General features: G+C 41.5%; 1 protein-coding gene across 1 annotated transcript; it reads right to left on the bottom strand.

The window, feature by feature from the left end:
• Positions 1-26687: 26687 nt before the first annotated feature.
• Positions 26688-62956, bottom strand: CXADR (CXADR Ig-like cell adhesion molecule). The gene is made up of 7 exons (XM_056858204.1): positions 62908-62956; positions 33954-34126; positions 33290-33488; positions 31420-31575; positions 29423-29545; positions 28994-29132; positions 26688-27172 (listed from the first exon to the last, which is right to left on the bottom strand). Exons 1-7 carry the CDS (start codon positions 62954-62956, stop codon positions 26905-26907), a joined length of 1107 nt encoding a protein of 368 aa, XP_056714182.1. The 3' UTR covers positions 26688-26904.
• Positions 62957-72089: the final 9133 nt, after the last annotated feature.

Genomic DNA, 72089 nt, shown 5'->3' with positions numbered 1-72089 from the left:
AATCTAGCATTGACTGTTATTTTTGGCATTTAGTCATATGTTCTGTATTATTAGAAAGTATTCCCTGTAGGGTGTGACTATAATTTTACTGATACAGTTCCTATAATGAAGTAGTGTCACCCTGTAATTCTGTGTCTCCCTGAGAGCCAGGGTGGTGTAGTAGTTAAGAGCAGCAGACTCTAATTTGGAGAATTGGGTTTGATTCCCTGCTCCTCCACATGAGTGGCAGACTCTAATCTGGAAAACCAAGTGTGATTCCCCACTCATACGCATAAAGCCTGCTGGATGACCTTGGACTAAGCACCTCTCTCAGCCCCACCTACCTCACAAGGTGCTCGTTGTTGGGGGGGGGGAGGTGCTTGTAGACTGCTTTGAGATTCCTTACAGTAGAGAAACTCCTCCTCCTCCTCCTTCCCTATTCTTCTAAACCACATGAAATTAAAAAAAAATAACTATGAGTTGGATTCTATAGTCTTTTACAATGGTGCAAGAAGGAAGAACACCCAAAAATATACTGAGGATGAAGACCTGCATGGAGAAAAAGGTCTCAGGACAAGTTTGCTCCCCTTCCCACTTACACCAGCAAAAATAAAAAACTGGTAGGATCCAATCCTGTATTTTACGTCAAATAATTCTCTGTACCACCATACTGTGATGGGCTCCTAGGAACACAATTTCTCCAGCTGTTGAGGTGCTGTCTATGGAGATAAAAGAAAAACCATCTTCATTGCTCTCCTTTCCTTATGCTTGCAGTCTCTGTACATTGACGGGTCTGGGCTCCCTTTCCTCCAACAGGGTACCAAGAGGTATATTCTTCCTTTTGACTACAATTGTTTCTAACCTAAGTGATGGGAGATGGATAGTGACCATAGCATTGTTCCCTATCTCATCTGCATGCCCAAAATCCAGAGCATCAATATCACATGTGCACAAAGGTCTGAACACACATAAATATCCTTACAGTTCAATCAAAAACACGTCTGCTCAGAATCACAATAAAGTCTAGGGGTTTACTACCAGAAAAGTGTTTGCACTGTTACAGTGGCAGCTAGAATTGCCAGGTCCCGGTTGGGAATTACCTGGAGATTTTGGGGGTGGAGCCTGAGGAGAGAAGGGTTTGGAGAGGGAAGGGACTTCACTGCCATAGAGTCCAATGGCCAAAGTGGCCATTTTCTCCAGGGGGGCTGATCTCTGTCACCTGGAGATCAGTTGTAATAGCAGATTTCCAGCCATCACCTGAAGGTTGGCAGCCCTGGTGGCAACAATGTTCCATTTGCTTTCCAGGAAGGGGGGACTTCTACAAGTTCCAAATGACATTTTCTTCAAACGTGGATGAAAGCTGCAATCCAGGGCCTTCTCCTGTTTCTACAGTGATAAACAATTCAAAGGGAATCTGTTCCACCTGCCAGGTTTACTCAGCACGAAGCGTTTCAAGTCATTACATGCAGTTTATTGTTGGCAGGAAAACACAGTTAGTAAACACATGAAAGGAAATGCTTTGTTCTGATTTCATGTAATCCTAGAGAACTACAGAACAGGACATAATTTAGGGCACGGAAAACAAACTGCATGTAGCAAACCATTTAGTCCTCTCCACAGAGCCACTCCACAGAGTTGGAGGAGAGGGTTACGGATTCCGTGGACTGCCCAAAAAAACAAATCAGTAGGTTATAGATCAAATCAAGCCTGAACTGACCCTAGAAGCTAAAATGACTAAACTGAGGCTATCGTATTTTGGTCACGTCATGAGACGACAAGAGTCACTGGAAAAGACAGTCATGCTAGGAAAAGGTGAGGGCAGCAGGAAAAGAGGAAGACCCAACAAGAGATGGATTGACCCAATAAAGGAAGCCACAGCCTTCAATTTGCAAGATCTGAGCAAGGCTGTCAAAGATAGGACGTTTTGCAGGACTTTCATTCATGGGGTCGCCATGAGTCGGAAGCGACTTGACAGCACTTAACACACACAGAGAGCCACCACTTTATTACCCGAGTTGAAAAATGAACTTTTTTGTGGATCACAATGTATGTGTTTCATATGAATGAAGCATTGCCTTTCATATGATGAAGCATTACAGCTGGATATGCTGAGAACTTCAGCATGAAAACTGGCTAACTCACCTTGTTTGACCTTTCTTGATTAAATGTGAGGTGAACTCCTGATTGAATGGTCTTTATGTTTCCTGGTGAAGTTTATATCAAGTTAATATAGATGCTGCACATGCTGGCAATTTTGACATTTTGTAAAGCCAAACAATCCCTCAATACCGCTATTGGGGAAACCGCTCTGAAGCATTTGTCATTACTATTTAGTAGTGCAATTCTACCCTCTGGTGGTAGACATAAGTAACTGCCATTCCCCTGCTCACCAGCAATTCTTCTAAAGCAGCACATAGCATGCAATCCTAAATAGAATTACATTCTTATTAGCCCATTTACTTCAGTGGATTTGGAAGGATATAAATCTGCTTAGAAGTGTACTATTAGCTCAACGGGCTAAAATTTGTTTCAGACAAGAGCTTGAGCAAGTACAAATTACCATGTGTGTATTGCTCTGGGCGAGCAATATTGCATTGCTCTGGGTAATATCTTCAAACTGCGTGTGTGTGTGTGCCATCAAGTCACAGAGGATCTAAGGCAACCGCTTGGGGCTTTCAAGGCAAGAGACATTCTAAGGTGGTTTGCCATTGGCTGCCTCCTCATGTCTTGAGAGAGTTCTGAGAGAACTGTGACTGACCCAAGGTCACCCAGCAGGCTTCATGGGGAGGAGTCGGGAATGGAACCCTGTTCTCCAGATTAGAGTCCACCGCTCTTAACCACTTAGGGTTGCCAGCTCCGGTTTGGGAAAGACCGTGAGATTTTTGGGGCAGAGCCTGAGGAGGGCAGGGCTTGGGGAGGGGAGGGACTTCAATGCCATAGAGTCCAATTGCCAAAGTGGCTATTTTCTCCAGGTTAACTTATCTCTCTCGGCTGGAGTTAAGTGGTAATAGCAGCTCTCCAGCTACTTCCTGGAGGTTGGCAACCCTATAACCACTACATCACACTGGCTCTGAAACTACCCTATTTTTAAATTACTCTAATGCAGTTAGGTAATTTTACACTGGGCATAATGGTCCTATGCATGTGTGCTTCAAATTCTTTGGTAGCTTTATATGCTCCTGTCTTTTAATTGTTTTACAAAACAGATTTTTTGCGGGGTAAAGTCAGTTTTGGTTTCCTATTTCAGAGGTCAATTCTATCTCTTGTTACTCACCTTTTCTCCATGCAGCTTAGGACTTCCCCTGATGTCTCTTAGCACTGGTATGCAGAGGTTTTAAGGAGGCTAAAGTTGGTTCCCAGTTCCTTATTCACATTTCCTAATTCCTGAATGATATTGAGGACAATTTAAAAGCTCTGCAGCCCAAAATAAGGCTTGTACCACCAAACATACTACACCCCCTCATTCAGAGACTCTGTCCTATGAGGGGACGCATGCTGTTTCCTGGTCCAAAGTCCAGTTCTTGTGCCAGCTGCTCCAAAGTGGGGTGCCCCCAGGGCAAATGCACATACAGAAACTGGGGCCCAGCTGCACCCCAAAACAATCTTTGGACCACCCCACATCACTCATCCCCACACTCCAGAGACTGTTCCCTGCAAGAATATGTGCAGTGGTGCCCGGTCCAAACACTGATTCAGGCACCACGAGCTTCTATTTGGACCCCCACCAAGAGGCCTGTATTGTAAAGAAGATTTGAATAAGGAACAGTTGTGTTCCCTCTGCAGCCAAAAAGAAAGTTTGGACTACCACACATCATACACTCCCAGATTTGGAGGACTGTGCTAGTGGTGCCCGGTCCAGAAACTGGTTCTGGAACAATGAGCTTCTATTTGGGTCATCATGAAGAGGCCTGCATTTCAATGAAGATTTGAATAAGGAACTGGAGCACTTACATGCTGGAACACACATCATACACTTCCACATTCAGGGGAATGGGCCCTCTAACGATGCTCCCCAAAAGTGTTTGGACCGGGCGCCACTGTATGTCTTCTTACAGGGGACAGTCTCTGGAGTGCAGGGGTGTGTGATGTGGGGTGGTCCAAAGATTGTTTGGGTGTGCAGCTGGGCCCCAATGTCTATATGTACATTTGTCCTGGGGGCACCCCATTTTGGAGCAGCTGGCACAAGTACTGGACTTTGGACCAGGCACCAGCCTACTTCCCCTTGGAGGGCAGAGTCTCTTGAATGTGGGGTGTATGGTGGTCCAAACTTTATTTTAGGATGCAGAGGGCATGTAGCCATTCCAGTTCCTTATTCAATGCTTCTTCGCGATACAGGCCTCTTGGTGCCACCCTAATAGAAGCTTGTGGTGCCAGAACCAGTGTTTGGACTGGGCACCCCTGTCCGTGTTCTTGCAGGCTCTGGAGTGTGGGGATTTGTGAGTCGGGGTGGGGCAAAGATTGTTTTGGGGTGCAGCTGGGCCCCAATATCTGTATGTGCATTGGTCCTGGGGGCGCCCCACTTTGGAGCAGCTGGCACAAAAACCAGAGTTTGGACCAGGCACCAGCCTACGTCCCCTTGGAGTACTAAGTCCCCTGAATGTGGGGGTGTATGATGTGTGGTGGTCCAAACCTTATTTTGGGGTGCAGAGCTTTTAGATGGTCCTCAATATTTGTGGTTGGATTCAGGAACTAGTAAATGTGAATAAGGAACTGGGAACTACCTTCAGCCTCCTAAGGGTTCAATATCGGTGGATGTTGAGGTTTGTTTTAGTCACCATGGCAGAATGCCATGGGAAGAGGGAATCATGGAAAATCATCCTCCCTCCCTTCTGGTAGGGCACAAAATACAGTCAAAAATTTTTTTCCAACAATTATTGTTTGTTTCATTTGAAAGTTTGCTTATATTCAATACAGTACAAATGTTCATAGTGCATTCTAAACAATTTAATAACACAGTGACCAAGATATTTTATTTTCCATAATGAAAGGTGTAATTGTATGCCAGACCCAGAGTCCACCTAGTCCAGTATCCTGCTTCCAACAGCAGTCAGTGAGATGTGTCTTGGAAACTCTCGAGCAAGACATGAAAACAACAGACTTCCCTGTTATTTGTCCTGACCATGGTGGCTGTATTTAGCTGTTGTCCTATAGGGGTAAAGTGGGTACTTATCATATGAACATGATGAGAAGCAAAATATGGGAAGGCACAGCGGAAAGAATAACACATAACAATATATTGTACACCCTTGAGGCGAATATTAATTGATAATTTTTCATGATCTTGCTAGCTGATGCTAATGTTTCTTACAAAACCTGATCATATCCTAACATCTTGTACTTCCTAAATTCTCCTTAGGGGAATAGGTTGACTCCAACCAGCATTTCTGCGGATGAAAAACCAAGGACAGATACCCACTGACCACCAAAAAAGGATATGCTGGGGATCATGGGACCTAGATGTACAAAAGTCCCAAAGCCACATGGGATATAGGCTGTAGTAAGTGGGGATGTGGGTTAGATTGAATGAAAATGCTGGCTAGATCCAATCCAATTACCATGTCAATTTTCATAAAGACATTAACTTTACAAACACACAGTCTCTCCCCGCTAGCTTCTATAGAAAATGTATTTTAACTATCAGTGATCACATGGTTTTTTGTTCACTTCATTCAAGCGAGGGTAAGAAATAAATAAGCTTTTCCCCCACCTCCGCAAAAAAAGAGGAAGACGAACTCTGCAGGGTCATGCCAAAACTCAGCCCAATCCAGCATCTTGTTTCCCACAGTCAAATGCCTGTGGAAAACCCACAAACAGGACATGAAGGACACAGTCCCCTTGCTACTGGTATTCAGAAATTCCCTGCCTCAAAAAATGGAGAGTCCCTTTGGCCTTCATGGCTAATGACCACTGATAAGACATACCACTTTAAAGCCTTCTAAACTGGTAGCTATTTTGGAAACAAGGATATCTTTTCTTCTTTGCTCCTATGACCCAGAGAAAGATATCTGAATATTACTCAGTGTCATGCTGTGTAATCTCAAAATCTATGAAACCTGTCACAATGGTTCCCATTATAATGTGACTGTCTTCTTTCCAGTTGCAAGTTCCAACAGAAAATAATGTTCTCAACATTAACTTCATTGTGAACCAGCTACCAGATTATACAAAAATGCCTTTGTAGCATCCAAAATAATCCTTTTTTAAAAAAGATCAACCTCTATGCTTTATTCAGCTTCCTCTCACTGATATGGGGAAAGAGGCTGTGGCTCAGGTGAAGAGCCTCTGCTTGGAATGAAGAAGGTCCCAGGTTCAATCCCCAGCATCTCCAATTAAAGGGAGTAGGTGAGTAGGTGATGTGAAAGACCTCTGCCTGTGACCCTGGAAAGCTGTTGCCGGTCTGAGTAGACAATACTGACTGTGATGGACCAAGGGTCTGATTCAGTACAAGGCAGCTTCATGTGTTCATGTGATGCTCCTCCCGACACACACCCTAGCTTACATCCACCATAACACTGTCAGTCTTATTGAGACTAAATGAATATTAGAAGCAAAGTAAAATTTCCAATAAGAAAAATGTTTTGTACAGTGTATAATTAAAAAAAAAATTGGAACTCTGCAAATCAGCTATTTGTACTTTAAACCATTCCCGTTTGTTACTTAGTTACAAAGCATCTTGAAAATTGTTCGTTGCACTGTAGCGTTTCAACTGGTGGAACTCAAATCAATGAAAATACATGTACAATAGTCCCAAGGGGTGTAAATTTGAAAATTCACTCACTCATTTCCACTTTTATGGCAGATGATTGCACCTCTGACTGCAACTTGTTGTGGGCAACAGAGCGAGAAGGTTATTTATTGCCTTAAAGCCTTGCTCATTGGTTTTCTGGGAACATCCGCTTGGCTAGCGTGGAAAACAGGATAGTGATTGTGTTCTTCTTTAACAATGTTGTAGATGGCGCTCCTTTTTAACTTCATGTTTACCTTCTAGTTTTACTGAAATGTGTATTGACAGAGGGAGTCAGAGAGTTATTTCCCATTCTGATGCTGGGAAATGTTTTCCACAAAGCTTCACAGCCAGTTTCCAAAACAGAACTCCCCTCTCCAAAAGTTTCCCACAGGAGGGCAGAGTTGTTGTTTTTTTGTGATACAAATTTCCATTCTGCATTGCAATCTGACAACTAAACCTCTGGGTACCTTTATACATGGCTATCTTTGTTGCTGCTGCTGTTTAGTCTCACTAGATCAAAGGAACACAGAAAATATTTCATTCTCTTCACCAGAAACACAGGCACCCATCTATTAAAAAGGTAAAGGTAAAGGTCCCCTGTGCAAGCACCGGGTCATTCCTGACCCATGGGGTGACGTCACATCCCGATGTTTACTAGGCAGACTGTGTTTACGGGGTGGTTTGCCAGTGCCTTCCCCAGTCATCTTCCCTTTACCCCCAGCAAGCTGCGTACTCATTTTACAGACCTCGGAAGGATGGAAGGCTGAGTCAACCCATCTATTAGTTGTCTCTGATTTTCTCCATCTGCAGAGATCTTTCATTAGTAAGTAATTAGTTGTAATCCCAAATGATATCCTCCTTTATTGCATAGCATGTGTCCTAATTTAAATAAAAGGTTTTCTTCTAAATGCCTATTGTGATGGCTAGAAAATAATTGAAGGGAATGAACAAAAATAAAGGATCTTCTCCATTTGATAGGTGCCTGGCTACTCTAAGCAGTCACCTTATCTCATTACATTATTGGATAAATACAACTAATCAGGAGATTATCCTGTATTTTAGCATAGATCCCGGGGCCTTAGCCATATGACCTTAATTTCAGAACAATCACACTTGCAAAGATGGAGCTTAAACACAGTATCTTGACCTTTAGGGAATAGGGTATTTAGTAAGGTGAATTACTTATGCTGTTTGCTGAATAACAGCTTATGGAAACTTGAAATTGGTTGTGAGATTTTTTTGCCCCGGACACTGGCTGTGATGTCATGCAATGTTCATTTTCAGGGTGCAGTTACTCAGCTTGGGAAGCCCCTAAACTTGTCCCCAGTGACTTTCAGTAACTCTATATCTCTTATATTAGTCTTTCCCTTAGATCCCAGCTTTTGATTTCAGACATAGATCTTTCAACTACCCTGAAAAGACACTCAGGACAGCTACTAGAGATACAAGTTCACTTCATACAAAGTTACATTATTTCTAACTAGCAGCTGAATCAAAACGACAACCTTGGGACTCCCTAGTCAATTATCCCAAGCATTCAATACATGTCTTGTTTGTTAAGAGTTTTTCCCAACAGTTTTTACTCATGCAGGTTACAAGCTATGAGACAATATTTACTTTCAGTCCAAGCGAAATGCAGTTACAAATGTTCAGACGCCTGAAAAATCTTCAGAATATTTCTCTGTGAATATTCTCTTTCTCTCCATAGTGAGAACGATTCTTAATTTTTTTATTTTCGATTTGTATCCCGCCCTCTATCTCAGGCCTAGGCCAGGCCCACTGTGGTTAACATAATCAAATCAACATAATCAAATCATCATCAAAATCAACAAACAATATAACAATATAATAACCATAAAATACAATAAACCTTAAAATTATTAAAACCAATTCCAATTATTAATCATTTGACATGTCAAAAGATATTCCATCTAAAATTAGCTTGTGGAATTTTTCTGAAATAAATTATATTAGCATTTGGATAGTATTCTAGTGTGCAAAGCATTCATACCTAGTGTGCATGGTAACTAAGGCTGAAACTTGCAATCTGTGCAAATGCCTCTTTTAAACCTGGATCTTCTACCACTCAGATTTTCCTTTTTTTGTTTTGTATGCAGCACTTCAAGGGCTAAGAGTGTGTACTCGGTTGGGGGTGACTTATAAAAATAGTGTGGCTGCAAGGAGCATTTATAAAGGTGCAAGATCCTAGGAAGCCCAGTCTGATTTTAATATCTATGGGTCAATATGAATCAATGTCCCGTTGTGTTGTTCAGTGCATGTCAAAATGCTATTGTGGGCTGACAAACTAAACTTAATCCAAACGTTATGATGGGCTAGCTAAAGTTACAGAGTGGTACAGATTAAGGTACCTAGTATGGTAGTTTCTCTTGGACTTTGCATTACAGCCAGATTTTCAAGACAGATCTCCAAAGAGCAGATGTGGCCAGTGATGCCTTATTCTCAGCTCTGATTGTTTTGTCTTGGAGAAGTATTTCGTATCAGCCACCCACATTTCGGTAGCCTCCCATATTTCCTGTACCTGCTCATCTAGCCGTAATTCTCAAAACTAGGGGCATGGATTCAGTAAAGCTGAACTTGGAAAAAAAAAGAGCAAAAAAAAATACCTTACTGATATTTTTTGGCTTTTTTAAAGGTTGAAATAATGGTTTTTAAAATTGTAGCTGGAAAGGGGGAAAAAACCGCTCGACACATTTGCACTGAGCGCTGTAACATTTAAATCCCTCCCTCCTTCTCCATTATCATCTAAGGGAATCTTTCTGGGGCTCTGGGGGGATGTTTTTTAAGGTAGAGGCACCAAACTTGCAGCATAGCTGCTGGTGACTCTCTTAGAAGAACCCCCAAGTTTGGTAAAAATTGGATCCAATTTTATTTGCCCTCCATACACCATCCATATGTGGGCCAATAAAATTGGACCCCCTGACCCAATCTTTACCAAACTTGGGGGTCCTAAGGAAAGTCAACAACAAAAGCTGTGCTGCAAATGTGGTGCCTCTACCTTAAATACAGCCCCCCTGAGCCCTGGAAAGATTTCCCATAGGCTATAATGGAATGGGGGGTTAAACATTAAAGGAGATGCAGTGCAAAGCTCGGCTTTAGCTTGCTGCTGCTCCCTCGGAGCCTCTGCTGCTTCTACCTGTGAGTCCACTGCCTGCGCCGGATTCCTGCCTGCCTGCCTGGAGAAGACAGCAACTGATTTGAAAAAAAATTGGTTTATTTTTTAAAAAAAACTGGTTTACTTTCATTTTTAAAAATGTTTTGTGAGTGTGACTTTTGCACATTTGTTCTTTGGCCTGGTTGGCTGGTGGTGGTGGTGGGGAGGCCGAAGAGCATTGCAAGGCCTTTGCCTTCACTTTGGTTCTTTGGTTTCTCTGTTGTGCTTTGTTCAAGTTAAAGGTTGGTTAAAGTGTGGTTTTGGGGGGGGTTTTTTGCCTTGTGTATGCGTGGCTCTGCTTGTTTTTGCTTTTACCTGGATTGTCTTTGTTTTTTGTTTAGACTTTCCTTCACCTTTTGTATCCTTTGCTGGGTTCTCCCTCCCTTGCCTTTTTCTGGTCTGGTAGTGTGTGTGTATGTGGGGGGGGGGGGGGGTAGACAGGCCAAAAAGCCTTGCAAGGCCTGAGGGACTTTAGTTTTATTCTGTTTGGTTCTGTGGTTCTTTTGCTGTTCTGTTGTTTGAAGTTGGTTACAGTGTCTCCCCCCCTTTTGTTTTTTACATTGTAGGGGGTCCTCTGGGTTTTAAAAGGTACTTTGTGTATGTGTGTTTCCCTCACCCTTCCTATCCCTTCCAGGGTTTTCCTTTTGGTTTTAGGGTCTGATGGGGGGGAGGGGCTTAAGCTTTTTGTATTGATTCTTCCTCTCCCTCTCGCCCTTTCATTTTCTGGTGGCTGTGTTTTGATTTCAGTTGCATAGGGGTCTTGTGATGGGGTCTTTTATAGTGTCACCTCTTTTCCCGTCATTTCTATAGGGTTTGGGGGTTCTTTTGAAGTTTAGTGTTGCTGCATTGTGGTTGGTGGAGTTATATTGTTGTGCTCCTGTTGGTTTCAGTTGAGCCATTTTAATTGTTGAGATTTAAATAGAGGCTTGTTTCCATAAGAGCGTGTTATAAATTAGGAATAAGGATAAAAAAACTCAAATTCAACCAGCATAGGTCTTTAGTTTTGTCCTAATTAGGCTTGTGATAGGCACTTAAGAGTTAAGGTTCTTCTTTGCCCCCTCCCATCTTCAGTTTCCACTCTAGAGACTCTCTGATTTGACATAGGTTCTGTTGATCTTGCACTGCCAGAGTGGGCCTGAGATCTGATGGGCTTGGAAAGGCGGCGGCTCAGGGGAGACATGATAGAGGTCTATAAAATTATGCATGGTTTGGAAAGAGTGGACAGGGAGAAGTTTTTCTCCCTCTCCCATAATACTAGAACACGGGGTCATCTGCTGAAGCTGGAGGGTGAAAGATTCAAAACAGATAAAAGGAAGTATTTTTTCACACAACACATAGTTAAATTGTGGAACTCCCTGCCCCAGGATGTGGTGATGGCTGCCAGCTTGGAGGGCTTTAAGAGGGGAGTGGACATATTCATGGAGGAAAGGGGTATTCATGGCTATTAGTTGGAATGGATGCTGGTCATGCTGCATACGTGTTCTCTCTAGTATCAGAGGAGCATGCCTATTATTTTGGGTGTGGTAGAACACAGGCAGAATGATGCTGCTGCAGTCGTCTTGTTTGTGGTTTCCTGGGGGCACCTGGTTGGCCACTGTGTGAACAGACTGCTGGACTTGATGGGCCTTGTTCTGATCCAGCAGGCCTTTCTTATGTTCTTATGTTCTTCTGGGTTGGTTCTGCTGGGCTAGCAGAAGTGGCCTGCTGCGTGCTGTGCCAGGCTTCTTGCCCTTGCGTGTGAAAAAGGGTGGGGGGGGAGAGAAAAAACTTTAAAATGGCATTCTGCATTTTGACAATGGTTCATCTGGGCTTGCACTGCTATAGTTGGTGGTTCTGGAAGGCATCTGCAGTCAAACTGCATTTGTTTTATCTGGGCTAGCAAAAACGCCCCCTTTCTTGATTTTTGTGCTGTGATTCTCTGGTTTGACATTGGTTCTGTTCAGCTTTGCCACATTGGCTTGTGGTTCTGCTGAATTCCTGGGTTCTGGTTTAGTTTTTCTGGGCTTGTGTTGGATCTTGTGTTGGAAGGCATTGACCTGTGGTGGCTCACAGGCATGCTTCTTTGCTTTTCCCCTGGAGGAAAAAAAGGCTGTATTTTTTTCCTCCATTGGAAACAATGGAGGATGAATGGGGCACCCTCTTTGGGGGCCCATAAAATGGGACCCCCTGACCTAATCTTTATCAAGTATTAGGGTTTTTCTAAGGAGAGGCACCAGATGTTATGCTGCAAATTTGGTACCTTAAAAAACACCCCCCTGAGCCCTGGAAAGATTCTCCATAGAGCATAATAGAGCTGATTTTTTTTTTAAGATTCCTGAAAAAAAGGCAAAAAAACTCCATACCAGTATGGGGATTTGGGATTTTTCAGGAATCCCAAAAATGTTTGGGTCTAATATATCTGAATCTGAAAAATACAGATTTTTGTGTGTGCACACCCTACTCAGAACTGCACTATCATACAGTACTGAAACTTAGGGTTAGGTGAGCAAGACTGTGTAGTGGTTTCAGAGCCGGACCAGGACTTGGGAGACCAAGGTTCAAATCCCTACTGAGAATGAAGCTCATTGGCTAATCCTAGGCCATGCATCTCTCACAGGGATTTGTCATGGGAACATATGGAGAAGTGGAGAACCATGCATGCCACCTTGAGTTTATTACAGGAAGGGTGGGCTAAGATGCAATAGATACCCATTTAATTACAGATGTCAGTGTTGCATTATTGCAATTGTTTATTCTGCCATGATTGCTCTACATCTCAGACTTGTTTCACCTAACATTAAAAAAAAAATAAGTAAAGCTATAGGCAAACCTTTAACATGTGGTCTTTTCATCTAGTCCAATGCCTTAATCCACTTTCTGTAGTACTTGATTTGTCAACAATCACAGATTTGGCAAGGATCAATGTATGATGTGCATGTAACACTCCATCATTAGGTAAACTTTTATTAAAGGAATTCACAAGATTTACAAACCATAGTGTTGAAAAAGCTAAGTTTATAAAAAAAGGATTTTCAGAACATTAAAAAGGCAGCACAAATCATACATTATGAAAGGCACACATTGTTTTAAACACAGCAATGATTTAGTTAAATGTAGTTTGAAAATCATACCTTGTAAGCAATTCGACTGTAATTACTTCAGCACCAAAAAATAAAAGCTACATTATGTACCATCTGGGTTGATCTTTTGTGTTTGCATGCCTATCTAGTGCTGTTGCTCCTTCATCTTTTCCTCACAGCTTAAAGTCTAGTACTCTTAAAAGATATATATCTTCAAACAATTTATGTTGTAAACATTTGGGAGGTGATCCCTGTAATAAATGTGGTCTACTTTACCATCTATCCTGCAGACTTTTAAGAGACAATAATGTCAAAACCACACAGTACTTCATTTGCTCCATAACTTGAAATTCATGATCTACATCCTGTTTCTTCAAGCTTATACCACTGTTATGTCACCAATCCTGTTTCCGATGTCATACTACAAGAGAAGATACCATTAATCAAAAAAGAGCTTTCACATATTATGCTTACTGAAAAAAAATAGTTATTACTCTAAATACTCTTGAACTAACAATTGTATTGCCGTGTTAATGCCATGTTTAATTCAGCATGTAAAACCAATGAAATAGAATTTATTAAAACAAGTCAGAAAAAACTATGATAATTACTCCTATGCAATACTAGTTTCTTCCCCCCAAGTATGCCATCGAAAAAGAGAGAGTCATCTTACATTTGCATACAAGTTAGTTATGTCCAGTCAAAAAAAGGGTATAACATTTTGAGGAAGGTCATTTTTGTTGTCAAGATTCTACATAGTGACAAAGACATAAACTCACTGGAGCTGAACTTTTCCATTAAAAATTATTCACATTATCCACTACAATCTTGTGTTTTATTTTTTCCCTCTCTTCTTCCTCCAGTACCGTTGTTGTTGTTTTTTGTCAGGTTAACAGTATTTTGCCATAACATCCTTACAAGACTGCTATCTGGGGGGAAATACGCACACATTTGGGAGCTGCAACCGCAGAATACACATCACATCTAGTTAGGCCTGATGGTGCCATTTAGAAGATATGGATGCAACACCATTATACGTTTAGGATTTAGGATCTGGAAATTATGTAGACAGTTCATAAGGCACTAGTAATATACAATATGAAGACAAGCGAATGTCTACACTGCATGGTCTTGCTAATCAGCCCTTGAGGATGCTGAGTGCTGATCAAATATTTAAGCCATGTCACAATCAGAATTAGGAAAATAATATTAAATCCACTATTAATGGAGTGAAACATCTTCCACTTCTTCAGCTGAAGAAGAAAAATCAGGTTATAGTGATAAACAAATGGATAAGTACAAAAAAAATCCTGTTTCGTTTGTAGGTAAGTTCTAGGATGCAACGGAAATGTGCAAATACAACCAACCATTTCAAGAAAATGAAGGTTGATAGCATTCCCTGAAATTCCCTATAACTAGCTGAACACTGGAAAGAATTAGCACAATGCTCTGGTTGGCTAGATTTGCTAACAGATGGCCATAAGGATTTTACCAATAATTTTTCCAGCCAACTAAGCAACCTCTTTTCTTTAAAGTAGATTACCCATGAAACTAAGGCAGGGTTAGTATCTCAATTTTTTCAGGGTCTGGCATGATCGGAATGTACCATCTCGGCACAAAAGAAAACTACTTTCCTTTTTTTTTACTACCAAGGAATCTTCTTGTAATGCCTTAAGACCTATCTCAGGAATTTCTCCTTCACTCGAAAGGCAGTGAACCAAGAAACACTGTTTCCAAGTCCTTACAGTGCCATCCTAGGAACACTTTCCTAATAATAAGTCTAACTGGGTATAGTTCAGTAGGATTCTGAGTAGACCTGCTTAGGATTGCACTGTCTGAATAATTTAGCCTTTTCTTTTTCTTTTTTTAAAGGTGAACTGACATGACAGTGAACTCTGCCTGATCGCTGATCAGTGAGTAGAGCTTTGGTCTTTTATAGCTACTACGGTTTCAGTTAAATTTATGCTAACAGTAAGGAGCATAACAACTGATTCCTGAACAAAGCATGAATGAACCCTATTTGATATGGCTTTAAATTGTTAGAGCTTTTGAGTTTCAACCACAGTACTAATGACAGTGTGAAATTATCAAACATTATTCAGGCTTATATCACACTGTAAATGTTATATTTTCTACCAGTATCCTTTAATTGCATATCTGGTATATTATGGGGAAGGGAACAAGAACTTACAGGGGGGAAAATCAGTGTTTGGAAATAATTATATCATTTGATTAATTTACACTATAATCAGAATCAAACCCTTCTAAGCCCTTTGATTTCAATGGACATAGGAGGGCTAATTTGCTTTAAACTATATTTAAGTAGTCTATGCTTTCTAAATTAGTGATTTGGAATTGTTATGAACTTTGCTAGGGATGTCTAAGAAAATTTGGCTGGTTAAATACAATCAACATAGTTTTAAAGAAGTTCCATTTGGATACTCTAACAATCTGGAAACGGAAATGAAAACTGTTAGTACAAAGTGGAATAATATACGCTTAAGTAATCATGATCAGACACAGTCAAATGTTTGCCAAATCCAAACCCCTGGAGAATGAGGGACTATCAGTGAGGAAATCATATTGTCCACAAGAGGGCATCTAGATTCTCTCTCAAGACCAATAGTTTATTTTTCTTACATAGCTGTGCTATCCCATTTGAAAACCATCACAAAAACATCTAACACACTATAATAGCGTTGTTGTTTTCAGGTGCTGTTACAAGTGTACTTTTGATATTTAAGGAAACGCTGAAAAACTGTATCAGACTGAACTGCAAAGTGGAAATGAGGGTGAGTTTACTGGTGGCCAGGATCCCTCTGGTCCATTCCTCTAAAGGTGATACTTTCCTCTGGTACAAGGAACCTTCTCTTGAAGGCTCTTTGTAGCCAGTACAGCCGATCCACAGGATTCACCCAGATATTTTTTTTAATGTGGTTTTGCTTTAAAAGGCCTTATTTCATGGGCCACCAAAGGAAAATTTTCAGTAGAAGTTCACTGAAGTCGAAAGACATTTGAACAGAAGGCTGAACAATTATGGCACAAAGTAGAAAGGTTATGATTTAAAAAAGCTCTATTTCAAGGGTCAACTTGTATTTCAGCAACTGATTTTTTGGTGTTCACTTACTCCCCAGTCCTCAACATCTGCATTGGTGCAGCTTTCTTTCAGTGCTGACATAACATTGTGGTTTATGTTGAACTGACACAGCAGTCAGTCCTTTGCGTCCTAGAAGTTTATTGCTTGGCTCAGCAGGTCTTAAAGCAGGCTGCAATAAACACAGCACTCACACTAATGGGAAATGCAAAACTCCGGTAACTCCCTTGTCAAATAAGGGGACCAGTTCTGATTACAAAATACATCTATGACCAAATCATAAAAGAGTAAAAGGGTTGGTGCAGATTCATTTTTTATATGTGACAGACGTACAACCAAAAGAACATTCTGAATTGCAGCTACAGCAAACCTAGGGGTTACCGCATTATGTATTCCCAGCAATGTATTAAGAGTTTGAAAATGTTATAAAAAACATCACTTTAAAAGGGTTTTTGGATGCCACGGCTAAAAAAAGGTTGGAAGACGTCTTCACAGCTAAAGGGACCAAACGAAGTGTGAACAGTATTTTTTTATAACAGTTTCAAACTCTTAATACATCGGTGGGAATACATAGAAAGTGCGAACAGTAATTTTTATAACATTTTCAAACTCTTAATACATCACTGGGAATACATAATGAGGTAACCCTGTGCTTTTTTTCAAAATAGCAGCCTCATTTAGGGCAGTTGCTCCCTCTCTAGAGCTTCAGAGTACGTGTGATTATTCCTTCAGGAAAGATAAGTGCCTGTGATTTTGAGGCATAAAATAAAGTAACCAAAAGTACTTCTAATATACCCTAGAACTCTTTGAGCCTTACTGTGAATCTTCCCTCAAGATTTCTCCCCTTTTCATCCAAACTGGAAATGGCAACTTCCCTTCTTAGAAGTATCTAAAATTATGTTTAATTAAAAAAAATCAAAAAACCAAGCCAACTAAAGAAAAAGAAGAAGAGTTGGTTTTTATATGCCGATTTCCTCTACCTTTAAGGAGAATCAAACCGGCTTACAATTGCCTTGCCTTCCCCTCCCCACAACAGACACCTGGTGAGGTAGGTGAGGCTGAGAGAGTTCCAAGAGAACTGTGACTAGGCCAAGGTCACCCAGCTGGCTTCATGTGTGGGAGTAGGAAAACCAACCCGGTTTACCAGATTAGAGTCCACCGCTCAGGTGGAGGAGTGGGGAATCAAACCATTCTCCAGATTAGAGTCCACCTCTCTTAACTACTACACCACACTACTGAATTCAAGGATTTTGAAAACATGTCTACATAAACAATTAGAAAATATAACATTCAAATTTTCCAAAACAGTTGTTGTAATCCAGCATTCAGCGATGAACATGAAACAAAAATCAACCATACCATATTGGTCAAGCATTTGTTTAATGTTTTATTTAGGCCACATCATTCTAAAAGCAGGTACCTGTCAGCTTGCATTTTTATAAAACAAAGCAGCAGAGTTGGTTTGTTCTGCTTTCGGCATAAGACTAACTAGTGGAGCTAAGCTATCAACCCTAGGCCTCGTTCTCAGCCTGAAGCATTACTTATGACACTAATGAACACTATATCTAGGATGAAAAGAACAGAGCAATTCCTTCATCTTTAAACACTTGCCTTTTAAACCAGTTGTTTTTATTCTGCCCTCTATATAATAAATATGCACCTCAATACCAATCAATAATTTATTATGGCCATTGACCAGCAGAATAAAACATACATTAGCAGAGCTGTTATAAGAATATATATAAATTTGAAGCTCAGCGTAGATGCCTCTTTCCAAAATTGAGCACAGGCTTTTCTTTAATTGTAATTACTTTTAACGGCCCATTTACTACTTTGTTCCATTACCTACTATAACAGGGATGGGGAACCTTTTTTCCACCAAGGGCCATTTGGCTATTTATAACATCATTTGCAGGCCATAGAAATTATCAACTTAAAAATTAGCAGGCCAAGCCCCAAGCAGGCAGCTGCCCCAGATGTCCCCCCCCCCCATGCGGGCAAGCAGACAGGCATCCAACCAGTGGCGCAGTCGCCCACCTGGTGGCACAGGATGGTCTGTTGCACTAGCCGGGCATAGCCATCCATCTGCACGCTGAAGTTGCTCCTGCTCCGCATGGTCGGGGCCGGATTCCACAGCCGGCTCCTGCTACCACCGCCAGCAGGGATGAAATGAGGACATGCTGGCTAAGAACTGCCCCCCGAGCATTCTGGCCCTGCCTTCTTAACCCCTCCATTGTCACCACTTCCGCCCTCGCCCTCTTGTAGTACAGAGGGAATAAGTTTCTCCATGGCCCGAGTGGGATTGTGACGCAGAGGCACACAATGGCAAACCAAACCACCTCTGAATGTCTCTTGCCTTGAAAACCCCACCGGGATCGCCGTACGTCAGCTGTGACATAATGGGGGGGGGGGAGATTACTAATTAGCTTCTATATGCAGCTCCAATTTATGTACAAGCGGCCACTCAGTCTATCAAACTGATTCAAGTTCCTCAGAGCAATTCTTAAACTGCCTAGGTGCCTTTAGATTAGAAACACTTATAAATTTGGTGTGGCTAGCAAGATTATAAATCTTTTATAAAAGATTATACATTTTTAGTGATTTATGACTGTACAAAGGATACTGATTTCCAAGAAACATTGGTTAAAGCCAGTGGTGTGTGCTCTCCCCTACTATTTAACTTCGCTCCAATGATTTCACGCCAATAGGCACATTACCTATCTATACTAACGGTTCCAAGATATCGACATGCATTTACACTGGCTAGATTTAATATGCTACCATCTGTACTTCTGTTAGGAAGATACAAAAACATTCCAGTTAATTGTAGATTTTTTCCTTTTTATGTTAACATGATTGCAACATTGGTTCATGTGTTTTTCCGCTGTAGATTCTACGTACAGACATGCCTGGATTTATTGGAACCTATGTTGGCTGATAAGAAAATGTTCTCTGAGCAGAAAACTCTCAACATTTTATTGGCAGGGGTCAACCCAAGAATTAGATTCTTTGGCAAAGTTTATGTGTTCTTCAATGAAAATATGGTCTGAGATAAGACCCACTGCATAATTTACTCAGATTCTAACCTTTTAACTTTTAGACATATTAGGACAAGTGATGTATGAAGAGGCTTTATGTAGATAATTTTATAATACTGCCTATATCTGTTTTTGTTTTGCTTCTGAATGGTCTATGAACTGATGGGTAACTTTTTTTCCTTGCATGAAATAGTTTTCTGACATTTTCCTTTCTCATAAGGTAACTGGAGCAGAATCCAACACATAATGAACAAATTAAAAAAACAGAGAGGAACTGAAAAAACCCAGATACTTCAGCTCCTAGCTAGCTAAATATGAACTTCAGGGATGAGATACAATAACCTGACTTCCAATTTGCATTGGCTCTCTCCATTTCCCTACAACATTAACAAGGCTATAAATATTTTCATTCATTCAGACCCTTAATACATAAGGGTGTATAAGTAGTATGCTCCATATTGCCACGCTGAATTGTTTTGCAGATTTGGATAGTATTTTCTCACAGTCAATCAAAGTAGATTACAAAGGAGGACTGTTGTGTTTTTATGCTTGCTTACTGGGGGTCTAAGTATATAGTACTCATGTGTACAATGGGTATAATTTGAGCCATGAAGTGGCCTCTGTAAACAGTCTGCTTAGATTTCGTGGCAACACTAAAAGTCCCAAGAGAATTGCTTGCTTTTCATTTTTACTCAAATCCCTATAATTTAGGTCAGCTTTAAAGAATGCCACAGTTTTTCTTTGAACCTTGTATCTAAGTCCAAGAATGCCCACTGGGAGATGCAAGAAATTTAGTCTTAACTATATGCCCTGTTCCTACAGTAAACTTTGGACACAATGCATACGGTTAGGTAAGCAACACACAAAACAGGTTTACTTAAAATATTTTTTTTTGGCGGTTTTTCCTACTAATATTTGTACATTTGTATGTGTAAATGAGGTTGAGCTTTTAATTTTACCTCTCCTGACCTGAGTTTTTTGATTGCTGCTGTAATCAGTCAACTGACAACAAAATTGCAGCAGTTAGGAAGATACATACATTTCACTCTTTTGCTTTAATGATGAAACAATGGTTAAAGTGTCCAAATGTCTGTCAAAAGCACATTAAAGCTGAACACGGATCAATAAATATTCTTTTACAATTAACTTCATGGATACCTACAGCTAAACAACATGATGTGGACCTTGGGTTTATGTAACTGGTACTTAGATTTTGAAATCAGAAACATGAAATACACTGCATACAATTAGACTTACATCCATAAGGCCTCATAACATTCAGGAATACAAACACTCTGGGCAGATATAACCTCAAGAAGCAAGCTCAAGACAACACGCAGTTCTACTTCCATTCTGCCTTATTATCTAAAGCAGAGTGAGTACTGAGGCTTCGTCTTGTTTGTGGCTTCCTAGAGGCACCTGGTTGGCCACTGTGTGAACAGACTGCTGGACTTGATAGGCCTTGGTCTGATCCAGCAGGGCCTTTCTTATGTTCTTATGATGGACATAGCTCCAAGAGAAAACAGAAATGTTTCCTTTTGTTCAGCCTCCTTTTTCAGAGCTACCTGAACACATGTTCTAATTCTCTGTTGTGATTTCTCCAAGACAAACGGAGAAGCTTTTAAAACCAGGAAGGGAATTGGTAGAGCAGCAGCATGATGGCATGGATATGGGCCAGGAATATAGGGGAATATCGTTGCTAGTTTTGACAAAAAGGATCATGGAGGATTTTTTGCAGGCCAGAAACAGAGCTGGCCCAATCTCTCAACTAATCATGCCAAATAGGGAGTCTAGTGACCCAGAGCCAAAAAGCCTTGGAAAGGAGTAAGAAACAAAGGAGTAATGGAGTAACATGGTCTTTTGTGGATTAGAAACCATCCAACCCATATCAAGATAATGGCTGTTACCGCACTAGGTATTCCCAGCGATGCATCAAGAGTTTGGAAATGTTATAAAAAACATCGCTTTAAAAGGGTTTTTGGATACTACGGCTAAAAAATGGTTGGAAGACGTCTTCACAGCTAAAGGGCCAAACAAAGTGCGAACAGTATTTTTTATAACAGTTTCAAACTCTTAATACATTGCTGGGAGTACCTAGTGTGGTAACAGCCAATATGTGTTGGGGCCTCAAGTGCAAAGCGTATGAGATGGCAAGAATGTCCAGCTTCACAGAACTGAATAGTTCAAAGACGGGGTATATTGGTTGAGGGCCAACAAATATCCATATGTATGAGAAACTTGTAATCACTATTTTAAATAGACTGTAAAAATTAAAGAGTAGCAAGAATGGACTGTGAATACAGATGACTTGGCTAAGATGGCCGCCAGAAATTTAGAACTGGGTTCCCCATAGAGAGGACAATGCAGCATATAGTGAGAAAGATCCTCAACCTCTCGTACCACAGCCACAAATACACTGAGAAACCTCCTTGCATAAGTAGCATCCTATTAACATGACAGATTGCATGGTTTGAAAGTGAATGGCCGTAAAGGCTGATTTTTGGTTGTAAAACATGAAGTTGGACAAGTAATGTGCTTTGCCGTGATCCACTCTGTTGCGATCCATTTGTACCAGGGACAGAATGTGGACAGAATATTATTGTATGCCTATACATCAAGGCATCCAAGGTATATGCCCATTCATGGAGTTTAGGGCTAACCTGGGGAACCCCTGGGAACCAACTAGAAGAATATCAGTTTAAAATACTATTATATCTAGTGACCCAGGTGCTACTGTTATGGATAAGGGTGAAATACTGCCGCAAGAGATGGGAAGCTGGGGCTTTCATCTGCTTACACCAAAAATGAAAGCAACACGAATGCAAGCCCTTACTAAAGGAAGGCCAATTTTGTCCCGCATCAAGTCGGCAGGAGTGATCCAATCTATGAAAGCTAACTCGAAGCCTACAGCTTATCCCTATCCAGAGGCATCCAGAATGATGACTGTTGTAGAAGTACAAATATTAATATAGCTGCTGCCCATCTCAGTCTCTCTCTTGTGGCATTAGCCCACCCCAAGATGCAGTCATCACTCATCTACTTAGTTTTTTGCACCAAGGATGCTACAGTTCGCAAATCTTATTTTCGCCAGCTTCTTTTGTATTAACCCCAGAACACTATTACAAAACAGTACTGATTATCAGCTACAGGTTTCATTTGATACAGTCAAAAACAGTACACCATGTATTTCTCATACAGACAGCTACCTGTTACCCTCCAGTTTTTTTTCACATACTTAGTACAGCCTTCATGGTTTGAGAAATAACTGTCCCAGGATACCTGGTGAATCTATTATCTTCAATTTAGTCCAATTTAAGGGGTAAGCAGAGACGAGAACAGAGGAAGACCGCAGCAACATTTATAGGAACAAAAGGTTTTTCCCCCTAAAGTAAGACAAACCAGCACACATACGCACACACACAAAACTATGCAACAAAACAACAAAGTAACAAGTTTTGCTAATCATTTTATTTCAAGTAGTACACAAATCATGGAACTACAGCAACTTGGAATTGTCCTACAGATTTCAGTGCTGGTCTTTAAAAAACAACAACAAAAAAAACCATCTGCATACAACAGCAATAATTGCCAATTCCAATACTGCCTCAATGTGTCACTAAGGTCCTGTATTATTGCTCTTCTAATTGAACTGTATGCTAATACTTAAGGACTAACAGCCCCCAATAGTGAACATATTGAAATACAAAGTTGATCCTTCCCTTGTCTATGAAGAGATGCACAATTCAGTGAGAAAGAGAGAAATGTGTGCCAGTAAAGAGAATAAAATGACAATATGAGTAATGGCATGTATCCAACTATCCACGGACTTCGCAGAGCAAGACATTCCCAATTCCTCCTGCTGTTGCTACAGCCCACTGAACTCCCCTGACATTTTGTTTCTGCAATTAGCGCCCTCTCAGAACAGAACAGGAGACAAAACTGAATGGAATTAGTGAAAATCACCGCCCTTGCTTCTGCAAACAGAAATGCCATTCCAGTTAAGGAACTGGGTGGTTTAATACATAACAATACATTAACAATAGTTAAGTGGTCCAAATGCAAACAAAGATGCTTTTAAAACTTACCTGCTATGTTACTAGAAATTATTTTTCTATTAAATTTCCATTTTTGAGAACAGTTCTTTTTTGCCAATGTAAACATAAAGGCCACCTCTAAAAGAGGGTTATTATAGTGACATATACTGGTCTACAAATTATGAAATAGCTACACATTAAAATTCTCTCTTAGTAGATTTTCTGTGTGGCATTATTGAAAGCCACAAAAATATTTCAGAAAAACCACAGATTAGATCATGTGGAGTTATTCTACTGCCTCTTGCATTGTGAGACATTTCCTTACACCAGAAGAAACCACCATCCCTAGCAGAACAGATATGAGGGATCCGATCGCTTATTTTTTTTATGCTTATTTTTTTTAAGCTAAAGTTCTTACCACAGGAAACTGCACTTGAAACTGATGTGGGCACATTGCAAAGGGCCGCTGAAGTCAATTTTTTTTTTTTTTACTTAACCTTTAGTTAAGAATAGGAATGAGAAAATTCCTTCAGCACTATCCCCATTAGGGTTCATTCCATCTTTATTCTGGGGTGTTTGCTCTGATAATCTCCTGCAAAATTTTGTGGAACTTTGACATGCAAAATCCAAGGCTACAAAAAATGCTCATCACATTTCCTTAATGGCCATGGAAAACACAGACCTGGGAGGGGGGGGCTAAGTTACATGGGTGAACTCTTCTATAATTCAGAAATCAGGGACCCTGGGGAAATTCCCCCTTCAAAAATAGCCCTTTGTGTGCCAACCATACTAAATAAAATTACTTACATTATTTTATATCACCTTTCTCTGCATAACTGCAGGCTCAAGAAATATGTTCCCTGGCATACAAAGGACAAAACTGAAGGGTTTATTTGTGTGTGTTGAATAATACCTCTTGTCTCCAACAACTGACACTTAAGTTATCCAGGTGTATTAGTTCATGTTGCAATCACACCATTAACTCTTCCTGTAAAGAAATTCTTAATCATTGTTTGTCAATTTTAGCAAAATGGTTGTACTTCTCAACATGCATGATATGTCTTTATGTCAGATTTTTCCTCCTCCTGAACTTCTTAAGAAGCTCCTGTGCCACAACTTCAGGGATCAGAACTCTGAACTGGAGCCATGACACAGTGGAATGGCATAAATAACTGACCACTTTGCTACAGCTGGCACTACAGGTGGGAGACAAGTGTTCTTTCAGAAAACAGTAATATTTTCTGGGTGCCCTTATCCTCTGGTGTGTTAAACCTCCAGCAGCACGAGGGCATAGACTGCCTAAAGAAAATCCATTTACTCAAAGTGTCATTTTGAGATCTTCTAAACTTTGTAACAGCAGCGTCCTTCAGACCCGAGTTTTAGTCATTCAGAAGGGTCTAGAAGTTAAGTGCTTGGAGCAAAGTCTGTCCCAAATCAGTCTTTACCTTAAAAAGTATAGATCTGCTATGTCAGTTCTTATTACTGTTATTTCCATGCAATTTTATAAACAAGCAGACATCGTCAAGCCTGCTAAACCCAAGAGCTGTGTTCTGAAGGCATATAATGCTACCCTTCATTCTACCCATTTATATTTTTCATGCAAGTTGACAAATTATTAAATATATTGAAATTCTTCTGACTGCTGTAGCATTACACATTTATAGTCTATGTTTTGTCTGCTTAATTATACATTTAGTAAAATTTTCAATGGGCACACACTGTATGTGCCTGTTTTAAACTGTCTTTTTACTATGTTAAACAGCCACAGGAGTTTAGTCACTCTCTTTTATTATAATTCTTTCCAAAGCCACACAATAAATCCTATTATAATTTGTCTTCCTGATACTGTTGAGGAAAAAAAGGGTGAAAACACATGGTCGCTTTAGCCTCCTTTATTCCCTGTTTCAGCCAGGATTTAGCCAGGATCGAATCATGTTCGGCGAAACGCATGTGTTCGATGCTGGCTGAAACAGGGAATAAAGGAGGCTAAAGCGACCATGCGTTTTCGCCCAGAGATATCATGGAAAGGAGTATCAAATCCCATAATATAGGCAAGCAAAATAGGAGCCATTCAGGAATATAGGACACTGTGCAGAAATTTAAGCTACATCCAAAACACTGGCAGGAAGCATTAGAATCAAATAAGAAGGAATTAAGTCACATAGTGCTGTGCTTCCAGAATGAAACCTTCATCTCGTAGCATCCTTTAAGAAAAGCAGTCAGGCACCAGGAAATTTTATCATACGAACTTAATTTACAATCAGGCATAAAAGTTTATTGGAAAGGCACAGATGAAAAAAAGGTATCTTCGACAGCATCAGATAACGTGAAAAAGAAAACTTCTCTGTATATGAAAACTATTTACAACCTAAAGATCCAGTTCAGTATATAAACTTAGCAAAAAGAGCTTGTCTGCATAATAAACCTGGTCCTGAATACTAACTATTTTAATATGTGAAAATGTCAGAACTAACAACTTAAAAGATATTTGAGATATAGGTTCTTAACTAATCTTTTTAAAGCTACACAGATAACCTATATTTAAACTAGAATACTTTGTACTTCACTAAAAGTACAGTGAATTATATACACAAATATTGTTGTAATGCTTGTGGCAGTTTAAGCATGTACAATTGCTATACTGAATTTATGAAATGAGAAGGGAATGTCATAAGGCTTTAAGCTACAAACAAGTTTCTAGTAATTCATCAGGTTATAAAGGACAGGTGCAACCAAAGATTGAGAATTCACTTAATAACCTTCCAGAGTCTCTCCCCACCCCCACATAGGGTAATTAAAATAATGTAACACCACAAACAGAAATAATTTTAAATATTTTGTTGGAAAGAGGCATTGAGCATACCACTCTAACACTTTAAGAAGCCAGGGGACAAAAACCCCTTCTTCTACTTGTACAAAACAGCTACACATATAAAATTAGAATTTAACACTACACATACACACCGGTTTTTTATATAAATGTAAATTCAAACCCCGTGTACACACTTGGGTGCTGAATGGGCAAACGTATACAGATATTAGGGGACCTGAAGCAATTTCAAAAAGACAAAATTGCTTATATAATGCAAAATATTAACTCAGTAACAAAGTTTAGATCTGCCTTTTCTTCTTAGCAGAGGAGCAATTAAATACACCTATTTTGTGCGGATATGTACATTTGCTATTATCTAGCCTGGAAAGAGAGAAATAGGCTGATGCTTGTAGGACCAGCTGCACAATATCAACCTAACAGATAATCTGCATGGCCATAAGAAATTAGCATCTTCAATAAGTGAGAAACGTCACTATTAAGCAATTAAAATCACTTTAAAATTCATCAAGAGTTATTTGCGTCTAATTAATGGCAACTGCCAAACCATAAAAAACATTAAAGTTTGAGAAAAAAATACTTCACAATCTATATTACAAGAATTCAAATAAAAAATTTCCAGACTTTTACACAAATTATATCAGTCACTACAACAGGGATCCATTATTCACTTCAAAAACTTCGCTAGACCACTTACTTCATGTTGACATATGTCTGCTAATCTGCCAAAACTCACAGCTCTTAAGCACCCACTTGGAATTTATTGTCACTGTTTAATGCTTAGTCACAGACGTCAAATCCTTCTCAAAAAGTTTCAGGTTCTAGTGCTCATGGTCCAAATACAATACAAAGCTGGTGAACCAAGCACACTTGTTGATGATCAAAGATCAATTCTATGTTTAAAAGTGTAGAACTGGAACAAGTTAATCTCTGCTTGAACTGAACTGCAGGAGGTCTAAATTAATGCCATACTATACAATTGAGCCATCTTTGCTTTGCGCTGGAATCATCACAGGAATAGCTCCCATTCTACTTAGATTAGGTGCGGCTACCTTTGGTGGTTGAAAGTTTGTGGTTTGAACAGGAACACGCTCAAACTCTTCGCTTGGAACTTTGTTGTACTGAGTCTTGGTATACCCATCCATATTGGAAGGAGACATTGAACCCAGAGACGAACGATTGCTCCCTATGTAACTACGGGCTGTTGAAGCACGACTCTTTGGAGGAGGAACATCCTCTCTGGAAATAAAGAAGCACATTTGTCAGTTTACTATCTAAATAAAAACCCAGATTACAGCCTTTCCATGTATAAAAAAATTCTTAGATGTTATTCTTAGTGCCATGCTCACACAAGCTTCAATCGATCACAAGCTACATTTTACTGCCTCATAACTGGAGATTTGTCATAATGGATTTGTCCCCAACAGGTCCTGCTAGACCAACCTCGTTTCCTTTCTTTGATTGAGTGTTGGGCTTACTGGATCATGGGAACGCCAGCAACGGTCTTTACTTGGTTTTCAGTAAAGCTTTTGACAGGGTTCCTTATGATGTTCTGATGGGTAAACTGGAGCACTACAGACTAGACACTAGGATAGATAGGTGGATAGGGAACTGGTTGGAGAACCACACCCAAAGAGCAGGTGTCAATGGCAGTTCATCTTACCGGAGGGAGGTGTCCAGTGGGGTGCCACAAGGCTTGGTTCTGGGCCTGGTACTTTTCAATATTTTTATAAAAGATTTGGATGAGGGGGTAGAATGACCATTCATTAAATTTACCAAATTGGGAGGAGTACCGAAAACCACAAAAGGTATAGAATTCAGCAAGATCTGAACACACTGGAAAAGAGGGCAGATGTGAACAAGATGCAATTCAACCAACAAGGATCAATGCAGAGTTCTACATCTGGGTAACAAAAATGAGAAGCATGCATACTGGATGGGGGATACACTTCTGGGCAGCAGAGTGTGTGAACAAGATCTTGTGGTACGGGTACACTGTAAGCTAATTATGAGCAGTCATTACAATGCACCAGCAAAAAAGGCTAAGGCAGTCTTGGGGTGTATTAGGAGGGGAAATTTATAGTAAGAGTAGTTCAGCATTGGAATTGGCTGCCTAGGAAGGAGGTGAGCTCCCTCTCGCTGGCAGTCTTCAAGCAGCAGCTGGTCAAACACTGGTCAGGGATGCTTTAGGCTGATCCTGCATTCAAGCAGGGGCTTGATGGCCTGTATGCCCCCTTCCAATTCTATGATTCTTTGGGATGTGCATCTTGTTGGTATGGGGGGGGGGGGGGAGTAATGTGTGCCTGTCCCCTCCTTTTCAATGAAAAAAGGTGTGCAGTGCTACTCTAGAGAAGATTTTAAAAAGGACAAAACCAAAAGGCCCACAAAATATCAGTGAATTTCTGCCTTTCTCCATTTCCCAGCAACTAAATATTGCTGTTTGTATGTCTCACGAATGAAACATCTTCATTGAAGGAAGGAGCACATCTCCCAACAAATGATAAAAATATATGCATATAACAAAGCACTATTCAAAAGTGTCATCAAATGCACTAGACATTTCTAAATGTGCAGGATAATAAATTAAAAATGATTGGCAACACCTGTAAGCTTGCAGACAGTTCAACTCTGGATACTAGATGCTTGAACAGACAGCAACAAAGTCACTCCATAATTACAGAACTGTCTCACAAGGACAGCTTGCTAGACTCCAATTTTAGAACCTTCCTAGACACTGGCTTTTCCTTATAAAGGGTTTTACTGGTCAAGATTCCCCCCTCCAGTCAAGTAGTACAAACATGTCAGAACTACTTTATTGCTAAACTTCAGAGTAAATGCTTTAACCTTGTAAAGCATTCATAATCTTTCAAGCTTTTTTTTTTTTTTTTTTTTTTTTTTATAAGCAACTTTGAACTTTTCATTTTTTCCCTGTGGGCTGTGCATAGAGAGAAAAATAAAATTGTGAACCAATCTCAAATCAGCCAACTCATATATGTCTATTTTTTTTAAGTGTCACTTGCAAATATGAGGTCATGTCCTCGGGTACTCAGAATGACATACCTGATATCATGATGTATTTCTTTTTCATATTTCTTTTCTCTTTGTTTCTTGAGGCAGCAGAAGATGATAAAAGCCAGTAACAAGAGACCCAGCAAAGTGCCTATGATTGCTCCAGCAATTCTACCAGCTCTATTTATAGCTAGAAACAGATAAGGCAGACACTACTTGGACATGCTTTATTTTTCGTTATATACTTAAAACAAATACATGCACTTAATTTAAATTTTGAAAGATTCATAAATATTTCATGTATTTTAATGATCTATCTATTTCATGGAAAATAAACAGCATTCTACATTTGCATCAAGGTATACAAAGTGGGAAAATAAATTTTGCAATTTAATGGTAAATTATTTGTTACTGCTTCAGCATTGTTAAGATTTTCTCATCATCTTATTACTTTTTCATCATCTTCTAAGTACTACTTACGAGGGGTCACGTTCAGCTCAAGAGAACATTCATCTGTACCAACTTTGTTTGAAGCTGTACATATGTATAAGCCAGAGTAAATCTGAGAAGCGTTCTTCACCAAAAGATCACCTGTATCTGTATCTATAACATATATAAAAAATAGTGGTCAGAGATTTAAAAAAAATACTGCCTTGTAGAATCAACATTTTAAAAATTTATTTCTTTTTTAAAAAGGGAGTGATCCTCAAAATCCAGCAACTAAATGTAATTTAAAAAAGAAAAAGGCATACCTAAAGTAGAGACACAAATATAACAGTGGTCAAGATATGCACAAGTTTCTATAAAATGATTCCAAATATCTAAAAATAAATCCACTCTCAATTGTTGTTTATATGCCATGCATTAAACTCCTGATAAAATGTTAAGGTCCTCAATCCATTGATTTACCAGAAGTGGCCTTTTATCTCACCAATGTTGTAACACAAGTCTTTTAGCTGCAGTAAGGGCATGGAGGATCCATAGAATCAACTTGTTAAAAACTCATTGTCTGTTTTAAGTTGCCTGCCATTGTACATGCTATTTACACAAAACAAACTTGATTATCTAGAGCAGGGGTGGGGAACAGGCCCGGGGGGGCGTATAAAGCCCACAAAATCATTTGATCTGGCCCTTCGTGGGTCCTGGCAGATCTCTAGCTCAGAAGGATCTAAGACTGGCGATCCATCCCCTTCCGCAGACAGGAATAGCCCCTATTCAAGGAGGATATGAGTTTGTTTTGCTGAGAAAAGGAACCTTCTTTCCCCCTTGCAGAAGAGTCATTAGCTATGGAGCTGCTAGGACCGCCCAAGAAACTGTGTTATCCCTTTTCCACCCAGGCTGTGGAGAAACGTATTCCCTCTGTACTACAAGAGGGCTGGGGGCAGAAGTGGCAACAATGGAGGCAGGGCCAGAATGTGCAAGGGCGACTTCTTAGCCAGTGTGTCCTCATTTCATCCCTGCAGGCGGAGGTAGCAGGAGCCGGCTGTAGAATCCTGCCCGGACCATGCAGAGCAGGAGCAACTCCGGTGTGCCGCTGGATGGCTACGCCCGGCTGGTGCAACGGACCATCCTGTGCCACCAGGTGGACGAGTGCACCACTGGTTGGATGGTTGCCTGCTTGCTTATACTGGGGGGGGGGGTCATCTGAGCAGCTGCCTCCTTGAGGCTTGGTCAGTACCCCCTCTCCCTTCTGGTTCTTTCCCCTCTAAGTCCTACAAAAGACGCATAGGGCGGGAAAGTGCCGGATCGGGGCATTACTGGACTGGGCTCCTTCGGCTACAAGCCCCGAGTGGCTTGTCGCTCACTCAGTCTTGTGTTTGCTGCCTTGCCTGAATCTCTTGGGCCCAGCTGGGGATGGCAGAGCTCAAAAGCGAGTCACTCTACGTGGCAGACACTTGGAGCCGTATCCGGTCGTGCCTCTTGGCTAAATGTTTGACCAAAAATAGAAGGCTAATTTTCATTTTGATAATTTTGTATGGCCCGCGAATGATGCTATAAATATCCAAATGGCCCTTGGCAGAAAAAAGGTTCCCTACCCCTGATCTAGAGATTAAACATTAGAAAACAGAAACACAGTAAACTCTAAAAATGTATGTGAAAGTGGCTAATGAAGTATCAGGTACAGATCTCTGCCAAATCATTCTTCACTAGGGTTATCTCTATTCCCTTTTGATCAAGAGAGCATAGGAGGTATCAGAAAAAATGTGGGATTTTGCTGCTGGAGATACTTGGCAGACGTCTTGGCTTCTATGTCACTGAAATGTATTGAATCTATACCCTTTCTTAGAAAGCTGGTAACAAACACACACAAAGCAAGAAATGTTCTAGTCTTACTACATTTTCTTTGTTTGGGGAGAGAAAGAAGAAACATTAGATTCTTCTTCCACTTTGTTACAAATGCCCAGTCTTTGACATCAAATACGAAATAAATGTGGTGTAGACATCTGTGTTCTTACTAGCTACAAAAGTAAGCATACTTGATGTCGAGGTGGCTGGAAGTTCCTCTGTACCAGTGGCTTTCTTCCAATAGTAGGTAATGATTGGAGAGCCTGCTTCAGATTTACATTTCAGAGTAAGATCACTTCCGATCTCCTGAGATCCTTCAACGTAGCATTTAGTCTTTGTTGGTTTTACTAAGAAAGAAAATGTATTCTTCTATTAATAAGCTCAAAGCTAGGACTTCATTAACTAGCATTTATATCCATATCAGAAACTGTATGTATACCACAGACTGTTATATAAAAGCATTTCCTGTCCTGTAGAGTTTCGGTAGTGGCTTATCTATTGGTTGTTGTTAATGTCTTCAAAACAGACTGAACTTCTTCCTCCATTAACAATATGGATGCAGCCCCACCATCATTTCTTGGCATTAGAAGTACTACTTATCTAGGCCTACCTATCACTCATAAAGCTCATTAAAGATGCTTATCGATACTGAACAAACTACAAACCAATGCTTTATCCTAGTAGCACTAGCTACTCCACTATTAACAGAAGTACCTGAAGCAACATTATCAAGTAGAATAGACAGAATTATTTGACAGAAGGAGGCAGGCATAACCCCAGTAGTGTAGCTTTGTCCCAGTTAGGCAAGACTTTGTCCAGGCTATCGGAATTAACTATTCAGAAAAAACCACACCAGTAATGAATGATGGAAATGAATCATATGATATTATTTGTATTGATCCAAGATGGTGGAAATCAAGACGGACTGTGAAGAGCTACAGAAGGATCTCTCTAAATTGGGTGAGTTGGGCAACCATGTGGCAAATTTAGTTTAACATATTGGAACAAAAAATCCTAATTTTAAATACACAGTGAAGAGGTCTGAACTGTGTAAGCCTGAGACTGAAAGATCTTGGAAGCGCAAGGAAAAGGCTGGCCTAGTATGCAAGTGGTGAAAGAGATGAACACCATGTTAGGAATTATGAGGGTATCGATTGAAAATAAAACGGCCAATATTGTAATGTCGCAGAAAGCTATGGTGTGGCCTCATTTAGCCTCATTTCCTCCACGTGCAGAGGAAAGGCTGGAAACTCAGTCTAGAAAAAAGATGGCTAGGGGAAGTCATGATATAACATTATGAATGGGATGGAGAAAGGGAATAGAGGGAGCTTTTTCTCTCTCAGGAGCATGCACTGAAATTGTCGGGAAAAGAGGTTTAGGACAGACAAAAGGAAATATTTCTTTACTCAATGAGTTGTTCTAGTGTGCAGTTCACTGCCAGAGGAGGCAGTGATTGCCACGTGCACAGATAACCTTAAAAAGGGGTTAGGCAGACCCATGGAAGAGAGGCAGCAAATAAATCATGTAACATTATTTTAATTCTACAGCTAAGGCCTCTATAGTACAATCTCAACTGTACTTTTACCAAGATTCCTCACCTATCCAGATGTTCATTTACACAGCTATCTATTCAAAGCAGCTTACTTCACAAGCCATAATATAAACAGTCAATCCATTATTTGTAAGCATGTATTTATGGCTCCAGACCACTAAAGAATTGCAATCTATCCAACTATTCAGTACCCAACATTTTGTTATGTTTTTGCAACTAAAAATTAAATTAAACCAAAAACCAGAGTATGTGCATATGCAAAGTGGCATGCAAAAGATTCCCCCCAACCTGAATGGCCCCGGCTAGCCCAATCTTGTCAGATCTTAGAAGCTAAGCAGTACTTGGATGGGAGACCACCAAAGAATCTCAGGTTTGCTACGCAGAGGCAAGCAATTGTGAACCACCTCTGTTCATCTCTTGCCTTGAAAAACCTATGGGGTTGTTATAAGTTGGCTATAACTTGACAGACCTTTCTACCACATACGAAAGACTCAACAATATCATCTTACCAAGCACTATCAGTTGAATTCTTAGGGTCTCAACACTAGGAAGTTTCTTCACTTTACACTGGTATGTACCAGTGTCAGTTGCCTGTAAATTCAGGATATCAATAGTACCATCTCCAGAAGCTGGATTTGGATTAACAAACGCTACTCGTCCATCCATCTTATATTTATCATAAATCCTGTCTCCATTGTACATAATGACCTGAAAGAAAAGAGAATTGTTTTCTTCAAGCCAGTCAAATATATTCATCAGTTCAGATACAACGTTTTACCTAAGTTAATATATTGTCAATAGTTTCCTTTATACAGCAGCCGCTATAACCAGATATGACTGAGATACATAGCTGTACTCAACATGATTTATGTTACTATTAGAAGTATAAATAAACATTTATCTTGGAGCTACGTTTGTAGGAAAAAAAATTGAAGTACTTTAATTTGCAGTTTGATATTATGGCCTTAACAAGCATATTAATTATGACAAATAACAAGTATTTGTTGCATCTGGTGAAGAGAACTTTGACTCTTGAAAGCTTATACCCTGGGAAATCATTTTGGTCTAAGGTGCTACTGGAATTGAATCAAGCATATTAAAGGGCCTACAGGAAATCATTTAAATCCAAAATGGAAAATGAAACCAACACAATATTTAAAAGCTTTCACTCACTGTTTGCTCATCATTTGGTTGCAGGATGACCCATTCTATGTCAAGGGGGCCTGAATCGTCTGGACCAAAAGTGAATGTACACGGCAGTGTGACTTTCTCTCCTTCGGCCTTTGTTATCATGGTTTGTACCGGTGAAGTTATAGTCAAGCCTTCACTCAGATCGAACAAGAAGCCTTGTCAAAATAAAAACGTTATAATTTAAGATGTCAACAATAATTACATTACATTAAACTAAACAGTCCCTTGTGTTTCAGTAGACTTCTATGCAAAATACATTATTCTTCAGAAGATGTATATCACAAACCTCTTGCTTTTATATGGACTTGCTGGGGAAGGGGAGGAAGTTTGTACCTCTTTCCTTCTCCCCAACAAGAATATTAAATAGTTTTTTAATTTAAAAATTCTTACCATAAAACCAAAGTTGCATGTATTCTTCAACATGTTAAAGACCAGCACTATGAATTAATGGAAGCCACTAACTATAAAATATTGCAGGTTTTTATCCTACCACTTCGTTTAGCCAATGGCAGCATGCTCCCCCAGCGGAAGGTGGCTTGTACTGCCTGAAGACACTACCACTAGCTGAGAGGAGTGGTAGAATAAAATCCTATGAAAGCCAATGAAACATCCTAAAGGCAAAAGTATATGACAAAGTATAATACTGGTATATTACTATCAGTCAACAGGAATAAAATCAAGGGCCACTCTGCCGGTGTAATGACATTCACTGGGTTGTAACAGTTGAAAGATTAGGCCATAACCTATCACTCCGGAAACTTTTTATCTATTTTAAAAAATCAACAGAGAATTAAGCTCAGTCAGCACTCAACCTATTTAGGAAAGACAGGAATGGAAAAGAGCTGTAAAAAATATAACAAAGATTCTGTAGGTAGGCAAGGCATCTTTTTTTTTTTTAATTCAACTACTGTGACTCCAAACACCTAGAACCTTGCATATGGAATTCAGGATTATTTGGGTCCTAAGGAGGAACCTGCCTACTTGTTTTGTTCATCTTTTGAGCTATGTATGGCAAGATGTGCACAAGTCTTGCTAAGAATCATTGTATCAACTTCTGACCTTTGCTTTTCAGTCCATCACAAATCACACTTTATAATCCATGTTTGATCAAAATCTGGTTTAGTATGCTATCTGAATGAACTGTGGTTTGTTGGTAGGTATGAAGATTGAGCCCCAGTCTTACACCAGTAGAGTAACTGAAATCACTGGGTTAGGTCAGTAAACTTAAAGAAACCAATCATAAAGCTTGAAAAGCTTGATTAATATAAACTTCAAAAAAGATTTACATCGTCAAATAGGCAAGCTGGCAGGATAAAATAATAAATCTAGCTGGCCGATGTTTACTTACTGAGCTATTACATAGCTGCTGTTCTTAATAGCTATGACGTTGTTCCAAGCGACATAGAGACATGCTGAAATTGAAGTATAGAGAAGGAATGACTACCATTCTGCTTAGCCAAACTTATGGAAAGGTGACCTCAGGTCAGATGACCCACAGCTCCCAATCAAGGTGGATTCTTGGGAGGAGTCTCTGGATAGCTCTAACAGGTCTAAACTGGAATGACATTTTCAGGAGAAAAGAGTGATCTCACCCCCTCCCATCTTCTCCAGATGTATTGGTTCAACTAACTAAGATGGTATGAGCAACTGACCTTGAGGACTAGGCCATTATTATAACAAGCTGCAGGTGTTACCCGTGAGGCCAGAGTGACCTAGGCCTTTGGAAATTTACTGAGTGCTGAGCCTTAAACACACAAAATGGATTACATCAAAATAGCAACGAACAAAATGGTTCTTCTGTCTTCACAGTAGGTACAGTACTGTGATGCTGAACCATGTTTACTTTGGTTGGTTAACTGTGGTGGTTCCAAATGTGATTTGCCATGACTGCTGAAATGCAAAAAAAAACACCCCTATTTTGTTCAGTAGCATCGCCTCCTACAATTCAGTGATGGACGTATACAGCAACAGGAAGCCATGCTCCTCCAGTGGCATTCAGCTATCCTTCCTTCTTTCCACATATAAAAAATCTATTTTGTTCTAGAGTATAGTTAAAGGCAGTGGTTCCTTAAAGGGGCAGTAGCATCCCCTGGGGGTGGGTGGGATTACCTTGGCTTTACTATGCTGGCCAATGGCTAACAATAAATGTAAAATGTAAACCTTGGGGGAACACTAAAAGGCAAGGAGGTAACGGGGGGCACTGGAGGTGGGCCACTTTGACCACATTATTCACTTATCGTATTTTTCCATGTATAACACAACCTTTTTTCTTTAAAAATTAGCCCCAAAATTAGGGGGGGTCATCTTATACACGGAAGGTGGCTGTTGCCACTGGCCCCGCCCGTAACAGGCAGGGCCGGCGGCAACAGGCACCTCTTTCCCTGCTCGCTGTCTTTCCCCGCCTGTCAGCTGTTAGGCGGGGAAAGACCGCGAGCGGCCGAAGAGTCTTGTCCCCTGGCCGGCCAGCATCTGGCATTTAAACTGGTCGCCGCCCACCGTGAGCGGTGAGCGGTTTAAATGCCAGATGCTGGCTGGCCAGCGGACAAGACTCTTTGGGTGCTCGCTCTCTTTCCCTGCCTGAAAGACAGCAAGCCTGTAAGATGCCCCCATGTATAAGACGACCCCTATTTTTTCTTAATTTTATTTTTAAAAAATAAGGGTTGTCTTATACATGGGGGCGTCTTATAGATGAAAAAATACGGTATTTACGATTGACCAGGCTATGGCACCATGTTGGCAAATGGTACTCCCAAGTTTCAGCCTCTGCATAATGCTGAAGTCTGGTAGAAACTACATTTTTTAGTACATATGTCACCAGAGATTCATAGAGTTGGAAGGGACCACCAGGGTCATCTAGTTCAACCCTCTGCACAATGCAGGAAATTAACAACAACCTCCCCTCTACATCCCCAGTGACCCAACCCTCCCCTCAACCATGCAGGATCCCATGAACTCAAAGAGGTGAGGCATGACAATGAGAATAATTCTGATAAATAAGCAACGTTCAATTAAATGAATTTGAAGTTGTAAGGAAACGAGGCCAATCTTATATACATTTATTTCAAAGTTTACTCTATTCAAACACAATATAGGCCATCAAAAGCTATACCAATTTCCAAGCCTGAGCTACAAGAGAAAGGTGGGATAGAAAATGATGATTTGCAAGTTTTTCTGTGACCATTTGGATATGCTGCATGAAGATCTGCCTGAGCAATTTGAGAATTTTCTTTCAATGGAAATTCCATATTGGGTGATAAATCCATTTTCAGATACTTAGGAAGCTGGGGTAGTGGAGAAAGAACTAGTTGAGCTACAAGATGACACTGAGCTGAAGCCAAAATTTAAGAAATCATACCAAGGGCTTTGTTACAGAAGGAAATTTTTGGTTGCTATCCTGCACCAGGGGCAGTGGTTAAGAAGCTCCTTGTTATATTTCCAACATCATATTTGGTGAAACGTGGTTTTCGTGTGGTCATCCAACTTCTCTCCAATGAAAGAAATCGACTGCCAATTTTAAACATGGTGATTTAAGACTCCTGCTAAGAGAATTTAAATCAGACAAGACTCCCACCAAGTGACTTAAATCCAATATTGGGAAACTAGTATCACCTCATCAAGCCGATCCATCACATTAAAAATTTGCTGAACTGTGAAGTAGTTACTAAATGTGGTATCTAAGATGCTTGCTAAATGACTATCAGACTTTGAACAGCTGGTATCACTGGATCAAGTTAATCAATTTTGTTAAATAAATTAAACTAAAAAGTTTTAACTGGATTTTGATTGGATTTTGAATAAATGTGCAATTGTTACTGCTTTGAATTTTATTATTATCATCCTTAGTGGGCCGTGCAAACAGCTATTAAGAATAATGCTTTTTATAGATAGGGTAGAGGCATTGGAGATGAATTTAGGGAATAAAGGGGGCAGTGGCCTGAAAAAGTTTGGGAACCACTAGTTTAGGGGATGTACTGAAGTGGCAAGACAGAAAAGAACACGTTGCTTACCTGTAACTGATGTTCTTTGAGAATCAACTGAGAATCAAGTTTACACAGATTCAAATTGGGGAAATTTCTACAGCTAAACTTGAAAAGATGTTTTGAGACTGGCTCTGACCTCTAGGGGCATAGGGTAGATGGACCTGTGCAATGCTTCTTTCGAAGATGCTCCAGAAGAAAATAAATGCATCTGTTGTGGGTAACATGTGTGAATCATGTGACTGTACAGAGGACACCTTGATGAATGTTAAGTTTCAGATAACTAACCAGTTCTTTGTTGTCTCTGTGCATCATACTGATGGGAAAAGAGCAGCAAGTTGAACCTGGATATAGGGACAGGCAAGTCTCACTGGAACAGAACTCAAGCAAAAGCCATAACCTCCCGCTCAAACATCAAAGCATAGTGATATACACAGGTCAAAGGCTGTGACCAGGTTACTACTCTGCAGACATCCAGAACAGGTATGCTTTGTTCAAAGACTGTCGAGTGCAGCATGTTCCTAACCGATTCACCAGTAGGATCATCTGGTAATGGCTACTTTGCCAGCTGGTAACAAATGAGATACATGAAAATATCCATCTGCATTGAGTGGAGATGTTGAGCACCTTTCTCTGCCACCATACAGAGATGGAGATATTCTCAAAAAAGTTAATCTTTCAACATAGGATATGCATGGCCCTTTCTCCTTCACAACGATTTTTGAAGAACACTGGCAGAACTGCAAGTTGGTTGAGGTGAAAAGAGCTGAGAACATATGGAAAATGTGGAATCAGGGCACAGGATTACCTTATCTGGTTGAAACTGAAGATAGGAGTGGACAGCCAAGAGACCACTAGATTCACTTGGATGCTGGGCAGCAGTTTTAGGCTGTTACCGCACTAGGTATTCCCACCAATGTATTAAGAGTTTGAAACTGTTATAAAAAATACTGTTCACACTTTGTTTGCTCCCCTTTAGCTGTGAAGACGTCTTCCAACCATTTTTTAGCCGTGACATCCAAAAACCCTTTTAAAGCGATGTTTTTAATAACATTTCCAAACTCCTGATACATCGCTGGGAATACCTAGTGCGGTAACAGCCATAGTGACTAGGAAAGCTGTTATCAGCTACAGTTATTAAAAGTTGCAAGCCACCAAGGGCTCAAACCAACATTTCATCAACTGTGATAACACAACCTGAACCCTTCACAAGGGAAGAACCTTAGGAACTAAATGATAAGCAAACAAAAACTGTGTGTTAATGGGCTGAGAGGGAAAAACAAAGCAAGAGCAGAACAGTGAGCACAATTTGCTGCCAATTTCTTCAACTCTTTTGAGGGTATCATCTGTTTGGGAGCTGAAACGGCCTTCTCCTTCAAAAATGAGTTCCTGTATATGGGTTCTGGCTTCCACAGATGTGACAAGGAATGCAGCCAGGCATGACTTACCAGTGATTTGGCTTTGCAGAATGGAGAGTAGTGCTGAGCTGCTGTTTTGTGAATCAGACAGCCTCCTCCTTAGAAGCGTTGGCCAAGTGAGATGATAGTTTTGTGGGAGATGAACTTGTGGTGTAATCTTTTCTCAAAGGAGGTGTTGATAATGTGACATCCAAGTGGCATAGTTGGCTATCCTAAGCCTCAAGGCTGCTGAGGCTAGAACTTATGCCCCATGCTGCCTAGGGTGCTTTTCCTTGTTGGTTGGAGAGGAATGGACCTTTCGTTTGTTTTCCAAAAAACACTGTTGATAGTTGGGTGCATAAATAAGAAGGGACAGGAAGATTGCTAAATTTTATATATGCCCTCAAGAAATTTAGTGGTAGAGGGCACCAAGGAGGGCTTCTCTCATACAACTTTAATTACCTGTATGAGGGCCAACATTACAGGTGCGTGGGATTCAACATCCAACAAGTGAAAAACTGGTTCGTAACTTGTGGGGCCAGTTGCTGTATCTTGAGGTACATTAACCATGTGGAGAAGCTGTTCCGTATAGATTTTGAGATCCTCAGAAGGGGAGTCTAGATTCAAGGCTCAAAATCTGATGTTGGGGGAAGAGTCTGTGGTTCTCAGAGCACTCTGAACCAAAGCCATCTCCAAATGCAAGGAGAAGCAGGTCGGATTGCCTTTGAACTTGAGCTGAGGCAGTGTCCAGCCCTGTGCAGGTAGTTACTACCAGAGATCTCTTGAAGCCAAAGAGTTTGATCCCACGTCCGTGCAGACAGGGAGGAGGGTTGTGACTATGGGAGCATCTGGGCCCAATATGGCTGATTTTGAGAGTGCTAACATTGAGCCAACTCAGCTATTCCCAGGAGCGGACCATGATTATCTTGATACTGAGGTACGGGGAAGATTCAGGAGCCTACCCTGACAAGCAGTGTCTCACTACTGTTATGGAGGGCAATGCAATATTGCTGAAGCACATGGAAATTGTGTTCTGGATAAAGTAGTGTCGGGATAGTTCTGGCCTTTTCTATCAGACTGCTCATATAAATTTGTGGTGGGGAGATGCTGAATCTTGGGTGGCAACCACTTGGACGGCGGTGCCAAAAGGCTCCAATTATCTCCCACATTCATGTAAGGCTCCTTAATGGGATCATCTGAAGTTTTGGAGTAGGTTATCATCAATATGCTGAAGACACCCTGCTACGTATTACTCTGCATAAGCTACCAAGCTGCTGCTATCTCTGTCCCGAGCCAGTGTCTGAATATGGTAATCAACTTCCTAGTGAAAAATTCAACCATCTGATTGAACCCACACAAAATGAAGGTGATGCTGGATGGAAGGGCTACTGCTTTAAACAGCACTTTTCTTCCTACCATCAGCTTTTGCTGAAAGGTCTTTAAAGGGCTTGGATTCTGGTCTCTTGCTGGAGTAATGGGTGTTCATGACAGTGAAAAATGCTTTTTCCCAAGTTATATCTAGTTATGAGGCTGGCTCCCAATCTGCAGATGCCTGATCTGGCCACACCAATTCATGCTTCAGTAATCTTGAAGCTACGTTACTGCAACATGCTCTGCATGGGGCTGCCCTTGAAGACAATCTGAAAGCAGCAGCTGGTGTACAATGTAGCCGCTCACATGTTATCTAAGGCTAGCAAACAAGAGCATGTCATTCCTATTTTAATGACCTTGCACAGGCTGCAGATTATTTTCTGGGTCCAGTTCAAAGTGTTGGTGCTCACCTTTAAAGAACTACATTACATGGCACACACTACACACACTTCAAGGATTGCCTCTCCCTGCATGCTCTATGCAGCACCTTTGATCTTCCCAGCAGGGTCTACTGTAAGTAACCCTTTTGTCCAAGGATGATCAGCAATCATCCAGGCTAAAGTCTTTTCAGTGGCCACCCGGCCCATGGCTCTGAAACAGCCTCCTCAAAGAGGTCAGGGAGGCTCCTACCCTAGAAAAAAAGGAGAATGCCATGCTGGTTGGGATACAAGTTGCAGTTTTGTTTTTAATGTATTGTTTGTTTTATATTGCTTTTATATTGTTGTTACCCATCTTGTGTCCCTCAATGCCTTGAAGAAAGATGGGTATATAAATATTTTAAATTAATGAGTACACAAATAAATATTATACCTGAATAAGATACTACAGCTTTCTGCCATAGAGGGCTATATAACCGATATTACCTTTTTAACACAAAAAGTATCTTCAGATTGTTTTTCAAAAGTAACTGAAAATGACCCTGTGCTCTAGTACAGTAAACATTTTAAACATTAACTACTTTTGGAGGTCATTCTAAATATCCATGACACATTTATTCTACTAATGAATTACCTACTCACAACATGCTAATGAAAATCACAGAAATCAGAACGTACCATTATAGGGAGAAGAATTTTAAGTGGACAGTATCATCAGAATTGCTTGTATACTTGAGACCCCCCATACCATGTGATCAAATCTAGATAATAATGTAGACTAAAACTGACAATTTTGGGGGGGGGATGTTGAACAGATGCTAGTCACATCCTTCCTTATTTTTCCAGTAAAAGGTTAGACTTCAAAAGTAGGGCTAAAAACATCTATACATGGTACTGTTCACATCAACCAGCGAGCATATGACAAATTTACTGGGTCATGGAATTTTTCCCCTCAGACAAAGGCAGTTTCACATTACAGCAATGAGCGGGTTAATGTTTTCCTAAAATCCTACTGAGTTCTGAGCTCTAATTCTTTTGACAACTTTTTCCGCTTCATCTCCTCCTAGAACATCAGTATAATCCTCATTTGCATGCTGTATTCAAAAACGATGATATATTTCCAAGAGACACTTTTAGTCAAGCCAATTATTAAAACACATTTGTATAATGACCAACAAAGTACTTCAGAGATATTCAAAAGGGACATGAAGAGTTGATTTTTATACTCTGCTTTTCTCTACTGTAAGGAGTCTCAGGGCGAAAACACATGGTTGCTTTAGCCTCCTTTATTCCCTGTTTCAGACAGGATTCAGCCAGGATCGAACGCATGCGTTTCACTGAACGTGCGTTCGATCCTGGCTGAATCCTGGCTGAAACAGGGAATAAAGGAAGCTAAAGCGACCATGTGTTTTCACCCTCAAAGTGGCTTCCAATCACCTCTCTCTCTCTCTCTCTCACACACACACACACACACACATAACAGGCACACTGTGAGGTAGGTGGGGCTGAGAGAGTTCTGAGAGAACTGTGAATAGTCCAAGGTCACCCAACAGGCATCATGTGGAGGAGCAGGGAATCAAACCTGGTTCTCCAGATTCGAGTCCGTCACTCTTAACCACTACACCACACTGGCTCATGACAATACATGCACAAACTTTGAAATCTTAAGTGTCTAGGAGTTGTAAATGTAGTTACATTTTAAAGATTTTTTAAATGTCAAGGTCCCCCCCATTTAAACCATGAAGTTACTTGGTAAAGCTGAAATTTGAATTATCCCAGGCAACAAATAATTAATCTCCTCTCAATAGGCCATGTATGCATCTAACATTTCACTTTCTCACTGACACTGGAGGTGGATTACATAGTGTAAGTCAATGCAATCAACAGGATGAGACATCTAATAAGTGGTGTTTTAGGATTACAGAAAACTAAAACAAAGCATCAAGTATTAGACATGATATGCTACACAATGCAGAAAATGGTACTGCAAAAAAATAAAACAATGAACTGAAAGCAGGATCACATCAAACAGATTATACATACTGAACAAACTGACATAGTTAATCGTTTCATTACCTCATCACAGAACCATTTTGTTATAATTTAACCTTTTACTTTATAAAAATGGCCTCCAGAACAATTCTACTGACAAAAACGTGGGGCTTTCCTGACCTCCTTCAGTAGGACATTCTACAATATGGGGGTCACTACAGTGAATGTACATGTATGGGCAGTTGTTGATCCTTCCCGATTACAGGATGGCACCCGCCGAAGGTCCTTTTCTGTGCGATCAAAGTTGTTGTGATGAAGTATAAGGAGAAAGGTGGTCCTGCAGCTATGAAGACCCAAGGCCATGAAGGGCTTTGTAGGTGATAGCTAGTAACTAGAATTGAACCCAGTAACTTATCAGTTGCCAGACACCAGACTCAATTCAAGATATTGAAGTAGCTACATAATAGATGTAATATGAATGTTCCGCCTAGCTGTCATTGTTCCTTGTATTCTAGGGTAGGATGTACATACTTTGGGACTTTTAAAACACATTATTTCACAGCACAGCATTAATGGCTGTGTAGCTGAACAAAGGGAAGGCAGCATGGTACTGCCCGATCTCGTCAGATCTCGGAAGCTAAGCAGGGTCGGCCCTGATTAGTATTTGGATGGGAGACCACCAAGGAATAACAGAGTTGCTGTGCAGAGGAAGGCACTGGCAAACTACCTCTGTTGGTCTCTTGCCATGAAAACTCCATAAGGAGTCGCCATAAGTCGGCTGCGACTTGATGGCACTTTACACACACACAGCTGAACAGATACAGATTGGGTCCCCATTTATCAAGAACAATATAGGTATGTACTTAAAAGTTATCTTAGGAGGCCCTGCTTCAGTTGCCCTCACCATATGAAGATAGATGGGTGGCAAACCGAGAAAGGGCCTTCTCAGTCATGGCACCAAAACTTTGGAACTCCCTCCCCAAGGAGATTCATCTGTCTCCCTGTATTGGTGTCTTTCACCAGCAGGTGAAAACTTTTTTGTTTTGTCTAACATACTTTCAATAATGATTACCATCCCTCCTTCTAGTGTTCTTTATGTGTGTTAATGAAACTGGTTTTATTTGCTTAAATGTATTTTTACTTGCTTAAATGTTTTAATGGTGTTTTTTCTATGTTCACCGCCTCATAAATCCTGATCAGGTGGAAAGGCAACATAAAAATGTTTTAAATAAATAAATATCAGGGGTATTTTAAACAGCCCAAGAAGTAGTAACACTTTTTATAAACTAAGAAAATAATTTTAAGACCAAATAATTAATATAGGTATATCATCTTTAACCACTTCTACTTTAGAACTAATGTTTTCACAACATTTTCTAACATTCTTGAAACTCTGGTTCTTGAACTAAAAGTGAACAGAACAGGTTTCTTAGCAACAGCAGTTGATGACCTTGCTCTACAAAGACAAACTTATCAAGTTCACAGAGTATTTGTATTCTTACTGCTGCAGGAAATAAAATATCAGGGGCAGTAGCATAGAAAAAGAATTAACAAAAAGAAGAGAAGAGATCATTTTCTTAAGTTACTGCTACAATATGAATGACGACCACATGGAAAAAGAAGCATCTATGTAGTTGGATTAACTGGGTCTAAATGGAACAAACTTTGAATATCACTGTACTCCAATCATACCAATGTGACTGACAGAAATGCTAGAATGTTTTATATTCTAATAGAATAGTTGGTCAAATCTTTGGATACTTAAATACAGTGATTGGAGCTGTGAATGGGCAAGACAGATCTTTCTACAAACCTGAACACGGTTTGCAGAAAAATCTGAAATCTAAAAAAAAAAAATATTGGGGTTTTTAAAAAAATCCAAAAATGATAAAAAGGAGTGACTGTAACTTTAAGCAATGGATTCCCTCAGTGGCTGTTGCTAGGCAACCACAGCATTCCAAGGCTTTGTTCACTCCATAAAAGCAAGGGGGCTGTGACATAGCCCTTTCCAGGTCTATTGGGCCTTTGATGGAGGACTCATTGGGGCCATGCCTGGCTAGAGTTGCCAGCTCCAGGCTGGGAATCCCCTGGAGAAAGTGTGGTGAAGTCTGAGAAAGGCAAGATTTGAGGATGGAAGAGGCCTCAGCTGAATATAATGCCATAGAGTCTACCCTCAAAAGCATCCATGTTCTCCAAGGTGACAGATCTTTGTCATCTGGAATTCAGTTGTAATTCTGGGAGATCTCTAGGTCCCACCTGGAGATTGGCAACCCTAGGCCTGGCAGCAGCCTCTAGGTGACTTGATACCACCCAACTTGCATGACTCAACTAGGCCTCGCTGCTTGCTACTGTTCAACAGCAGCCACCCTATGAAAGCCAATGTGGTGTAGCAGTTAGAGCTTCAGAGTAGGGTCTGGGAGAGCCCATCTTGCTGTGGAAGCTCACTGGCTGATTTTAGCCAGTCATATTTTCAGCTTAACCTACCTCACAGGGTTATTGTGTGCTGCTGTCCTATCTGTAGTTGCCACCCACCTGAAGGTGCAGCCTGACCAATGCAGTGCGACCATGACATCTTGTGATTTGGATGTTATTCCTCTGTTGATATAGCCCAAGACCACATTCGCCTTTTTTACTGCTATTGACTGCTCATATTTAGCTTACAGTTCACCCGTTCCCCAAGATCTTGTTCACACACACACTGCTGCCCAGAAGCGTATCCCCCATCCAGTATGCATGCTTCTCATTTTTGCTACCCAAGTGTAGAGCTCTGCATCCTTGTTGAACTGCATCTTGTTCACATCTGCCCACTTTTCCAATGTATTCTGATCTTGTTGAATTCTCTCTCTATCTTCCAGTTTTCACTACTCCTCACAATCTGGCGTCACCGGCAAATTTCATGAACAGTCCCAAGGAAAGAGATTTGAATTTTATTTCAGAAAATGTAATTTTCCTTATGAATTTAATCTGATCCCTAGAACTGTTCAAGAGTTGTGATATGTGGTTTGTTCAAAAATTGTGAAATGTTAGGAGCCCAGAGAATGAGACAGCCAACAGGCACACACTTTGCATTCATTATTCTTAAATATGTTCCATTATCAAGTGTCTGCTGAATATGCAAATGCACCTGTATCTGTTCATGTTTTAATAGAATGGAAAAGTAATGTTAATCCATATATGTGCTAGATAATCACAGCAGAGTATAAATGCTGACAGCACATTTCATTTACATTTTATACTATATGTGTATATACATTTTTCCTAATGCAGACTATGATCAAAACAGACACTTATTAGCATATGTCTAAGACATGTGATTGCACTTACCACTGAAGGTAAGTATTATACAAGTTTACAAAGTACAGAAGAATCACACCGTTGAACAGTTTACATATTTTAGTTACTGGTAGTTGGATACATAAATATTTTGCCTCAAAGATTCACGCTCATATGGGTTTAAATTCCTAATTCTCCACCTAATAAACCAAATAAAATAAAAGACCCATATTGGAATAAAAACACAACCCTAACAGCTGTTAATACAATTGTTGTAACTAATGTAAACAGGAAAATTAACGACTTTCAGAAATGATGGAACATCATTAATGACCTGTAACTTACCAATAATATTTCAGTCCACTGAAGTAGTGAATGGGAGACTAACTCAACAGAAATCTGCCAAACAAAGAAATCACTCAACCAGAATAATGGCTATGTTCATGATCATGCACAGAATGTAGACTTCTGACAGTCCCCTGGGAAGGCTTTCTGATTCTGTATAAAGTACAAGTGCTATTTACGTGAGTTATTTCAATGTCTGGGACTGCGCTGGTTGCCAGGCGGGGTCCTGGAATAAAGCTTTGATTTGACCGTCTCATGAGTAGGCATGTGAAAAGAGGGAGAACCAAACCAAAGGCTTTCAAGCAATAAGTAATTTTCCTGTTTTACTCAACTGGAGGTGTCACAGAGTGGGATGGGAGCAAAGCAGAGACTCAGGCTCCTTCTCCCCCCTCCCTGCAGTGTTTGACAAAAGAAAAAAGTCTACTTGGAATAGCCAGCAGGCAGACTGGGTGTAGGGAATACAGACAGAGGATATGCCTTGCCAATAGTAAAAACAAACAAACAAACAAAAAACCCCAACATGAACAGGTCAGTGATGATCTTTCTCTGTATGAAAAAGACCTGCTGATTCGGGGTCTCTCTCAACGTTTAATTTTAGGTTAAGGCACTAAGCAGCTGCAACTTTATTTCAATACAAATCCCACTCCACCCTACCCCCCACCATTAATGAGATCTTCAGTAGGTGAAACAAGACAGGCAACACTCTCTTCATGTGTGAAAAAAAAACCCACTTGGGAATAGGGAGGTGTTTTTTAAACAAAGCTCTTCTGTGCCTTTGTTTGTCTATGTTCCTCTCTCAGCCAGGCGCCAATTCTAAATATCAGCTTGATTGTGTGTGTGTGTGTGGGGGGGATACTGATATTGGTTAAGTACAGAAGCATTATATTGGGGCAAAAGAATTTAATTTCTCTCACCTGTATGCTCCATTTCTGTTAAAAAAAAATTAAATCCCTCAAGGAAAACCTACTGAAACACAAATTCACACATGCCTGTACCCTATACAAGTAAGAATGTTAACTGCTTAAAGAATGAAGATGCTTTCACCTGACTGGCTGTGGTTTAATGCATCCAAATTCAGTGGAAATCAACAAAAAATACACACACAAGTGTGTCTGCCACTCAAGTAAATGGAAACAAGCACAAAACAATCTAAACAGGTATAGTTAATATTAAAATATTAAAGAGCAACCCAAATACAGCTGGAATAAAATTTCAATGCACAACCCTAATAAGTAAGTCTTTCAGGACTATCAAGACAACAGTAGTTCCTGATGCCAGAGTACAAATTTGAGTCTGTAATGGTGAATAACAATTTTGCTTACTACTGCTGCTGTATTTTAAATGGATCATATACATAATTTTGTAAAGTTTTGGATAACAGAAAACTGTAGTGAAACTTCCAGCAGTACACTGTGCCTACTACCACTTTCGTATCTCAAAACCGTAATCTACTTTCTGTATTATGCTACGACATGCCTTTTAAACAGATTTTGGGTTGTATTGTTTTCTAATTCTGCAATCCTAGTCCTATCGCATTGTTTATTGGATGTTTTATTCTGATTGAACGGTTATATAAATAATTCACCTTGAATCTCAGTTAGAAAGGTGGGGTATAAATGAAGTCAATAACAAAATACCATATTCTGAGTTAATTCCTTATATGCTTAGTTAAGTAATCATGGGTTGGAACCAAAGCAAACTTTCCTCTTACACTAGAGCTTTTGCGGAAACGGAAACACAAGAAAAAGTCCATGGTATTTGCGGGAGCTAAGTTAGACTTATTGTATTCCTACTTTAGTTTGCAGTTGTGCAAGACCTTGTGCAACAAATTTCTGGGAACTATAATATACAGGAAAGTGCTAGGTGTTGTACAAGAGCTTGTGCGAGCAGAATTGCATTAAGTCTATTTAAGTTTCCATTTGGCATTGCTGGAGCCAAGCCAAAGTCATCCTTTCTGGATTATACCACTGAAAACTGTTGGTGGGGAATTCATATGTTTGAAAGCTGCACGTCGTGTACTGGAAGAGGCAACATACTTGATAAAAGGGCTTTAGCCTAGCCTTCTTGATATTCTAATTTTCTAAATGTTGTGATTTCTTTAAATATGTCAAAGGAGAACAACCCACTATGCCACCATTAAACTGCAGTTTGAAGTGGTTCAGGATGGGCTACACTATGTGCTGTTTCTATACATATGACTTAGGTTCTGGTTCTTGATTTTTAAAAGCAAATAATTGGGAGGGAAAGTGGCATGGTATAGACCGATTCTGTCAGATCTCAGAAGCTAAGCAGGGCTGGTACCTGGAAGGGTAACCACTGAGAAAGACTCTGCAGAGGAACCACCTCTGCTTCTTACTTGCCTGGAAAGCCCCTTGGCTGGGTTCACCATAAGTCGGCTGTGACTTGATGGCACTTTACACACACACAAAAGTAAATAATTACGTCAATAACATCAGAAATGTGATCCTTTCTTATTTTCCCTCTATTTCCAAGATCTGTTTACACTAAACTGTAAAAATAGCTGCCTAAGGCACAGTGGTATCTCTTACAATAGCTAATTATAGGGGGTTACCGCACTTTGTATTCCCAGCGACGTATTAAGAGTTTGGAAATGTTATAAAAAAACATCGCTTTAAAAGGGTTTTTGGATACCACGGCTTATAAATGGTTGGAAGACGTCTTCACAGCAAAAAGGGCCAAACAAAGTGTGAACAGTATTTTTTATAACGTTTTCAAACTCTTAATACATTGCTGGGAATACAAGTGCGGTAACCCCCCTCAGTTACCAGAATGCTCTCCACTCAGAACTGGAAGCAACAATCTTTGCCTAAAATAGAACTTGGCCATGTAAAATATGGACTGTTATACCAATGGGCAGAAAGAATCTTGATATAGTTTAATGATAAATGTCTTGGTGTATGAGGTACTTATGTGACAGGATTATTTTCTAATAAATGTTTAAGTTGTGTTCACTGTTGTGTTCCATTATTATCATGGCCATACATAAAGCTACAGCATAAGAAACAATCTCATATTTACGACAGGGCCACAGGGGCAAGTTTCTTTATAGGCTTCAGACAGGCAGCTTACAGTTTATGCCATGCTTGCATAGTTTTAGTCAACTCATCTACTTTACAAGAAAACTAAAAGCTAGATGCAAGGTGCTACTCTGCTTAAACAAGTTCAACAAAGTGTCATTTAAGTGAAGTGTATCACAGTTGCCAATCGCAAAGTGAAATATATCACAGTTGCCAGTTATTGTTTTTGTTCCTAATGAAGATATTGAAATTATTCAATTAACATTACAGCCACTGAAAACACTCCCATGTGGCAGCCATAAGCTTTCAATATATTTGGAACATGCACAGGCTAACTACACATGAAAGCTGATAATCAGGAAATCTAAGAACTGACATGCAATTGGGTCACTGCTTCTGGAACTTTCTCCATGCCAGCACTGTAATCCCTTGCATGGAACCATTACACTACCTCTACATTACATGTCAACCTCCAGATAAGGTGGTTGGATCCAACAATCCTCTATAGAGGGAAATTCATTGCTTGGAGTTATTCTAACTAGCTGCTTTTAAAAAAAGGCTTGCGAAAGAGATAAAAGGACCCAATGCTTAGAAGTCTATTCAGTCTTTCTGTAAAATATATTACTTGTTTTCAAACTACTCATTAATGAGGCTGGTTTTTATAAACAGATGCCCCTGGAACAAAAAGAAAAGTGAACAATTATCTATGACAGTTTAATAGAAAATTTACTCTTCACAGAAGAACATCCTGGGGTAATACAAATGTTCGACACCAGTCATTTGCTAGCATAAGTATACAGTCCTCCCAACAAGACAATACTACTTAAAGTACCTAGAGGGTAGGGATGTATAGGAAGACAGAATTGTGCAGGTCAAGCAATGATGTAGTGATCCTCTACTCCTAATTGTGTTTGTCAGGCCCTCTTTTACAAATAAGTCAGTATGAACATTATTGAGCCAAATTATGCACCTGAAGCAGCACACACCCTCCATGAACATTCTTTAATTTAGTCCCTAAACCTAGTCTAAAGCTATCTTTGGAAACAGCAGGAACACTCTTCATGCTCATGAATTTAACACACCACCCAAACTGGTACAACTTGATGAGTGTTAACTATAAGCTAGTAAGGTAGCTTGCCAGGAATTGTCCACCTCTATGCAACCCTAAAAACAGATATCTGTTTCATCTGTACATAATCAAACTCTACTGGTGGCAACCCTACAGAGTTATTCAGAACACTAGATCTCCATGTGTACAAATATTAGGATACAAATTTCATTCAATAAAGATATTGCTGAAACTATTAAAATTATTGTTTAAGCATTAACACACAATGTAAGAATATATTCTGACATAACAAAAAGCATAACTGATAACGCTCTGGTGCCAATCTTGTACACAGACGATTAACGATAAGACCACTAGAAAACACACATTTCATACATGCAGTCAATCCAGATAATCCTTTACTAGTTTTTCAAGGCCTGGAAAACATTTAAAATGTGCAGCTATATACAAATGAGAAACAAATCCTTATTATTTCAGTGTTTAATGTTCTACATCCCCACACGGATACAGAACCCTTGAATGTCCTGCAGAACTGTCTGTGCACATATAGTGTCCCACAACAGCACAGAAAAGTGCTGAACTAGGATTCATCAAGAGGTGCAACACTAGCCTGGGAGAAGGCACAAGTGCACCAACCCCATGCCCACATCATTGCCAGCTTATGAATGCAGCATTCACATGCTGAAGAAGTCTATGTACATAGGCTCCCTCCTTTCTCACACTTTGGAACAGTCGGTCTTGGGGATACCATCTACACTTGAGGGGTAGGCACTATGCTCATGACCTGGCAATCACATGGAGGTGGAGCCAGAAAGCTTATGCCCAACTGTGCTTTACTGAATGCACAAACTGTATGCAAATAGCTAGTCTCTCCCCAGGCTTGAACAAGGCCCAAGGTTTCCTCACTCACTATAGGTGCTAACAGCTCATAATGACCCATCCCTTATAGATGTTAATAAGTTCAGCTTATCTGCCCATCTCGTCTATCAACAGTCGAAATGGTCCTCGTTTACTCTGAATGGATTGATTTCTCCAGTTAGTTACTGATTGAAACTGTTTCTCTCTCTGTTACATCTCCCCATTCCTTCCTTTCTGTTGGCTTGTAACTTTAAGTATAAATTTATCTGCTAAGGATATACATTTCATGCGATTAAGTGAGCCCTGACACCCAAAAGCTTGTGTTGGAATAAACCTTGTTACCCTTTATGGTTCCACTTTACTGCAACTGATGAACACAGCTATACTTCCTCAATTATTTTAGTCCTACCCAGTGCCCTTCAGGCAAAAAAAAACAAACCGTATAACATTGTGCGTATAACATTGTGCCTTTAACAGCTTCAAAGCATTAGGATTGAAAGCAAAAGTTAATTGCAATTTCATCAGAAACTTCTTTCTTAAAAAGTGTTTTTATAGTCATTCTGTTTCCCTTTCCACACGGATACATCCTCATTCAGAAAGAGGGGGAGGGGTTAGAAAAAGATAAAACAGAGCATTCAGCATCACTATAAAATGTGCTCATCTGGTAGGTGAAATCAGAGGAAGGCAGTGGCAATCCACCTCTGCTTAATCTCATGCCTTGAAAACCCTATGGGGTCACCATAAATCAGCTGCGACTTGGTAGCATTTTACACACACACACATACACAGTAGGTAAGATCAGAGGTTGTGTGCATGTGTTCTATTTTTTAAAAAACAGAGGATATTTGCTACTGATTTCTTCTTTTACATTGCACCATTACCTCCTTTCTTGGCCCACACTTTTGCATCTCTGTCCACACACACATTTCAGCTGTAAAGAGTCAGGAACTTAAGGACCCTTGATTATATTGATAAAACAGCTTCCCCTTATGACCACAACATAAACATTTCAAATATTCAATGCCAGAAGTTAGGTTTAGATTCCTGAACCCAGTGGCATCAAGTGTAGCACCACTAGTCAGATTAAAAATAAATAACAAGCAGAGAACTTGTAAGGACTTGTGGGGGGCATCCCATTTTCCCCTGCCCCACTATTTTTTCTTTCCCTTACCTGAAAGCCCCCTTAGCCACTCACCTTTTCCTGCTTCCTTTTCTCTTTTCCACCGAACAGCCAAGCCACTCTGATATGACCCCATCTTCAGCTTTCATTCCCCTCCCCTGGAAACCAGGAAAAATCTGTGCCAGTTGTGTGGTGCTGGCAACCAGGTCCAGGCACACTGCAGGGTACAATACTCCCCACAATACTTTCTATTTCCCTCCCCCTGGCAGCCCCAATATCCTCCTCCCTTTCCTTGCTCCCTCTCTTCTCTCCACTAACCTACATTTTATCTCAACTTCATCTTCAGATATGTTTTTTTATTTATTTACTTCATTTATCCTACCTTTCTTCACAATGCAGACCCAAAGCAGCTATTGTATCTTCACAACAATCCTGTGAGGTAGGTAAGGTTGAAAGTGTGTGACTGGCCCATGGTCACCCAATGAGCTTCCACAGCAAAGTGTGGATTTTAACGTGGGTCTCCCAGATCCTAGCCTGAAACTCTCACCACTGCACAACACTGGCTTTCATGAGATGGTTGCTGTTGAACAGTAGAAAGAAGCCAGACCTGGATGAGTTATGGAAGCCACGTGGTAGCAAGTTGCCTGCTGGCTGCAGCCAGACCTAATCCCAGTCAGTCTTCCCTCAAAGGCCAAAAAAGCCCTGGAAAGGCCCCTGTCACTCCTTGCCTTTTGCTGACAGAAACAAAGACTTTAATACTGGCACTACTGTTGTGGTTGCATTGTTTCTTAAAGCTACAGGTGCTGCTTCATTTAGATATGAGTCACCAAGTATTTTGCTTTATTAAGATTTCAGATTTTTGTGGAAACCTGGAACTCAGATTTATAGAAAAATCTGCCCCAGGCTCCAGACTCAGGTATGCACTGATGGGGCAACACTGAGAATTAGATATACTGATACCACTGTAGAACACATGAATGCATTCATACAATTACCATGATATATCTTTTCCTTCTAATCTGCTCACCTGGTAGCAGATAACAGACAGCTGTAACCAAGCCTGAGAGCCCTTCCAGGTCATATTCAGGTATGTCCCATTATCCATGCAATCATCTCCCTGCATCGTAACCAGTGGACTATTAGACCCCTAATAAATGAATGACAAACATAGTAAGAACTGTTCAGGAAATCTTTATTTTTTTACCAGGCTAATACTTACTTACCAAACCTGTACCTTAACATGAATACAAGGAAAGCATTTGCAGGGTAGAACCAGGAAGCATGTGGGAGTAATTAACTTTTACATCTTTAGTTTCTCTTTAGCAATCCCTCCTCCACCCACTTTTTCTTCTGTTACTGAGCTCTTCCTGACCTCAGAATTAAGCTGGGATATAACCAGTGAAAATCCTCTTCACTGAGAGAGCGCCAAGGGAAGAGTATTTTCAGGGTTGTTATCAGTGATTGAGAGACAGGTTAATGAGTTCCTTTTATCCACCCAATGCTCCTTGCAAATGCTTCCTCAACTTTGCCTTGCCACAAGGGTTGAAAACAACATATAATTCAAAGCAGAGATTAGTGGAGAGAACAAGAAAAGCTTCCAACATATGTCTGAGTTTTTAAGTTCCTCTTTTTAAGACAACTTCAAAACGGATTTAAAAAACAAAGAGTTTTGTGGCACCTGTTTTCATCTTAGCAAGCTAATACAACTATCACTCTAAAATGTAAAACTGGTTAAATATTTTATCAACCTGAGATTTAAAAAAAAGACTGACCTTGTCTGCTAAGTTAAAGGACAGTGGACGTTTCAATATTCTCCATTATTTAACAAATGAGGAAGTGAACCAACAATGTTCTTTTAACCTTTAGCTATGGGAGCCTTAATTTTTGCAAGGTCCAAATGGGAAAAAATATTAATTTGCAAGGACAGTTTACTGTTAGTAAATGCCATTTTAAGTTTTGGATTATATTCATACATTCACTGGATTAATCTGGTGAATAAGAGAATGGGCAGGCATTTCTAAAATATTATTTATTTTTATTTCATTTATAATCCGTCTTACCCCCAATGGGGACACAAAGTTGTTTACATTGTTCTTCTCTCCACCATTTAATTCCAACAACAACCCTGTAAAGTAGGTTAGGCGGAGAGTCTGTGCCTGGTTCAAGGTCATCCAGCATGCTTCCATGGCAGAGTGGGGATCTGAGCCTGGGTTTTCCAAAGCCTTGTCTGACACTCTAACCATTACACTATACTGGCTCTCAACATACATTTGAAGACTAACAATTTATTCTTGCCACTGAATTGGGCATTACCACTGACTTCAATATGGTCAGATTTTAACTTCGTCATCACTGTTGCTATTAAACTTCAACAAAAAGTATACTACTGATTCTGAATACCCAGCTTACTGGTTCTTCCCCTGTAGATGACTGGGGAAGGCAGTAGTAAACCACCCCGTAAAAACAGTTTGCCTAGTAAACATTGTGATGTCACTGGAGGGGGCGTGGCTCATTGGCAGAGCATCTGCTTGGCATGCTGAAGGTCCCAGGTTCAATCCCCGGCATTTCCAGTTAAAGGGACCAGGCAAGCAGGTGATGCAAAAGACCTCCGCATGAGACCCTGGAGAGCAACTGCTGGTCTGAGTAGACAATACTGACTTGGATGGACCAAGGGTCTGATTCAGTATAAGGCAGCTTCATATGTTCACCCCATGGATAAGGAACCGGTGCTTGTACAGGGTTAGAGTTAGGGTCTACCTTTTTACTGATTCTGAAAAAATATTATTTTCTCTCCAAAATCTGATTATACATTTTAGTTAGGATCTGATATACTACAACCACAGACAAAGTAGAGTGGGCAGATTCCATTCACTGCAACATCTGAATGAGCCCAGCTGAAATCTACAACCATTAATTCATAATTTGTTATGTACCATCTGCTACCAAGCCTGAACTTCTGCCTCTGACAGAATTTTCTTTAGCTCCTACAGATTTAACTGGCAGAGACTTTGGACATGATGAAGCAGCAAAAGAAAGAGGGTGGTGGCTTGCACATCTCATCTCATTTTCCAGCTGCTCAGGAGATAGCGCCCCCCATTTAAAGCAAATGTACTTCCTATTTCAGTCACTAGCATCCCTCTCCATCACATTTGAACTGCTTTAGGGCACAGGAGCAGAGAGCAGTCTATAAAAATCACATGTAATTAGGCTACATAATTCTCCTATTCAAGTTATCTGTACATCCCAAAGGCACTGAGGATGAGAAGGATTCAATGGTGTGGGCAAAAAAGGAAAAACATGTACAAAAAACATTTCCCACTCATAATTACTGTATTTTCTGGCGTATAAGACTACTTTTTAACCCAGGAAAATCTTCTCAAAAGTCGGGGGTCGTCTTATACGCCGGGTGTCGTCTTATACGCCGGATGCTGAATTCCGAGCCGGACTGGAGAATCTGCCTGGGGAGCCGCCTCCGCTCTGTCCATGTCCACCGAGCCCGGCGAGGGCACTCACTGCCCGGCTCGGAATCGGAGCCAGGCGCGCCGGGGTGCACGGAGGGAAGTGCTCGGCTGCACTCCAGCGGAAGCACAAGGCAGGCAGGCGGCTGGCTGGCTGGCTGGCTGGCCGGCTGGCCGGGGTGGCCACTCCCTTCTCCTGGCACAGGGTGTTTTGGCTGCTGCCTAGCACACCCAACATGTCCCCTTTCCTCCCCGGCCTCCGCTTCAGCTTCTGTCTTTATGGGTTTCCCTCCCCTCCAAACCCTCCTTTAGCCCCGCCCTCCACGGGCCGTCGGCTCAGTCCTCCCCTCGCCCTTCTCGAGGGCCCTTACTCTCGCCCCCGTCCCCCTCTTCTTCTCTGCTCCCTTCTCCCCTCGCCGACTCCCCCCAAGAGCCACGTCCCGCCGCTTTGGGCTCCCACCCTCCCGCCGGAGCCCGGGGCTGAGCCTTGGCTACAGCTGGCGTCTCTGGCTGTGGGGCTCCCACTGCCCGGGGAGTCTCCCTCCCCGCCTCGCCTCCAGGATTTGCTCCGGCCGGGCTGGGTTGGCACACACTCTTCCACTGTTCCTCCCGCTGCCCAGCCTCCCGGCGCGCTGCCAGCTCGTCCAGCCGCCCCCGCCCCCTCTTTCTCCCGCCCCGGTAAGTGGTGTTGTTTCCCCGGGGGTTGAGCTGCCCCAGGAGGACCGGGGGTGGCCGCGGGGTTGGGGCGCAGTCCTGAGGGCCGGCCCCAGGCCACGGACTCGGGTTGGGCCGCTCCAGGAGGTCTGGGGGCGGCCGCGGACTTGGGACAATCCCAAACTCTATATTTTAACTGTAAAAATGGGGGGTCGTCTTATACGCCCAGTCGTCTTGTACGCCGGAAAATACGGTATTCATGATCACCATTCACCACACCATTAACACTGAGGATTTAGTTTTATTGTTGGGAGTTAAACTTAAGTGCTTGTCAATCAATACTAAGTGATAGATGAAATATTAAGCTGTCACATTTTCAACAAAAATCTTATTTGAACTATGTATTTTTTCCTCTAGAGGCATATACTGGTTTCCAGAGAAAGTGATAACATGGCAATATCAATACTGAGTCAATACAGGCTTCTTTTTTTTACAAAAACAATCCCTCTGAGGTTCATTAATCATTTTTATTACTAGAAAGTCATGGGTTCCATTTTTTTTAAATTAGGAAGTTCATTTCTTCTTCTGTGCTGTACCCTTTGAAGAAAAATATTGTTTTATGACCCAACATAGAATTTTTATCCTGTGAGTAATGTTCCAGCCAGATTCTGCCATCAACAATAGAATTAAACATTTCAACAGGAAACGAAAAGTTATCCCAATAGTGCTGAAAAGCATTTATTTTGTATAACAACCACACAGGTGTTTCATACATTGTATCCTGACTACTGATGCACTTGAGACCAGAGTGTTAATGATGATAGGAAAGGAAACTATGGAATAGGATAGGAATTATGTATTTTGTCCTCTAGAAGCATATACTGGTTTCCAGAGAAAGTGATAACATGGCAATATTGATGCAGATTGAGAGCACGGCTTTACAATAACATTACAAACCCAAGAGCTTTTGTTTTCTAAAATCAAATGGTATATTACACTTGCAGCCTTACTTAGCAAATTATAAACAAGATAAATTTGCCATTTTTATAGTTGTAAAGATAGCAAAGTTAGTAACATTTCTAAAACAAGGCATCACCATAACTGCCTCATTCCAAGCAAACTCACTAAAATAAGTTTCAGAGGGTAGCTGTGTTGGTCTGAGGTACAACAGCTAGATTTAAGTCCAGTAGCACCTCAGGGACCAACAAGATTTTGGGGATATTAGCTTTCAAGAATCAAAGCTCCCTTCATCAGATAGAAGTCAGAATGGAGGTCTGAGTCCTCAGAAGCCAAAAGACAACTCTCCAATACTACTTTCTACAAACGATTATCCTCAGACCCCACCTCAGAATACCAAAAAGAACAGGATTATGAAATAATTACACACATACAGGAACAGATCTATATGGACACACCACAAGAACCTCAACCAGGCATTTTTTAATCTTCTGCCCAAAATACACAAGCCCAGCAACCCAGGACATCCTGTTGTTTCAAGCATCGGTACCATCACTGTAGAGGTGTCTGGATTCATGGATTATTCTCAGACCCTATATCTTCAAAAACCCCAGTTGTGGATGAGACACCTCAGACTTCCTGAGAAAAATACAATCTGTTAACTATCTTCCAGGAAACACCACTTTGGCCACCATGGATGTTGAGTCTCTACATACCAACATCCCCCACAAAGATGGACTAAAAGCTTATTAGGAACACCATCTATGACAACACCCCAGCTGACCTTGCTACTAAGCTCTGCTAGTTTGCCTCAACTGCAACTACTTCAGATTTATTCCTTCAAATCAATGGCACAGCCATAGGCACCCACATGCCACCGTAATATGTCAACATTTTCATGGCTGACCTGGAGCAGTGCTGCCTCAGCTTCAATGTATCAACATCCCTCTTGTACCTGAGATTTTTTGATGACATTTTCATCATTTGGACGTACGGGAAAGAAGTAATGGAGACATTTCATCAGGCCTTCAGCAACTTCTACACCATCAACCTGACAATAAACCAATCCACACAAGAAGTACATCTGCTAGACACCACTGTACAAATACATAACGGTAGAATAAAAAACCACCTCATACTGGAAACCTACTTACTGCCAAACATAACTACAAGCCTCCAGCCACCATTTTATATGCACCAAACAAATCCATCATCTATAGCCAAGCTCTACGCTACAGCCACATCTGCTCTGAGCCCTCTAGCAGATTCTCACCGGCAGGATCTACAACAGACATTTTTGGAATATGGAACAAAGCCAGAATGATACCACGGTGTTATCTGCTACAAGATATGCCCAAACAAAACAACATAACATCTTTAGTGGTGACATACAGCTCACAGCTCAAATCGGCTCAACACCTATAATCAATGCTGGACAATGATATTCCTCTCAAAGGCACTGGGAGACAAACCTTTTCTTGACCACAGACAGCCTCCTAACCTTAAACAACTCACCCACAACAATATCCTTCCTAACATAGACTCTGGGTCCAGGGCCTGCAACAAATCAAGATGCCACTTCTGCCCCATATTCACTCTGATACTACAATCACTAAACCTAACAACACCAACCATACCATCTCGGGATCATTCACTTGTTCACCTTCCAATATTATATATGCCATCAAATGCCAGCAATGACCTTCCACTCTCTATATCTGACAAACAGGTCAGTCCCCAAACAAAAGACATAAATTAAAAATTAAAAACCACAACTCTCAAAAATCAGTGGAAGAGCATTTTAATCTTCTAGCTTATTCCACTGCTGACCTAAGAGTGGCAGTCTTCAAACAGAGACACTTCAAGGGGAGATTACAATGTGAGATCATAAAGTTGAGTTCATTCACCAGTTCCAAACTATGGCTTGAGAGTGGACCATGAGGTATGCCCTCAGTGAGTTATATGTATTACACACACAGACAAGGAAATGCAAGAGGCATAATCTATGGTATTTCTCTGCAAAGCTCAAAGGTATATATATATATATATATAAAAACTATGCTTACCAGGTATTTACTTGTCCTTTGCACAGAAATATCACTGACTGAGCCCCTTGTGCTTCACTGCCTTTTGATCCCGCTGTTTACTATTATTTTTTTCTCAGAATGTATGTGCAGTCTGTCAAATTATGACGCGCTGTAGACATATGATGAAGCAAACTCTAACCCACAAAAACGTTTGGCACAATAAGACTCCACCTAGGTACATTTACCAGGGAATAAACCTTGCTGAGCGCAATGTGGCTTATTTCTGACTTAAACGTGCTTACAGTTACACTCTAAATCTACTAGTCTTTAAAGGTGTCACAAGATCAGCCTTGACTATCTTTTAAAGATTTATTTAATTAGATACATATACTCCAGGTTTCTCCCCAATAGGTACCAAAGGTGGCTTACACTATTGTTCTAGCCTGCTCCATTTTATCCATCTAGTGAGGCTGAAAGAGAGTGACTGACCCAAGGTCACCCAACAAACCTCTGGGGCACAGTGGGGATCTGAACATGGATTTCCACATCCTCGTCCACCACTCTAACCATCAGTGCCAAGCTGGCTCTTAGAGAACACAGGGCATAACAGAGCTTGCAAAGAGAATTTCCCTTTCCCCCAGTACTTTTTGAGGCCCGCAGGCACCTTCAGCTTTACCCTCCTCAATACAATCAAAACATTGTTGAAACTGCTGCATCTGGTATTGGAGGGCAACCGAACACCTTTTTAACCCTGACACTTCCTGGTTGTGCTTTAAGCTGATTCACCGCTCTACGCGGATGTAATACAGGGGGAAAAAGGAGTCAAAGGAGGGGGTGCCTAGAAGAAGAGCTTGTTTTTACATGCCGACTTTGTCTACCACTTAACGAAGAACCAAACCGGCTTAGAATCACCTTCCCTTCCCCACAACAGACACCCTGTGAGGTAGGTGGGGCTGAGAGTGTGTGACTAGCCCAAGGTCACCCAGCTGGCTTTGTGTGCAGGAGTGGGGAAACAAACCCCGTTCACCAGATTAGGCTCTGCCGCTCACGTGGAGGAGTGGGGAATCAAACCCGCTTCTCCGGATGAGAGTCCTCCGCTCCAAACGCTCTTAAGCATGACACCACGCTGGCTTTGTTTCTGTTCACAAAGCCATCCTTCACAAAGGGGCCTCCACAAAGCCAGCCGGCGGACGAGTCCCGAGAGAGAAGGGCTATGCTGCGGGGCGCAGGGAAGGGCGACGCCGCGCAGGAAACAAAGCCACTGGCCTCAGCCCGGGGCGAATCACCAGAGAGGAGCCGGGGTGCCTCCCTTCCCCCACCAGGGAGAGCTCCCACAAAGGGGTGCGACAGGGCAGTCTTACCAGCATCATAGGCCCCCGGGCAAAGCAGTGCACTGGGGCCCCTACCTACACAACCACTCACAGGAATAAAAACGTAAATGGTCAAGTAAAATTAAAGATACATTTATTGGCACTTCCATAATGAACAAGTCCGTTCTTACAGTATACCTCGGAATTCATTCTTAATCCAAACCCAAATTAACATTAACATTGTTCATTATCTTTAGCAAAACATATGTTAAATATGCAAATCACAACAAACATAGATTAGCAGGGGGGGCCTCTGCCCGTGGTGCCCCCGGGCAACTGCCCATGCATTAAGACAACCCTGGGGTGCGATCCCTCTTGGGGGGTTTCCTCTCCCTGGTGGGGCTGAGGAATCCTGGGGTTCACTACTGGGGGCGGGGAGGGACAAAAGAGAAGCCGCACCTCAGACGCGAAGGCGACCTGTGTAGTATTGAGCAATTACACGCACTTCAGCTGGTGGCGAGGTCACGCCGCCTCCCGAAGACTTTTGTTCCCCCCCCCCCTTCAGGAATGGGCTGTTGGGCTACTAGATCCCGACTACTTAGGCTGCTAGATCACGACCGCTTAGGCTACTGGCCTTCACAATATTAGAAAGAAATAGAATCAGATGGGAAACTGCAATCTACTCTATAAAACCATGCTTAAGTGTCCATACGCTGTATACGACCACCACAGAACAAAGAAAATCCACCTAAGCCCGACAGAAATTAAGAGAGGACGTCTCATCATAACTTATTCAGAAAATGCCTTACTTCTTAGTGGTGTGATTGTTCAAACGTTCACTCGAAACCCACAAAAGCCCATAAAAGGAACAAGATACACAGTGGGTAGCCGTGTTAGTCTGATTGCAGTAGTCAAAAAGGGCAAGAGTCCCGTAGCACCTTAAAGACTAACAAAAATATTTTCTGGTAAGGTATGAGCTCATACCCTACCAGAAAATATTTTTGTTAGTCTTTACGGTGCTACTGGACTCTTGCCCTTTAAGATACACAGGAGAGAGGTCTTGCCACTCCCCAGATGCCCATTTTCCCCATCCCAATTCTCCCCCATCCCAATTCTCAAAACTCTGCACGGGGGGGGGGTTATTACTGAGTTTTGAGAATGTGGATGGGGGAAACGGGCGTCTGGGAAGCGGCAAACCCCAGGCAAAACGTCCCACGCGCAAGTGGCCTTAGTCCCAGGCAGAGACACGAGGAGGGTTTTTTTCCCTCCCTAGAAGCAGCTCCGGGGTTGGAAAGGGCGAAGCGTTTTGTCTTCTGGAAAGTAATGCCGATAGGGGTTCCCCCCCGGGGGGGGAACCCCTATCGGCATTACTTTCCAGAAGACAAAACGCTTCGCCCTTTCCAACCCCGGGGCGGCTCCTAGGGAGCCCCGTCCGCACAAAGACCCTCCCGCCAACACCAACACCCCTTTGTGCAGGAGCCTCCCGCGGGGCGTCCAGAGGGGGCTCAGAAACGGACGGGGCGCGAAAGGGGTCGAAACGCGGCGCCCCGCGAGCCGGCGCGGAGGGGGCGGGGCTCGGACAATGCCGGGGGGGGCGCGGCCCGGCGCGCGGGTCTCGGGGTGAGGAGCGCCTCTCTCCTCCTCCCCCCCCCAAAAAAAAATATAAAACGAAAAATAAAAATGTAAAATAAAATAAAAACCCACTCCGCTCACCTGCACGGAAGACCAGGTAAGCCCAGAGCAAGCGCAGCGGCGACTCCATGGCGAGGCGAGCGGCCGGGGAGAGACGCCAACGGCTCCTGAGGGACTAATTCCCAACGGACGCTCCCCGCCTCCTCCTCCGCCTCCTCCCCCCCCCTCCCAGCCCAGCAGGTGAAACGAGCGTCACTTCCGGCCGCAGCCCGCCGCCCTCTCGGCCGCGAGTGGAGGAGGGAAGGCGAAGGGGCCGCCAGCTCCAGCCCGCCCAGGACGGGCCCGGCTCCCGCCCGGCCTCCCGCCCGGCCTCCCGCCCGGCTCCCGCCCGGCCTCCCGAGCATGAACAGACTGATGGGTTTCAGAGTTCTCTGGGTGCCAACGGGGATCCAGTGTAGCATCTTTGAAGCTCCATGAGATAATCTGAAGTTTGGTCCCGAAATATAGCCAGATGATTTCGTTTTCGGACACAGTTCCTTCTAAGTACACGGTGGGTCGCCGTGTTGGTCTGTCTGCAGTAGGAGAAAAGGGCCAGAGTCCAGTAGCGCCTTAAAGACTAACAAGGATATTTTCTGACAGGGTAGGAGCTTTCGTGAGCCACAGCTCACTTCTTCAGATACCTTCAGGTATTCTACAGATACCTTCTTCAGATACCTTCAGGTATTCTTCAGATACCTTCTTCAGATATTCTACAGATACTTTCTTCAGATACCTTCTTCAGATACCTTCAGGTATTCTACAGATACCTTCAGGTATTCTTCAGATACTTTCTTCAGATACCTTCTTCAGATACCTTCAGGTATTCTTCAGATACCTTCTTCAGATACCTTCAGGTATTCTACAGATACCTTCAGGTATTCTTCAGATACTTTCTTCAGATACCTTCTTCAGATACCTTCAGGTATTCTACAGATACTTTCTTCAGATACCTTCAGGTATTCTTCAGATACCTTCTTCAGATACCTTCAGGTATTCTTCAGATACCTTCTTCAGATACCTTCAGGTATTCTTCAGGTATCTGAAGAAGCGAGCTGTGGCTCACGAAAGCTCACACCCTGCCAGAAAAATATTTTTGTTAGTCTTTAAGGTGCTGCTGGACTCTTGCTTTTTTCTCCTTCTAAGTACAGATTCTGTTTTGTGCATTCCCCCCCCCCCATTTGCTTGTTATCTTTGTGTGTGTGGGTCTTCATTTAAGCAAACTGCTGTTTTATTTGATGTATGTTGTTATTTTTTTATTAGTAGAAAAGGGCAAGAGTCCAGTAGCACCTTAAAGACTAACAAAAATATTTTCTGGCAGGGTATGAGCTTAAGGGAGAATTAGAGTTGCCAACCTCGGGGTAATAGCTGGAGATCTGCTATTACAACTGATCTCCAGCCGACAGAGATCAGATCACCTGGAGAAAATGGCCGCTATGGCAATTGGACTCCATGCCATTGAAGTCCCTCCCCAAACCCTGCCCTCCTCAGGCTTCGCCCCAAAAACCTCCCGCTAGTTGCGAAGAGGGACATGGCAATCCTAGGGAGAATCAAACCGGCTTACAATCACCTTCCCCGCCCCGCAACAGACACCTCAGGTGGGGCTGAGAGAGCTGTGACTAGCCCAAGGTCACCCAGCTGGCTTCGTGTGTAGGAGTGGGGAAACAAATCCAGTTCACCAGATTAGCCTCAGCCGCTCATGTGGAGGGGTGGGGAATCAAACCCGGTTCTCCACATCAGACTCCACCGCTCCAAATCACCGCTCTTAACCACTACATCACACTGGCTCCTACCCCTCGCTGGCTGATCTATAACTGATATAAATTAAGGCACGATGTCTAAACATAATTTATTCAGAAAATGCTTTACTTCTTGTTCAAACATGTGGAGGAGTGGGGAATCAAACCGGGTTCTTCAGATCAGACTCCACCACTCTTAACCACTACACCATGCTGGCTCTCCCTTCTGTCCTTTTCAATATTTGTGTTAACTGGGCATTGAATGGGCTTTAAAAAAAAGATGCTTACCAGGTATTGCCAGGGCAGCAGGAAAAGAGGAAGACCCACCAAGAGATGGAGTGACTCAATAAAGGAAGCAACGGCCCTCAGTTTGCAAGATCTGAGCAAGGCTGACAAAGATAGGACATTTTGGAGGACTTTCATTCATAGGATCGCCATGAGTCAGAAGCGACTTGACGGCACTTAACACATACACCAGGTATTCACTTGTCCTTTGCACAGAAATATCACCGACTGAGCCTCTTTGTGCTTCACCGGCTTTTGATCCCACTGTTTACTTTTTTTTTTCTCAGAACGTGTGTGCAATCTGTCAAATTATGACACAGTGTAGGCATATGATGAAGCGAACTCTTATCCACAAACACTTTTGGCACAATAAGGCGCCACCCAGGTATGTTTTCCGGGGAATAAACCCTGCTGATCGCGATGAGACTTATTTCTGACTAAACATGTTTACAATTACACTGGAAATCTACTAGTCTTTAAAGGTGGCACAGGGTTAACTGGGCATTGGATGGGGCTTAATTCAGGCAAAATACCAGGAGGTGTTTGGGTGCATGCGGGAACTCAATGTTGAAACAACTAGGTGTGCCCATGGCAACACTCCCAAGCCGCCGCACAAAGACAACGAGGCTTGCTTAAACACCCATACTCCTGTTGCACAGTCTTTAAACATGTTCCCCTGAGAAGGGAAGGTGCAAGCTCGAGGATGTGTCTAACTCTGCTCGTAATTAGCCCCCCCCCCCAGGGCCACCACACCTTTCCCTGCCAAGTGGAAAATTTGCAGGCGCACGATCCCAGCTCCCCTGGGGGAAACAACATCGCAGAGACCAGGAAAAAACGTGCCCTTGCAGAGGTATTGCCTCCTGTAGAGCTGTGTTACTCATAGAGCAATCCCAAAAAGAGTTACACTTCGCCTAGAAGGAGTTTTTAAATTTTCATGGCAAATAGTAACTATGTTTGGAATTGCACTGCTGTCACTTCACTTTGAGAGCCAGCATGGTGTAGTGGTTAAGAACAGTGGTCTCTGATCTGGAGAACTGGGTTTGATTCCTACTCCTCCACACCAGTGGCAGATAGGGTTCCCAACCTCCAGGTACTAGCTGGAGATCTGCTATTACAACTGATCCAGCCGATAGAGATCAGTTCACCTGGAGAAAATGGCTGCTTTGGCAATTGGACTCTCTGTCATTGAAGTCCCTCCCCAAACCCCACCCTCCTCAGACTCCACCTAAAAACCTCCCACGGATGGTGAAGAGGGACCTGGCAACCCTAGCGGCAGAAGCTTATCTGGTGAACCGGGTTGGTTTCCTCACTCCTACACATGAAACCAGCTGGGTGACCCTGGGCTAGTCACAGCTTTCTTAGAGCTCTCTCAGCCCCACCTACCTGACAGGGTGTCTGTTGTGGGGAAGGGAAGGGAAAGTGATTGTAAGCCGGTTTGATTCTTCCTTAAGTGGTAGAGAAAGTCAGCATATAAAAACAACTCTTGTCAAAAAAGAGAGGGCCTGCTGCTAGGGTTGCCAGCTCCGAGTTGGGGAAGACCTGGAGATTCTGGGTGTGGAGCCTGAGGAGGGCGGGTTTTGGAGAGGGGCAGATTCAATGCCATAGACTCCAAATGTCCAAGTGGCCATTTTCTACAGGGGAACTGATCTGTCACCTGGAGGTCAGTTGTAATAGCGGAAAATCTCCAGCCACCACCTGGAGCTTGGCAACCCTAGCTACAGCTGGAATGTGGAGACCGTATGTTAAGATCTACAACCCCAACCAGTCCCTACATGTTTGCTGCTGGTTTTACTTGCAGAAGGGAAACGGTCCTCAACACATCATCTAGGATTTCAATTCCCTGTGATTTTTAGCTGAGTTTGTCTTTGAAACTCAGGTTCCATGGTTAAAGGTGACTCATATCAAGGACCCTTCCACCATCCCCTACACAAGCTACACAAGCAGTGTATTTATAAGCCGCTGCTTTATTCTGTTTTATAGCCCTGCTTGTTTTTTTATTAAGCATTATATTTTTATAATCATGTTATTTTGATTTTGTGAGCCATCTTGAGATGGTCTAGAGGGGTGGCATATAGTTTTGTAACATTAATAAATAAATCTAGCCATTACAACCGACACTTCAACCAAAATGAGGACAGTGACTAGTAGAGTGCTTATGCGTATGCCCATAGCTCACCCCTCTCGGGTAAAAAATAGTGAATTGGCTGTAGTCATTTTGTTGACAAATAGAAATAATCGATGGAGCATTCTTGTTAACTAAATCTTCACTGTTTGGAATGAGTCGCTGTTTTTAAAATGTGAGAAGGCTCAGTTTGAATGTGTAGGCAAAGGTCTCCCTTGGCCACCGGCAGGGAATGGGGGGTAGGGTTGCCACATCTAGGTTGGGGAACACCTGGAGATTTGAGCCTGGGGAGGACAAGAGCCTCAGTGGGGTAAAATGCCATAGAGTCCACCCTCCAAAGCATTCATTTTCTCCAGGAGGATTACTCTCTGTAGCCTGGAGATGAGGTGTAATCCTCAGCAACTACCCCACTTTGACTGTTTCCCCAATCGTTCTCATAGCATATTAACCTTGTGGCTTAAGCAACTGACTAACTCTGCCTTTGTCTGCCCACAGAACTACTTTAATGTCAAAGTAATGCTACCAGTAGTGATTTATTATGAATGCAGTATTTAATTGTTCAATAAAGGTGCTGCAACTTTGGGAAGAGGATCATGGCATGTATCCATGTAAATCCACCATACATTCAAGCATTCACAAAGGGTGTTGTAGGCAAACCTGCAACAAATAGGGCAAAAAAAAAAGCTGAAATCAATAGCCCTTCTCTCCAATGTATGACTTTAATTAATCATCTGTATCTATTGTTCTGTAAGCACAGATATTTGTATGCATATTGTGTTCTAGGTTGCATGGGTTGATCTTTGGAACCAGATTGCCCTGTTTTAGGGAAGATACCTTTTGGTCCCTCCCAACTGTGATTGTATTAAGAAACTAACCAGAATTTAATAAGGAAAACTATTAAAAGAGCATTTTGTGGTGAGGAGGTCTGATTAAAAACACAGACACGAAACCATGACAAAGGTGAAGCGGTCACGACTTTAAATTTAAGACAATATGGAAATGAAAGAGTCTCCCAAAAGAGTAAGTAAACGTCAGCAAGAGTAAATCAGCATACCACCTGCTGAAAATAGATAACCTGCACAATCCTATGAGGGAGAGTGGTTCTACTGCAGCTAGGGACAACGCAGCCATGCTGCCTCCCGAGTAACTTGCCAGGCGCAGCAAGCCAAAGGAGGTTACCGCACTTTGTATTCCCAGCGATGTATTAAAAGTTTGAAAATGTTGTAAAAAACATCGCTTTAAAAGGGTTTTTGGATACCCTTTTAAATACCCTTATAAATGGTTGGAAAACGTCTTCACAGCTAAAGGGGCCAAACAAAGTGCGAACAGTATTTTTTATAACATTTTCAAACTCTTAATACATCGGTGGGAATACATAGAAAGTGCGAACAGTATTTTTTATAACATTTTCAAACTCTTAATACATTGCTGGGATTACAAGTGCGGTAACCCCCAAAAATATGAGTTTAGAGAAAACCCTGTGCAACTCTCTACTGAGTTCCATGGGACTACGCCTGCCTTTTTGCAGGTGTAACTTGGTGCCTGCAAAAAGGGCCGTTCTTGAGCTGAAAGGGTTTAGGGAAACACCCCGTTTGATGTCAGTGCAAGCCCTTGTGCCGGGAGATGCTGCTGGTGAGGCTGTGCCAGCATCTGCCACTTGCGCTGCCGCCCAGCTCCCCAAAACCAGTATAAATTGCCCAGCGCTGGCATTAGTTCAGTTTAGCTGGTGCAAGTGGCGCCAATACCAGCACTGGGGTCACGCCGGCTCCTATCCTCTTTCAGCTTCCCTGTTAGGATTGCTTTGCCCCTCCAACAAACAGCCAGACAATAGCACTGGCTTTCACCAGTGCATCTTTCAGCTGTTCGTTCTACTCTAAAATTTGTGTTTAAAGATGTGCATAACTGCAGATAATCTGGGATAGCTGATAGGTGAGATTTTTTTTTTAACTTCACAACTGACTAATTCCATGTACTCCAAATTATGTTTGGCAACCACCATTTTAGTTTTATTTGAAGCAGAAGAGATAGGGCTTGCCCTCAAGCAGGGCACGGTTTGTTGCTGTTATTAAAAATAGATTGATAAAAAGCAGCAGTGGGGAGAAAATGCCCTGTAGTTATTATTAACATTACATGTTAAAATTAACCTTTTAATTACTGGGCGGATTATGCGTCTGTCCCTTTCTAGGAATACCAAGTTTCTGTTCGCTTTCTGTGGCTATTCATTCAGTCAATGTATTATAATCTTAGAGGGCGTAGCTCCTGTTTACTTAAAAATAAAGATATTACTCACCGTGGTAGACAGTTTTACCTGATGACAACTAGAATGCCCCCCTTTCTGCTGAAATAATGAATATGTGAATGCGTTCTGGCATCTTTGTGAAAATCATTGGTTACTTTAAATAAAGCTGCTGCCTTTACCTGCCAAATCTGAGGCTCTGTTTTCCTGATAAAATTACAGGGGGAGCAGTAGATAGCTGTCATTTTCGCCAAGAGTACAATCGAAAGTACTGTTTACCCTTTACAAAGGCACTCATTCAGCAGCATCTTTTTAGCTTATTATCCTCAGTCAGACAAAACAAATGTTTGTATAAGGTTGTACTTTTATTTTTAACACTGGGTTTGAAAAGGCTCATTTTTCAACAAGGAAGTGGTAGATTACTATAAGCAGTTGTGATTTGCTAAATTAGATTAGTGATCAGTTCTAGTTATAAAACCTCTCTCCTGTGTATCTTGTTCCTTTTATGGGCTTTTATGGGTTTAGAATGAATGTCTGAACAATCATACCACTAAGAAGTAAGGCATTTTCTGAATAAATTATGTTTAGACATCCTCTCTTAATTTATATCAGGCTTAGGTAAATTTTCTTTGTTATGTGGTGTTCATATACAGCATATGGACATTTAAGCATGGTTTTATATAGTAGATTGCAATTTCCCATATGATTCTATTTCTTTCTAATATTGTGAAGGCCAGTAGCCTAAGTAGTCATGATCTAGCAGCCTAACAGCCCATTCCTGAAGGGGGGGGGGGGCAAAAGTCTTCAGGAGGCGGCGTGACCTCGCCACCAGCTTAAGTGCGTGTAACTGCTCAATTACACGCACTTACGCTGGCGGCGAGGCCAGTCCTGCCGGCGGCCAAGTGCCGCTGGACCACGCATTGACCCTCCACCGGTGCGACCTCTCCATGACTCAGGCCACGGTGTAGAGAGGCAGCACCAGTGCAGGGGGGCATTCCGGGGGGAGGAGCCGCCCTTTCGGCCCTGGCCAGCGGCGGCAAAAAGCCTCGCTATTTTCAATGGGGCGAAAGACCTCATTAAAACAAAAAAAAAGCTGCGAGACTGCTTTTTGTTGGGGGTTACCGCACTTGTATTCCCAGCGATGTATTAAGAGTTTGAAAATGTTATAAAAAATACTGTTCACACTTTCTATGTATTCCCACCTATGTATTAAGAGTTTGAAAACGTTATAAAAATATCCTTTAGCTATGAAGACGTCTTCCAACCATTTATAAGCCGTTGTATCCAAAAACCCTTTTAAAGCGATGTTTTTTATAGTGCCAGTGTTATCGATTATTTTCTGGTTTCATTAGATCTCTTACCTCTAATCCACTGGTTCCCAACCAGGGGTCTGTGGACCCCCAGGGGTCCGCAAGAACTAAATTAAGGTCCACGAAACAAAGTTATAAACCCATAATAAATTAATATTTTCAATTAAAAGTTCTCTATTATAAAAATATATATTCAAATATTATTCTAAGCTTAATGTTTAACTAACAGTTATGATTAAAGTTTATTTTCAAATTCTCGGAATTTTTATTTTGAACCTTGGGGTCCCTGCACCGAACAAAAAAGTCCTAGTGGTCCCTGGTCAAAAAAAGGTTGGGAACCACTGCTCTAATCAGTAATATGGAAGTCTGCGATTACATGGGCAGTGACCATCTCCCTGTCTCTCTTTCGATCAACCAATTATGTGTTCAACACTTAATACCGTCCTACCATCAAATATTGCACCAATCCCAAAAAGCCCTAGCTCGTGTTTACTGGAGCCCTGAGCTTGATTCCTTGGTGTGTGGCAAAATGCAGCTTTTGGAGGTGACTTCGTTGAAAGCTGCCCTTCTTGAGCAAGAGTCTGCAGCTACTGTCTTAAATGTTTTTTTCAGATTAATTGATTTATTTAAACCTTTATTTACTAAAGAAATCCCCTCAAGCTGGGAATACAAAGTGCGGTAACCCCCTTTGTTTTCCGGCGTACGCGAAACGGCTTGGGAAGAGGTGCCGCTGCGCTTCTTCCCTGTTGTCTCCGTATGCCGTCAGCTCAGGAATGGGCTGTGTTAAGCATATTTTACTTCTCATAATTTGGATGTGAAGACTTGGTTGTGTATCCTTCTGAGTAAATGAATTATACATGATGAAATGGTTATGGAGGTAATTATACCCGTGCAGAAACTGAAAATGTATCCTTGTTAAGAATGGTGGCCTTCATGCTTATGCAAAATACCACTACCTAGCAATTTTATGAAATAACGTTTAGCATTTGGGAAACCTAAAATCCATATTTCCTTGACTGCATGGGTCCCATGAATGAATGGCAGATTTCCTTCTGACTTCAGGGTCTGTAAGCCCAGCTCCTGAATCTTTTGACTTAAAAGTCCTTGGATGAGAAATAGCAGGAAAGCCTTTTGTATTTGGTGCTGTCTTGTATTGCTTACAAGATAATTCATACAGGCCACATTACACTGGCCCTACATCTTTACAGACAGTTGTCTCTGGTGCTGAGTGGAACCCATTTGCCATCTTCCCCTTGTTTTCCTGCTGGAATAGAAAGTAGAAGTGAGTGGCAGGGACCTCAGTGTGATTTGAATAAAGGCACGTCTACACACTGCATATTTTAGAGACCGGATGCACTCATATACTGCGTATTGTGTAGTTTATACTAGTTCCTTGTTCAATGACCTGGTGAATAGCAGACTACAGGAACTGTACGGTTTGAATGTGCAGCATCCATCTTTCAGGGTAGAAATTTGGGTTGGGGGTAGAAGTACTTGCTTTATTCATGAAGAAGCAGCCTGCAACATTGAAACTG

Source organism: Euleptes europaea, chromosome 12 (assembly GCF_029931775.1).
Source record: "Euleptes europaea isolate rEulEur1 chromosome 12, rEulEur1.hap1, whole genome shotgun sequence".
Classification (NCBI taxonomy): Eukaryota; Metazoa; Chordata; class Lepidosauria; order Squamata; family Sphaerodactylidae; genus Euleptes; species Euleptes europaea.
The sequence above is the reverse complement of the archived record's forward strand: the minus strand, read 5'-3'. Positions and strand labels throughout refer to the sequence as shown.

Coding starts and splice junctions, on each gene's coding strand:
- CXADR (XM_056858204.1), bottom strand. CDS start 62,956: ATGGAGTCGCCGCTGCGCTTGCTCTGGGCTTACCTGGTCTTCCGTGCA. Junction 33,489..33,953: donor AACCAAATGATGAGCAAACA/GTGAGTGAAAGC, acceptor CTTTTCTTTCAG/GTCATTATGTACAATGGAGA. Junction 29,133..29,422: donor TGAGCTGAACGTGACCCCTC/GTAAGTAGTACT, acceptor ATCTGTTTCTAG/CTATAAATAGAGCTGGTAGA.